General features: G+C 44.4%; 1 protein-coding gene across 1 annotated transcript; it reads left to right on the forward strand.

Moving 5' to 3' along the window:
• Positions 1 to 5,774: 5,774 nt before the first annotated feature.
• On the forward strand, positions 5,775 to 23,460 carry ostn (osteocrin). The gene is made up of 5 exons (XM_068041606.1): positions 5,775 to 5,805; positions 6,350 to 6,448; positions 10,762 to 10,976; positions 13,914 to 14,002; positions 22,055 to 23,460. Exons 2-4 carry the CDS (start codon positions 6,350 to 6,352, stop codon positions 13,996 to 13,998), a joined length of 399 nt encoding a protein of 132 aa, XP_067897707.1. The 5' UTR covers positions 5,775 to 5,805; the 3' UTR covers positions 13,999 to 14,002; positions 22,055 to 23,460.
• Positions 23,461 to 72,089: the final 48,629 nt, after the last annotated feature.

Raw genomic sequence — 72,089 nt, forward strand, 5'->3', positions numbered from 1 at the left:
CTCTCAATCAACATCATTAAAACAGATTATCTGGCTATTATCACATTGTTGTTTATAGGAATTGCTGCAAAAATTAGCTGACATGTTACCTACATTACAACACTTCAAAAGTATTTCATTGGCTGTAAAGCGCTTTGGGATGTGTTGCGGTCATGAAAGGCGCTATACAAATGAAAGTTCTTGCTCAAGGTGATCATGTTCCATTCCTCAGCATTAACACTCCCTGTTTGATGAGCCCAGCATTCAGGACAGAATGGAATGTCCTCTCATTCTGTCTGCGCCCAAAGTGTATTAGGAAGTTTTCCCACCCTTCCTTCCAGCTGTGGAGTGAATTATTTTCACTACAAACATAGCTTTGTCCCATAAAAGGTTCCTCTGTGGCGTACAGTTCGATCCAAGGCTGTTGGAAACTATTTTGAGTTTGCCCAAGTCTCGAGAAATAGAAAACGTAGCTGAAGGTGGTTTGGTTTTGTTTCATCATTCCCCTGCCTCCCATTCTTTAAATTGCAGTTATCGAGCTGGGTGTAAGAAAAGAAAACCTCTGTTTAACTGTGAAAGGAAGGAAAACACAACATCCAGAGGGAGCTGGGAGGTGTGTTTGAAGGTACGGTTAGTTGAAGCCTCCTCTTGTGGTTTTCATTCAATGTTCACTTCCAATATACACATGTGATTTCCCATCTCCTCTGATTAGCTCAATTTCTTGATCCAGTCATAACATCAAATGTTAAACTGGTCTCCAAGTTCAACACTAGCCCATATTATTTGTGCTTTGCAGTTCCCTCAGGGCAGTGCCAATGCACCAACTGATCTCTCTCTCCCTCTTTATGTTGGCTGTGTTCTTCTCTCCGACTCTCCTGAAGGTGCTGACTCTGGTTGGAATATAATTTCACAAACTCTCTCCTATTACGTCAACTGACCTCTGCTCATGAGTCAGTCTAAGGAATAAGTGTTACTGCTCTATCAGGCAGTCTTCACCCAACACATGCACACACAGACACACACCCTCACACATCCTGACACGTACAGCTGAATTTTTATGCCCAATTGGGACAAGCACGGAGGCGGCCAGGCATGGAATTTCACACCACCGAGCAGCGTGCTGGTTTGCTGGTACTATAGCACCCCTGGCCATTTTCCTGGAGGTGGGATGATGGGGGGAGGGGTAACAGGACTATTGAGCCAATTGAGCTTGTTGAAAGCCTATTAAGGCCTATTACCAGAGGCTGACAGGAATTTTCCAGGTGGGAACAATGTAGCCACCTGGAGGTGGCCTCCCTCTGGCAGACAGTGGGTGGGGGGCTGCCAGTGCTCTAGGCACATTTAGCGGCTCTCTCCACCTGCCTGGCATCAGCTGCAGCTGCAGGCCGCCCTGTGAAAGGGGTTCCCCCTCCATAATGGTGGCCAGGCTGCTAAGGGCATCTTCTATTTTAAAGTTCAAAGAGTTGGAGAGAGGGCGCCTCCAGCTCGGGGCACCCTCTCTCTCATTTACCTGAAAAGGCAGTCTGCTGCTTCTTCCATGCTGGAGGGCCTCCTATTGGCCCTCCAGATTCGAGAGCCTGCCCGCCATCCTTAATTGGATGGCGAGTCCGCCCTCTGGCCCTCAATTGGCCAATATGGGGAAAATCACAGTCGGGTGACTGTTCCCCACGTAGTGCGAGCTTCTGACCCCGATTTCACCCTGATGTCGGGTCCTGAAGCCCGCAGGGAAAATCCAGCCCATAGACTCACAATCACACTCACAGACACACACTGAGAAACATATAAACATATACACTCACACACGTACAGATACACATGCACTGACACGCAAACGCTCACATTCACACTCAGACTTGCACTCTCACCCAACACATGCACTCACACACATACTGAAACACACATAGACATAGACATACTGACACACACACACTCACACATACCACACACATACAGACACATACTGATGCTCACATGCATGTACACACACTCACAATTTGGTGCAGAAACTTGAGCATAACTTCACCCCAACAAAACCAGGCACAGTGTCCAAACCATTCTGGGCGCATTTTGTCAATTGCGCTCCCAGTGGAGACTCCATGTTGCAGGCATAAAGAAAGAGACAGACACTGATGTGTGTGTCAGAATGCACATGCCCAGGGAGGCCATCGGTGGGACTGTGGCAAATTAGTCCACTGGCCTCATTAGGATAGAACAGGTGAGCTGTTGGTGCAAGCCGAGGCAAAAGTTGCCAGCTATTAAACACCAAATGCCAGAAGGGCCCTGGGAGAAAATAGGATGGAGTGGTGTCGAAACAGAGAGAAGAAACTGTCTCATATGTCTTCACTATTATTCGGTTTTCTTTGGTATGACATGAATTTAGCCACTGGTGTTTGGAGAGGATGTGTGGATTGATGATAACAGGTCCAGGGTACAAACTCCTTGAGCAGAAAATATACCCATTAAAAAAAATGAAAAACAGCTAGGAACTCAATTTTTGAAATGTTTACATTAATTTTGAATATAAGTAAATTTTAATTGGAGGAGAAGTCTTCATCAGGTTGGACTTCAGTCCCAAAAACTCAATGGCAGAATCTCAGTACTCTTTAAAACGCTGGAAAATGCACCATCATTTCATCAGCGGGAGGGAACGAAATGCTCCAAGACCTCCACATGAAAATACATTTTACAATGTCAGAGCTCATTTCCCCTTTAAAAAAGTTCTAACTTCACCACTGGAACAATTATATATTGTGTGTTTCAGCTTTCCCTGTAATATAACTGATGCAAGCTGTAGCTCCATCTTGTCAGGTTAATGACAAATGTCAAATTCATGATAAGTTCATGACAAGTTCATAACAGATTTGTGATAAGTTTCTGAAAGTCACTATAGAAATGCAATTCCTTTCTTATAGTTTCAGACTTCACTTGAGAGGAGAAATGAGATCGTTAAAAGATGCCAAAGGACTGGAAGCCGAGGATGAAGTTGAAATAGTTGAAGTATTGAATGATTACTTCCTCTTGTTAGGTCAACTGAGTAAATTAATGCAAATTATTACACCCCCAAGTATTCACTGGGGAAGAGATGAGCAACTCCCTCTCCAAATAGTCCTAATTTAGATCAAATTCACCGCAGTGATATAAGATGTAAGACCCAGACCAAAGGCAAACAAATGCCCAGGGATGGATGGCCTTCATTCTCAAGTCTTCGGACATGATATGAGATAGAAGAGAGGCACTGACAATGCACAGAAAAAAGAAAGACTTGCATTTATGCAGCACCTTCCACAACTTTGGTACGTCCCAAAGCGCTTTACAGCCAATGAAGTCCTTTTTTTAATGTGTAGTCACTGTTGTAAGGCCTGCCACCAATTCACACACAGCAAGCTCTCACAAACAGCAATGTGATAATGACCAGATGATCTGTTTTACTGATGTTGTTCGAGGGATAAATATTGACCAGGACAGCAGGAGAACTCCCCTGCTCTTCGGAATACTGTCGTCCTCCTGTGAGAGCAGAGGGGACCTTGGTTTAAGATCTTATCCAAAAAAGCGGCACCTCCAACAGTGCAGCACTCCCTCAGAAGCAGCAATTTACCACATTTCAAAAAATGTGCCATGGGATCTTTTACATTCACTCAGCAGGAAAGACCCCCAGCCCGAGTGTCAGAGGGACTGAGTAATGAGTATTATTGTGAGAGGAATTGGATACAAAAGTAGGGAGGTTATGCTTCAGCTGTACAAGGCATTGGTGAGACCACATCTGGAGTACTGTGTACAGTATTGGTCTCCTTATTTAAGGAAGGATGTAAATGCATTGGAAGCAGTTCAGAGAAGGTTTACTAGACTGATAACTGGAATGGGTGAGTTGTCTTATGAGGAAAGGTAGGACAGGCTAGGCTTGTATCTACTGGAGTTTAGAGGGTGACTTGATTGAAACATATAAGATCTTGAGGGGTCTTGACAGGGTGGATGTGGAAAGGATGTTTCCCCTTGTGGGAGAATCTAGAACTAGGGGTCACTGTTTAAAAGATGAGGAGAAATTTTTTCCCGCAGAGGGTCGTGAGTCTTTGGAATTCTCTTCCTCAAAAGGTGGTGGAAGCAGAGTCTTTGAATATTTATAAGGCAGAGGTAGGTAGATTGTTGATAAGTGAGGGGGTGAAAGGGTATTGGGAGGCGGGAATGTGGATTTGAGGTCATGGTTGATCAGATCAGCCAGGATCTTGTTGAAAGGCCGAGCAGGCTCAAGGGGTCAAGTGGTCTATTCCTGCTCCTAATTCCTAAGAGGGCCAAGTGCCTTCTCCTGCCCATTCCAGGTATTAGTCTAGTAAACCTTCTCTGAACTGCTTCCAATGCATTTTCATCCTTCCTTAAATAAGGAGACCAGTACTGTACACAGTACTCCAGATGTGGTCTCACCAATGCCCTGTATAGCTGAAGCATAACCTCCCTACTTTTGTATTCAATTCCCCTCGCGATAAATGGTAACATTCTATTCACTTTCCTAATTACTTGCTGAACCTCTTTACTAACCTTTTGTGATTCATGCACTAGGACACGATGGGCTGAATGGCCTCCTCTGTGCTGTAATTGTTCTATGGCTCTATGTGTCATCACTAAGACTGGTTTGGTCCAGGGCGATGGTCTCCCAGGAGTTGATGTCAATGTTGCATTTCTTCTTGTTGGCTTTCAGCACATCCTTGATGCTCTTCTTCTGTTCTCCTCTGTTGCTTCAGCCCTGACTGAACTGGGAGAAGGCGACCTTGCTTTGGGAGCCTGGTATCTGACATCCGAACTATATGACCAACCCAACGAAGCTGATGGCAGATAATCATAGCCTCGATGCATGTGGTGCCTGCTTGTGAGAGGACATTGATGTTGGTGCACCTGTCCTCCTACTTGATATATAGGACCTTCCGCAGGCAGTGTTGATGAAACGACTCCAGTGCTTTGAGGTGTTATATTCAAGATGTTGTATGTTGTATTTAAGGCAGCTCACCACATCTTCTCAAAGACAATTAGGGATGAGCTCTGGCCAAGTTGCTGTGATGGGTGAATGATATTGGGTGTGTCTCGGAGGATGAGTGAATGGGCTGAATGCCTTTCCTCATCGTACACTGTTTAAAACTTCCCAGGCTTCACACACTTGGGGGTCTACTTTGACTTGTTCCTCCGGTGGGCGGCGAGGGGCTCCAAAATAAAGTGGCTTATCCTTAAAATTGGAGCCAGGCCGTTCAGGGGTGATGTCAGGATTGGAAATCTGGAACTCTCTCCCCCAAAAAGCTGTTGATGCTGTGGGGGGCAATTGGAATTTTCCAAACTGAGAATGATAGAATGGGGAACAGTATGGAGGGATGTGCAACAAAGGTGAGGAAATGGAGTTCAAGTGCACATCAGTAGGACGGACTGGAGGGGCTGAACGGCCTCCTTTTGTTCCTGGAAAGTAAAAGAACGGGAGAATGGAAAAGTTTTGCATTTGTCTGGAAATGAATTCTAGCGGAGTGTTGCATCCCAGATCAGACGGGATTAATAAAATGTAACCGCAGTTCTGCTCAGCAGGGAGGGAGTTGGACTGTTGCAGAGTTGGGAGAGGTTGAGGATTCGGGATTCGCTCCTGCTTTGCCTGACACTCGCACAAACCGCAGACACCCAATTAAAGGGAGAGTGACCGGTCAGGCACTGAGGGGCTGCACAGGAACAGCTGGCCAAGTGGCACAGTCACAGCAACAGGCTCAGAGACTGCGGCCGGACACTATAAATAACACGGGAGCGATAGCGGATTAAAAGGAATCTGAAATCCTTACAACACAGACTGGGCGAGTAACTAAGGTGAGATCAATGGAAGGCGGTGAACCTCACACTTTAAACAGGTTTTATCGCAGGAAAATGCAAAGAATTAAAACAAAACTTTTAGAAATGTTCTAAAAAGTTAGCAAAACTAACAACAAGCTTCTAGAAGTTGGAATAATTAGCGGAAATAAAGCAAGTTCTTGATTCCAATTTTTAAGAAGATATTTCTGGTTATTTTCTGAATTGTTTTTGACTCCTTAAAAGTTGTTGATTCATTTCTTTTAAGATTAATTCGATGATTATTCCCCTTTGTGGTTTTAGACTGTTCAATCTTGCCTGAACTCCTCAAAGCTCCTCACAAATTATTTGAGAATCGTCAGCCAGACAGGGGATTGATGTATAATTTAACCCACAGTCTGTCATTCATTCTCCCCGCAATAATTCTGATTCCATTGTGTTTAAAAGATTGACGTGAATATTATGAATTATAATTTGTGCTGCCCGTGTAAATTATTGAACTATTAGAGGTGAGAATCGCTCCCGGCTGTGGTCTTGTTTTTCACTGCAGTAAATATCTCACCAGATGCTGGGATCTGGACAGAACTTCCTTCACCTGCTTCTGGTGCTCAGTTTCATGGGCTGGAGCGACGGGGCAGCACCGGGGAAAGAAGCGCCCGAAGAGGTAACGAGATTGAATTGGAGAGTGAGAGAAAAAGAGGGAGAGAGACTGGGATGAGGGCAGACAGACAGACAGAGACTGGTGATGAGAGAGAGACTGGGGGTGGGTGGGAGAGGGAGTGAGAGAGAAACTGGGGGAGAGAGAGACTAGGGAGGGAGAGACGGGGGAGAGAAGGGAGAGAGATAGAGAGAGAGACTGGGGGTGAGAGAGAGAGTGGGAGTGTGTGTATGTTTGAGAAACTGAGTAAGTAACTGACTTGTGTTTGTAAGTGCGAATGCACAAGTGTGATTGAGTATGTGAATTAACATAGAACTGCAGATATTTGTGTATCTGTGTGTGGGGGTGTGTCTTTGTGTATGTGTGACGCTGTATATGTGTAGGTGTGGTTGTGTCTGTGAGTGTGTGAATTAATATGGAACTGTATATTTGTGTGGGTGGGTGTGTCTCGTGTGTATGTGTGTGTTTGTAAATGAAAGAGATTGTGTGAATGTAAATCTGTGAGTGATAAGATCAGGCAGAGAAATGCAGGAACTGAGAAATGGAGAGAGATGAGAAGATTATCTAAATAAATAAATTGAAAGAGAGCAGCATGTGGTGTACTGAGTGTGAGAGGCTGGGGGCGTGGGAGAAAGAGAGAGAGAGAGCGAGAGACTGGGGAGTGGGACAAAGAGAGAGAACGATAGACAGGGCATGGGAGGGAGAGAGAGAGAGAACGAGAGACTGAGGGCGTGGGAGAGAAAGAGAGAACAAGAGACTGGGGACATGGGAGAAAGAGGGAGAATGAGAAACTGGAAGCATGGGAGAGAGAGAGAGAACGAGAGACTGAGGGCATGGGAGAGGGAGAGAATGAAAGACTGGGGGTGTGAGAGAGAGAGAACAAGAGACTGGGGCATGAAAGAGAGAGAATGAAAGACTGTGGGAGTAGAGAGAATGAACGGGAGACTGGGGGCATGAGAGAGAGAGAGAGAGAACGAGAAACTGGGGACATGGGAGAAAGAGAGACAGAACAAGAGACTGGGGACGTGAGGGAAAGAGAGAGAATGAGAGACTGGGGGAGTAGGAGAGAGAGAGAATGAGAGACTGGGGCTTGGGAGAGAGAGGGAGAACGAGAGACTGAGGGCTTGGGAGAGAGAGGGAGAATGAGAGACTGGGAGCATGAGAGAGAGAGAGAAAAAAAACAAGAGACTGGTGGCGTGGAAGAGAGTGAGAGAGAGAGATAGAGACTGGGAGAGTGGGACAGAGAGAGAATGAGAGACTGGGGGTGTGGGAGAGAGAGAGAGAATGAGAGACTGGGGTCATGGGGGAGAGAGAGAGAGAACGAGAGATTGGGGGCGTGAGAGAGGGAGAACAAGAGACTGGGGTCATGGGGGAGAGAGAATGAGAGACTGGGGCGTGGAAGAGAGAGAGAGAAGGAAAGGCTGGAGTTGTGGGAGAAAGAGAGAGAGAACGAGAGACTGGGGCATGGGGGAGAGAGAGAGAGAACGAGAGATTGTGGGAGTAGAGAGAGAGCAAACAAGAGACTGGGGGCATGAGAGAGAGAAAAAAAGAACAAGAGGCTGGAGGCATGGGAGAGAGAGAGGGAGAGAGAGAACGAGAGACTGGGGGCATGGGAGAGTGAGACAACGAGAGGCTGGGGGTGTGGGAGAGAGAGGGAGAGAACAAGAGACTGTGGCATGGGAGAGAGAGAGAAAATGAGAGACTGCAGGAGTGGGAGAGAGAGAGAGGGAGAGAACGAGAGACTGGGCGCTTGGGAGAGAAAGAGAGAAAGAATGAGAGACTGGGGGCATGGAAGAGAGAGAGAACGAGAGACTGCAGGAGTGGGAGAGAGAGAGAGGGAGAGAACGAGAGACTGGGCGCTTGGGAGAGAAAGATAGAAAAAATGAGAGACTGGGGGCATGGGAGAGAGAGAGACAACGAGAGACTGGGGGCATGGGAGAGAGAGGGAGAGAACAAGAGTCTGTGGCATGGGAGAGAGAGAGAGAACGAGAAAGTGGGGTCGTGGGAGAGAAAGATAGAAAAAATGAGACACTGGGGGCATGGGAGAGAGAGACAACGAGAGACTGGGGGTGTGGGAGAGAGAGGGAGAGAACAAGAGACTGTGGCATGGGAGAGAGAGAGAAAATGAGAGACTGCGGGAGTGGGAGAGCGAGAGAGAGAGAGAGAGAGACTGGGGGAGTGGAGAGAGAGAGAGAATGAGAAACCGGGCGCATAAGAGAGAGAGAAAAAACAAGAGACTGGTGGTGTGGAAGAGCGAGAGCGAGAGACTGGGGGCGTGAGAGAGAGAGAGAACGAGAGACTGGGGGCGTGAGAGAGAGAGAGAACGAGAGACTGGGGACGTGAAAGAGAGAGAGAGAGAGAACGAGAGACAGGGGTCGTGGTACAGAGAAAGAGAGAACGAGAGACTAGAGGCATGGGAGAGAGAAAGAGAACGAGAGATTGGGGGTGTGTAAGAGAGAGAGAGAGAGAACGAGAGACTGGGGCATGGGGGAGAGAGAGAGAATGAGAGACTGTGGGAGTAGAGAGAGAGCAAATGAGAGACTGCGGGCATGAGAGAGAGAAAAAGAGAACAAGAGGCTGAAGGCATGGGAGAGAGAGAGGGAGAGAGAGAACGAGAGACTGGGGCATGGAAGAGAGAGAGAACGAGAGGCTGGGGGCATGGGAGAGAGAGGGAGAGAGAGAACGAGAGACTGGGGCATGGAAGAGAGAGAGAACGAGAGGCTGGGGGCATGGGAGAGAGAGAGGGAGAGAGAGAACAAGAGGCTAGAGGCATGGGAGAGAGAGGGGGAGAGAGAGAACGAGAGACTGGGGCATGGAAGAGAGAGAGAGAGAACGAGAGACTGGGGCATGGAAGAGAGAGAGAGAGAACGAGAGGCTGGGGGCATGGGAGAGAGAGACAACGAGAGACTGGGGGTGTGGGAGAGAGAGGGAGAGAACAAGAGACTGTGGCATGGGAGAGAGAGAGAACGAGAAAGTGGAGGCGTGGGAGAGAAAGATAGAAAAAATGAGAGACTGGGGGTATGGGAGAGAGAGAGTAAATGAGAGACTGCGGGAGTGGGAGAGAGAGAGAGAGAGAACGAGAGACTGGGGGAGTGGAGAGAGAGCGAGAATGAGAAACTGGGAGCATAAGAGAGAGAGAGAAAAAACAAGAGACTGGTGGTGTGGAAGAGAGAGAGAGAGAGCGAGAGACTGGGGGGCGAGAGAGAGAGCGAGAGACTGGGGGGCGAGAGAGAGAGAGAGACTGGGGTCGTGGGGAGAGAGAGAGAATGAAAGACTGGGGGCGTGAGAGAGGGAGAACAAGAGACTGGGGACGCGAGAGAGAGAGAACGAGAGACTGGGGATGCGAGAGAGAGAGAGAGAACGAGAGACCGGTCGTGGTACAGAGAAAGAGAGAACGAGAGACTGGAGGCATGGGAGAGAGAAAGAGAATGAGAGATTGGGGCGTGGGAGAGAGAACGACAGACTGTGGGTGTGGGAGAAAGAGAGAGAGTGAGAGGCTGGAGGCTTGTGAGAGGGGAAGAGAGAGAGAGAGAGACTGGGGTGTGTGAGAGTGAGAGAGAGAGACAGAGAAAGAGAGAGGTGTTGGTTTCAGTCCCTGAGCTGTGCCAAGTTATCTACAGTCGGGTGAGCAGAATTGGGCTTTGCTGACGCTGACCTGCCAACAATCACAGTCTAGACTTGGGAATGAAGAACAAGAACTTGGCTGAAATGCAGGAGAGCAAATGGTGCTTGTGTAACTAGAAAGAATGACTTACCTTTTTCACAAGTATCCCAAAGTGTTTTACAGCCATGAAGTACTACTGAAGTGTTGTCACTGTTAAAATGTAGAAACAAAGTAGCCAAATTGCACATAGCAAGATCTCACAGAAATGTAATAACAACCAGATAACCTGTTGATTCAGGTACAAATATTGGCAAAGACACCACCTCTGCTTTTCTTCGAAATAATGCCATGGGCTCTTTTATATCAACCTGAGAGGGTAGACAGGGCTTCCTTTAATTTCTTACCTGATGGACAGTACCTTTGACAGTGCAGCATTCACTCAGTACTGCATTGGGAATATCCACCTGAATTTTGTGCTTCAGTCTGTAGAGTGGGGCTTGACCCCATGACCTGCTGACTGAGGTGAGAGTGCTAGTCACTGAACCACAGTTAGCACCATGTCCCAGTAATGATCGTATTTTCACAGGAAAGAAATGGAGATGTGGGTAAGAGGAAACAGTTCAAAACGGATACTTCCACAGGGATTAAATGCCTGAAATAAATCTTTTGTCGGTCAGGGACCTGGTTTAGAAATAAGAAGATTTTGCTTTTTCAGTCCGTAGACCTCTCGCCTTGGGCCAAAGCAGTTCCGACTTCAATATCTGTGCAGGGGAACCATTCGGGTCCATCAAACTGGCTTCCTTTTCTCAACCACCTCGCTGGGCCTCAAATTGATGTGGCAGCAAAGAAAAGGAGGAGGAGTCTGCCCCATTCAGGTTTCCGTTCAAACAGGAGCTCAGTGAAGTCCAAAACCATCAAGTCCAAACAAAGGTGAGTCTTTCGCATCCCCTCTTCGAAAAATCTTTCCAGCCATCCCTCATGGTTCATTATAAAGATGAAGTGATACATTTTGGTGGGAAGAATGAGGCGAGGCAAGATTAACTAAATCATGATTCATAAAATAGTTACAGCACAGAGGGAGGCCATTTTTATTTTATTCATTCGTGGGATGTGGGCGCTGCTGGCCAGCCCAGCATTTATTGCCCATCCCTAATTACCCTTGAGAAGGTGGTGGTGAGCTGCCTTCTTGAACCACTGCTGTCCATGTGAGGTAGGTACACCCACAGTGCTGTTAGGAAGGGAGTTCCAGGATTATGACCCAGCGACAGTGAAGGAACGGCGATATAGTTCCAAGTCAGGGTGGTGTGTGACTTGGAGGGGAACTTGCAGGTGGTGGTGTTGCCGTGCAACTGCTGCCCTTGACCTTCTAGTTGGTAGAGGTCGCGGGTTTGGAAGATGCTGTCTAAGGAGCCTTGGTGCATTGCTGCAGTGCATCTTGTAGATGGTACACACTGCTGCCACTGTGTGTCGGTGGTGGAGGGAGTGAATGTTTGTAGATGGGGTGCCAATCAATTGGGCTGCTTTGTCCTGGATGGTGTCGAGCTTCTTGAGTGTTGTTGGAGCTGCACCCACCCAGACAAGTGGAGGGTATTCCGTCACACTCCTGACTTGTGCCTTGTCGATGGTGGACAGGCTTCGGGGAGTCAGGAGGTGAGTTACTCGCTGCAAGATATTTAGCCTCTGACGTGCTCTTGTAGCCACGGTATTTATATGGCTACTCCAGTTCAGTTTCTGGTCAATGGTAGCCCCCAGGATGTTGATAGTGGGGATTCAGCGATGGTAATGCCATTGAATGTCGAGGGGAGATGGTTAGATTCTCTCTTGTTGGAGATGGTCATTGCCTGGCACTTGTGTGGCGCGAATTTTACTTGCCACTTATCAGCCCAAGCCTGGATATTGTCCAGGTCTTGCTGCATTTCTACACGGACTGCTTCAGTATCTGAGGAGTCACGAATGGTGCTGAACATTGTGCAATCATCAGGGAACATCCCCACTTCTGACCTTATTATTGTGCCCATTGTGTCTGTGCTGACCCTCTGCAAGAGCAACTCAGCTGGTCCCAGTCCCCTGTCCTTTCCCCATAGCCCTGCAATTTTTCTCTATTCAGATAATTATCCAGTTCCCTTTTGAAAGCCGTGATAGCATCTGCCTCCACCACACCCTCAGGCAGTGCATTCCAAATCCTAACCACTGTATAAAAAAGTTTTTCCTCATCTTACCTTTGATTCTTTTGTCAATCACTTTAAATTGATGTCCTCTGTTTCTCAGCTCGTCCACCAATGGGAACAGTTTCTCCCTATCTCTTCTGTCCAGACCCCTCGTGATCTTGAACAGCACAATCAAATCTCCTCTTAATCTTCTCTTTCAGGAGAACAACCCCAGCTTCTCCAATCTATCCACATAACTGAAGTTCTTCATCCCTGTAACCATTCTTGTGAATCTTTTCTGCACCCTCTCTAATGCATTCACACCTTCCTAACATGAGGTGCCCAGAATTGGACACAATATGACTCACAACTTTAAGGGCATTTAAGTGGTCATTGGATGGACATATGGATGAAAATGGAATAGTGTAGGTCAGATGGTTTCACAGGTCGGCACAACATCGAGGGCCGAAGGGCCTGTACTGCGCTGTAATGTTCTAATTCTAATATGCCATATGAGGCCAAACCAGAGCTTTATAAAGGTTCATCATAACTTCCTTGCTTTTGTACTCCAAGCCTCTATTTATAAAGCCCAGAATCCCATATGCCTTATTAACAGCTTTCTCAACCTGCCCTGACACCTTCAATGATTTGTGCACATGTACCCCCCCCCAGGACCCTCTGCTATTGCACTCTCTTTAGAATTGTATCCTTTATTTTGTATTGCCTTTCCTCATTCTTCCTACCAAAATGTATCACTTCGCTGCCATAAATTCCATCTGCCACATGTCAGCCCATCCCACCAGCCTGTCTATATCCTCTTGAAGTCTTATCACCTGCCCTGTACACCCAAGTCTAGGTCATTCATTGAGATCAAGAAAAGCTGTGGTCCTAATACCAACCCCTGTGGAACCCCACTGTATACCGTCCTCCAGTCCAAAAGACAACTGTTCACCACTACTCTCGGTTTCCTGCCACTCAGCCAACATTGTAGCCATGCTGCCCTTGTCCCTTTTCATCCCATGGGCTTCAAACTTGCGGACAAGCCTGTTAGGTGGTGCTTTATCAATCACTTTTTGGAAGTCCTTATACACCACTGTCCCAGAGTGTGAGAGGGCAGTGTGTGACCCACTGTCCCAGAGTGTGAGAGGGCAGTGTGTGACCCACTGTCCCAGAGTGTGAGAGGACAGTGTGTGACTCACTGTCCCAGAGTGTGAAAGCGCAGTGTGTGACCCACTGTCCCAGAGTCTGTGAGCACAGTGTGTGACCCACTGTCCCAGAGTGTGATAGTGCAGTTTGTGACCCACTGTCCCAGCGTGTGAGGGCACAGTGTGTGACGCACTGTCCCAGAGAGTGAGAGGACAGTGTGTGACCCACTGTCCCAGAGTGTGAGAGGACAGTGTGTGACCCACTGTCCCTGAGTGTGAGAGCACAGTTGGTGACCCACTGTCCCTGAGTGTGAGAGCACAGTGTGTGACTCACTGTCCCCGAGTGTGAGAACACAGTGTGTGACCCGCTGTCCCCGAGTGTGAGAGGACAGTGTGTGACCCACTGTCCCAGAGTGTGCCCTACGTTTATCTTCGTGGTGATCTCCAGGATGGTTAATGGGCTTAAACGGATGGAGAGGTGGGAATGGATCCTGTTCGGACCTGGTTTAATTTTTTGTTTGCTGCTGTTTGTCTGTACATCAGCTCAATCCTTTAATTCTTTTTGATCCTTATAGGCATGTTCCAGATGGTCGTAGGAGACGGATCAATTTCCCAATTGATCGGATTGGCCGCACCTATCTACCAAAGATCAAATATTGACAAGGTATAACATTAACCTTAGGGCATTAGAAAAATGAGCAGGAGTAGGCCGTTCGGCCCCTTCGTGCCTGCTCCACCGTATAATAAGATCATGGCTGATTTGATGATGACCTCGACTCCACTTTCCTGCCTACCCCCGATACCCTTTGACTCACTTGTTTGTCAAGGAATTATCTACCTCTGCCTTAAAAGTATTCAATGACCCTGCCTCCAGCGCTCTCTGGGGAAGAGAATTCCACAGACTCACTACTCTCTGTGTCCCCTAGTTTTAGTCTCTCCCACAAGGGGAAACATCCTTTCAGCATCCACCCTGTCAAGTCCCCTCAGGATTTTATATGTTTCAATAAGATCACCTCTCCGTCTTCTAAACTCCAATGAATACAGACCCAACCTGTCCAACCTTTCCTCATAAGATAACCCTCTCATCCTCGGAAGCAGTCGAGTGAACCTTCTCTGAACTGCCTCTAATGCATTTATATCCTTTCTTAAATAAGGAGAACAAAAGTATACACAATACCCCAGATGTGGTCTCACCAATACCCTATCCCTTCATTCCCTTAGTGTCCAAAAGTCTATCGATCTTAGTTTTGAATATCCTCTATGACGGAACATCCACAGCTCTCTGGAATAGAGGATTCCAAAGATTTACAACCTTCTCAGTGAACAAATTTATCCTCGTCTCAATGGTTGTGCTCTTATCCCAAGACTCTGTTCCTTGGTTCTTGACTCTCTAGCCAGGGGAAACAGCCTCTCAGCATCTACCCTATTGCACCCTCTCAGAAACTTTTTGTTGGAATGGTATCAGCTCTCATTCCTGGAACTCCCTTCCTAACAGCACTGTGGATTTACCTGCATCCCAAAGACTGCAGCGGTTCAAGAAGGCAGCTCACCGCCATCTTCTCAAGGACAATTAGGTATGGGCTATAAATGCTGGCCTGTCCAGTGGCACCCACATCCCATGAACGAATAAAAAAAATTCTTCTAAACTCTGGAGAGTATAAGCCCATTCTACGCAATCCCTCTTCATCGGATAACCCTTTCATCCCCGGAATCAATCTAGTGAACCTTTGTTGCACCCGCTGTAAGGCAAGTATGTCCTTCCTTAGGTAAGGAGATCAAAACTGTACACTAGCTGTGACCTCACCAAAGCCCTATACAAATGCAGCAAACTTCCTTACTCTTATCCTGCACCCGCCTTGCAATAAAGGCTGACATACCATTGGCTTTCCAAATTGTTTGCTGTACCTGCATGTTAACTTTCTGTGATTCTTATAGAAGGATACCCAAAACCCTCCGGACACCAACATTTAATAGTTTCTCACCATTTAAAATATATTCAGTTGTTCTGTTCTATAGATATTTAAAAAATAAAAAAATTAACAAAGTGAGTGTTGGTCCGATAGAAAGTGAGTCTGGGGAATTAATAATGGATAATAAGGAGATGACAGATGAATTGAACTGATATTTTCATTGGTCTTTACTATTGAGGATATAAGTAACATCCCAGTATTAGCTGTAAGTCAGGAAATGGAAGGGAGGGAGGAACTTAAGAAAGTCACAATCACCAGGGAGGTGGTACTGAACAAATTGTTGGAGCTGCGGGCTGACAAGTCCCCGGGTTCTGATGGACTTCATCCTAGGGTGTTAAAAGAAGTGGCTAGTGAGATAGTTGATGCATTAGTTTTAATTTTCCAAAATTCCCTAGATTCGGGGAAGGTTCCTTTAGATTGGAAAATAGTGAATGTCACCCCTTTATTCCAAAAGGGAGGGAGACAGAAAGCAGGAAACTACAGGCCAGTTAGCTTAACATCTGTCTTAGGGAAAAAGTTAGAAGCTATTATTAAAAATGTTATAGCAGGGCATTTAGAAAAAATCAAGGTAATCAGGCAGAGTCAACATGGTTTTGTGAAAGGGAAATCATGTTTAACCAATTTATTGGAGTTCTTTGAGGGAGTTACATGTGCTGTGGATAAAGGGCAACTGGTGGATGTATTGTACTTAGATTTCCAGAAGGCATTTGATAAGGTGCCACATCAAAGGTTATTGCAGAAAATTAAAGCTCATGATGTAGGGGGTAACATATTTGCATGGATAGAAGATTGGTTAGCTCACAGGAAACAGAGTAGGCATAAATGGGTCATTTTCTGGTTGGCAAGATGTAACGAGTGGTGTGCCACAGAGATCTGTGCTGGGGCCTCAATTTCTTACAATTAATATAAATGACTTAGATGAAGGGACCGAAGGTATGGGTGCTAAATATGCTGATGACATAAAGATAGGTAGGAGAGTGAGTTGTGAAGAGGACAAAAGGAGGCTACAAAGGGATACAGATAGGTTAAGTGAGTGGGCAAAGATCTGGCAAATGGAGTATAATGTGGAAATGTATGAAATTGTCCACTTTGGCAGGAAGGATAAAAAATAAGCATATTATCTAAATGGTGAGAGATTGCAGAGCTCTGACTTGCAGAGGGATCTGGGTGTCCTAGTGCATGAATTGCAAAAGGTTAGTATGCAGGTACAGCAAGTAATTAGGAACAATAATAGAATGTTATCGTTTATCACGAGGGGAATTGAATACAAAAGTAGGGAGGTTATGCTTCAGCTATACAAGGCATTGGTGAGACCACATCTGGAGTACTGTGTACAGTATTGGTCTCCTTATTTATGGAAGGATGTAAATGCATTGAAGGCAGTTCAGAGAAGGTTTACTAGACTAATGCTGAAACCACTCAGTAGGTCTGGCAGCATCTGTGGAAAGAGAAGCAGAGTTAACGTTTCGGGTCAGTGACCCTTCTTCCCTTCGGTTCCGAAGAAGGGTCACTGACCCGAAACGTTAACTCTGCTTCTCTTTCCACAGATGCTGCCAGACCTGCTGAGTGGTTCCAGCATTTCTTGTTTTTATTTCAGATTTCCAGCATCCGCAGTATTTTGCTTTTCTTTTACTCGACTAATACCTGGAATGGGCGGGCTGTCATACAAGGAAAGATTGGAGAGGCTAGGCTTGTATCCATTGTAATTTAGAAGAGTAAGAGGCGACTTGATTGAAACATATAAGATCCTGAGGGGTCTTGACAGGGTGGATTTGGAAAGGATGTTTCCCCTTGTGGGAGAATCTAGAACTAGGGGTCACTGTTTAAAATTAAAGGGTTGCCCATTTAAGACAGAGATGAGGAGAAATTTTTTCTCTCAGAGGATCGTGAGTCTTTGGAACTCCAAAGGCAGTGGAAGCAGAGTCTTTGAATATTTTTAAGGCAGAGGTAGATAGTGTCTTGATAAGCAAGGGGGTGAAAGGTTATTTGGGGTAGGTGGTAATGTGGAGTAATCAGTTCAGCCATGAACTTATTGAATGGCGGAGCAGGCTCGAAGGGTCAAGTGGCCTACTCCTACTCCTAATTCGTATGTTTGTATATTCCTCCCAAAGTGAATAATGTCACATTCCCTGCATTATGAACCATCTGCCACCTTCTTGCCCACGCATCCAACCCGTCTATAATCCCTCTGCAGCCTCACCGCTTATTTTCCCACCTAGCTTTGTGTCGTCAGCAAACTTGGATACATTTCACATGGTCCCTTCATCTAAGACATTAATATAAATTGTAAATAGCCGAGGTCCCAGCACTGATTCTTGTGGTACCCCAGTAGTAACAGCCTGCCAACCTGAAAATGGCTGGTTTATTCCTACTGTCTGTTTTCTGTCCTTTAACCAGTCCTCTCTCCGTGGCACAACAGCTGCTATTCACTCTCCCAGATATTGCCATAACCCCAGTTTAAAATTAGAACAAAGCCTTTCAGGGGTGATGTCAGGAAGCATTTCTTCACTTGAAGGGTTTTGGTAATCTGGAACTCTCTCTCACATAAAGCTGCTGAGGTTGGAGGTCAGTGGAAAATTTCAGAACTGAAATTGATAGATTTTTGTTGGGGTAGCGTGTGGAGGGCTATGGAACCAAGGCAGGTAAATAGAGTTAAGATACAGATTGGTCAGGATCTCATTGAATGATGGGACAGGCTCAAGGGGCTGAATGGTTTCCTCCTGTTCCCAAGATCCTATTATCATGAGATTAGATGGGAAGACCTGAAAAACTGGCTCCACTCCCTGCACTGCCCCTCAAAGGGAATGGTAGCATCGTGGCTTTGTTACTAGACTAGTAATCCAGAGGCCTGGACTAATGATCCTGGAGACTGACATTCAAATCCCACCATGGCAATTAGTGAACTTAATTCAATTAATTAAATCTGGAAGACAAAGCTCGTCTCAGTAACGGTGACCATGAAACTACTGGATTGTCATAAAAACCCATCTGGTTCACTAATGCCCTTTAGTGAAGGAAATCTGCTGTCCTTACCTGGTCTGGCCTACATGTGACTCCAGAACCACACAGTGTGGATCTCTTTTAACTAGCCTCTGAAATGGTCAAACAAGTCACCAGGAAAAAGTTCAATAAGAATAAAACCCGACAGACCACCCGGCATCAACCTAGGCACCGGGTGTGACAAAAGGCTCACCCAGCCGTACTGACCCTGCATCTTCCTCCTTACTAACACCGGGTAACTTGTGCCAAAATTGGGAGAGCTGTCCCACAGACTAGTCAAGCAACAGACACACAGTCATACTCACCAAATCGCACCTTAAAATGTTCCAGTCATCACCATCACCATTGCTGGATATGTTTTGGCCTGCCGGCAGGCTTGACCCACCAGTGGTATACAGTCAGGAGGGAGTGAATATTGACCCTGGACCCCATGAAGTCTCACGACATCATGTCAAACATGGGCAAGGAAACCTCCTATTGATTACCACCTACCGCCCTCCTCAGCTGCTGAATCAGTACTCCTCCATTGGAAGAAGCACTGAGGGTGGTAAGGGCACAGAATATATTCTGGATGGGGGACTTCAGTGGCCATCACCAAGAGTGGCTCAGTTGCACCTCTGCTGTCCAAGCTGGCTGAGTCCTGATGGACTGCCAGACTGGGCCTGCAGAAGGTGCTGAGAGAACCAATGCTAGGGAAAAATCTATTTGACCTCCCCTCACCAATCTACCTGTTGCAGATGCATCTGTCCATGACAGGATTGGGAAGAGTGATCACCTCTCAGTTCTTGTGGAGACAAAGTCCCATCTTCACACTAAGGACACCCTCCATGGTGTTGTGTGGCACTAACACTGTGCTGAATGCGACAGATTCAGAATGGATCTAGCAACTCAAAACTGGGCATCCATGAGGCATAGTGGGCCATCAGCAGCAGAATTCTATTCAACCACAGTCTGTAACCTCATGGTCTGACATATCGCTCACTCTATCATTACCATCAAGCCTGGTTCAGAAAGATGTATAAGAGAGCAGGCCAGGAGCAGCACCAGGGATATCTAAAAATGAGCAGCAGACCTGATGAAGCTACAACCCAAGACTACATGCGTAAGCAGCATGCAATAGACAGAGCAAAGTGATCCCACAACCAACAGATCAGATCTAAGCTCTGCAGTCCTGCCACATCCAGTCGTGAATGATGGTGGACAATTAAACAACTAACTGGAGGAGGAGTCTCCACAAATATCCCCATCCTCAATGATGGGGGAGCCCAGCACATCAGTGTGAAAGATAAGGCTGAAGCATTTGCAACAATCTTCAGCCAGAAGTGCCGAGTGGATGATCCATCTCGGCCTCCTCCTGTGGTCCCCAGCATTACAGATATCAGTCTTCAGTCAATTCAATTCACTCCACATGATGGGCTGAATCTTTTGTTCCCACCGCCAATGTCGGTGGCGGGCAAAGAGAACGGCGGCCCGCCTGTGCGGGCCACATGGTGCGGAGTCACCACAATCTTCCGTGCGGCAGCTCATTTAAATAGCCAGGCCAGGCCCCACCTCCCAATCACGTGGAGGGGGCGGACTGTCGGTCCTCTGTAATGGCGTCAACTGCCTGTGCGCAGGGGCTGGCAGCATTTTTAAAGAGCTTTTAGCCCTAAGGGCTTATTTAAATATTTAAAGATAAAGTAAATAAAAATAAAAAAGACATTTCTTCTGCCCCTGTTCCACCACCCCCCAATAACAATTAAATTAATTATTTGCCCTCTTACCCCCCCATCCATCTGACCTTCCACCCCCCACCCCCCCGCCAAACTGCATAAACCTTCACCTCCAACTCTTTCTATCATCCCCTACACCAATGATGTTACTTTGACCCGTTTCCCCCCCGACCTCACTGAGGAACTACCTCCTCCCACTTCCCCACTAGTGTGACGCCTCGTTTCCCCAGATGGGGACCAAAGGCCGGGGAGTGCCGGTCACCGGGCCAAAAATCGCAGCGGGATCAGGTGGCAGCGTAAGTATCATTAATTCATTAATTTTAATTTACTTAAATATTCAAACGGGGGTCCTGTTGCCGAGCAGCGGGGGGACGGCCACGAGGCCTTGCCGCTGCGGGTAATATCGAGCCGGGCCCTCCCGGCGTCGGGGTGCGTGGCAGCCCTCTCCTGGAGGTATCTTCAGGCCGCCCCCAACCATGGACACTGACGCCTGGGGGCGAACAAAATTACAGCCCGATGACAAGAAACGATTGAAGGCATTGGAAACAGGAAAGGCCTGACAATAATGCTGAAAACTTGTGCTCCAGAACTAGCCACACTCTAGTAAGTTGTTCCAGGACAGCAACAACACTGGCAGCTATCCAACAATATGGAAAATTTGCCCAGTTATGTCCTGTCCACAAAAAGCAGGACAAATGCAACCCGGTCAGTTACTGCCCCATCAGTCTACACTCAATCATCAGCTAAGCGATGGAAGATGTTGTCGACAGTGCTATCAAGCAGCACTTACTTAGCAATAACCTGCTCAACGATACTCAGTTTGAGCTTGTCCAGGACCCTTCAACTCCAGACCTCATTACAGCCTAAGTCCAAACAGGGACAAGTGAGCTGAATTCTAGAGGTGAGGTGAGAGTGACTGCCCTTGACATCAAGGCAGCATTTGACCGAGTATGGCATCAAGGAGCCCTAGCAAAACTGGAGTCAATGGGAATCGGGGGAAAACTCTCTGCTGGTTGGAATCATACCTAGCGCAAAGGAAGATGGTTGTGGTTGTTGGAGGTCAATCATCTCAGTCCCAGGACATCACTGCAGGAGTTACTCAGGGTAGTGTCCTAGGCCCAAGCATCTTCATCAATGACCTTCCCTCCAAAATAAGGTTAGAAGTGGGGATGTTCATTGATGATTGCACAATGTTCAGTGCCATTCACAACATCTCAGATACTCAAACGGCCCGTGCCCACATGCAGCAACACCTGTAATGTTCAGGCTTGGGCTGATAAATGGCAAGTAACATTTGCACCACTTTTGAAAAGGGCACAGAGTCTGCAAAGGGATATCGATAGGTTAAGTGAGTGGGAAAAAATTTGGCAGATGGAGTGTAATGTGGGAAAATGTGAGGTTGTCCACTTTGGCAGGAAGAATAGAAAAACAGACTATAATTTAAATGGAGAGAGACTGCAGAACACTGAGCACAGGGGAATCTGGGTGTCTTGGTACATGAATCACAAAAGGTTAGTATGCAGGTACAGCAAGTGATTAGGAAGGCAAATGGAATGTTGGTGTTTATTGCAAGGGGAATCGAGTATAAAGGTAGGGAAGTTTTGCTACAGCTATACAGGGCCTTAGTGAGACCACATCTGGAATACTGTGTACAGTTTTGGTCTTACTTAAGGAAGGATATGATTGAATTGGAAACCGTTCAGAGAAGGTGAGGGGCACCTACTCACCCTGGCACTATAACAGTGCAGATGCAGGACATAAGCCCAACATGTAGACAGTGCAGACCCAGAGTGTGAGCTCAACGCTGAGGCAACGCAGGCCCAGAGCATGAGCCTGGCGTGAAGACAGCACAGACGCAAAGTGCGAGCCCTACCCCGAAGCAGCACAGACCCAGAGCATGAGCCTGACTAGAGTCAGAGTAGGCCCAGCGTGCAAGCCTGGTAATGGGTCAGTGCTTTCAGGAGAAGAGGGAAGGAAATTAGAGGCCCAGAATATTTCAATGTTCTGAGATATTTTCTTATCCTCTTTTTGTAGTTTGATGGCCAGGTCAAGATTCTAAACTACCGATCATCTAAAGCTTACTGGCAAAAGAATGGAGGTTTCCCCGTGACGTATGCATTGCTGATTCTGTTTAATGTTTTATTGCTGTATCGATGGCAATATAATTTGGAATGTGTCAATAAACTCAAGAAGCTCCTGGTCAAAGTATCCTCACCATTAACTTCAACAGAGCTTGGAAAATTCAAAAGAACTTTCATTTCTATAGAGCTTTCCACCACCTCAAGACGTCTCAAAGCATTTTACAGCCAATGAAGTACTTTTCAAGTGTGGACACTGTTGTGATGTGGGAAATGCTGGCGTGAGCTTACAGCAAACTCCCACAACAACAATGAGATAACTAACCAGATAATATGCTTGTGATAATGATTAGAAATGCAGGATTGTTCTGGCTTTTGTGAGATCTTTACACAGTTACATTGTATTTACAGCAAAAAAACAGGCCATTCAGTCCATCTGGTCTATGCTCCCATGTGAGCCTCCTCACATCCCTCTTTATCTCACTCTGTCACCATATCCTTGAATTGATTTCTCCCTCCTGTGCAGATGCAGCTTCCCTTCAAACACATCGATACTATTCACCGCAACCACTCCCAGTGGGAGTCAGTTCCACATTCTATCCACTCTCTGGGTAAAGAAGTTTCTCCGGAATTTTCTATTGGATTTATTAGTGACTATCTTATACTTATGGCCCCTAGTTTTGGTCTCCCCCACAAGTCGAAACACCTTCTCTACATTTTCCCTATCGAATCCTTTCATAATCTTAAAGACCTCTATCAGGCCACTTCCCAGCCTTCTCTTTTCTAGAGTAAAGATCCCCAGCCTGTTCAGTCTTTCCTAATAGATATAAGCTCTCAGTTCTGATATCATCCTAGTATATCTGTTTTTGCAATTTCTCCAGTGCCTTTTATCCTTTTTATAATATGGAGACAAGAACTGTTCACAGCAACTCCAAATGTGATCCAGCGAGGTTCCATACAGCTTTCTCTACTTTTCAATTCTATTGGTCTGGAAATGAACCCAAGCTTTATTTTATTAACCTGCATCACTACATTTAGTGGTGTGTGCATCTGTACCCCAGATCCCTCGTCTACCCCATTTAGACTCCTATTTTCCAAGCAGTAAGTGGCCTCCTCATTCTTCTGACCAAACTGTACCACGTCATGTTTATCTATATTGAAGCTCATTTGCCAATTACACTCCCATTCTGCCAATTTATTATTGCCTTCCTGTATTTTGTCTTCGTCCTCCTCTGCATTGCCCACACTCTCCAATTTGGAGTTATCTGCAAATTTTGAAATTGTACTTCTAATTCCTGAGTCCAAATCATTTATGTAAATATGAAGACAGTACTCCCAGCACCACTCCATGTGTGCAAAATGGCTTACACAATTGCCTACAAAATAATTATACTTCAATTTGAATAATTCTGTTTGAAATGTTTCTGAAAAGATATAAAGCCCTATATATATGTACAGCTCTCCTATGTTTCCAATGGTTGTTGTGATAATACCTCACCACCAGAGGGTAGCAGAGGGCAGAGGATCGCTGAACATCTGACGACTTGCTGCTGAATCTCCTGAGGGCACCTGTCCATTTTGTTACCCCGAAGACTTTGTTCCAGACACACAATGAGACCTAAAAATCAGATCAGTAATAGTCATGGGATCTTTTAAATTCACCTGAAAGGGCAGAGGGGGTCTCAGTTTAACACCTAATCCAAAGCATGGTACATCTGACAGTGCAGCACTCCCTCAGTACTGACCCTCTGACAGTGCAGCACTCTCTCAGTACTGACCCTCTGACAGTGCAGCACTCTCTCAGTACTGACCCTCCAACAGTGCAGCACTCCCTCAGTACTCCCCCTCTGACAGTGCAGCACTCTCTCAGTACTGACCTTCCAACAGTGCAGTACTCTCTCAGTACTGACTCTCTGACAGTGCAGCACACCCTCAGTACTGTCCCTCCGACAGTGCAGCACTCTCTCAGTACTGACTCTCTGACAGTGCAGCACTCCCTCAGTACTGACCCTCTGACAGTGCAGCACTCCCTCAGTACTGACCCTCCAACAGTGCAGCACTCCCTCAGTACTGACCCTCTGACAGTGCAGCACTCCCTCAGTACTGACCCTCCAACAGTGCAGCACTCCCTCAGTACTGACCCTCTGACAGTGCAGCACTCCCTCAGTACTCCCCCTTTGACAGTGCAGTACTCTCTCAGTACTGACTCACTGACAGTGCAGCACACCCTCAGTACTGACCCTCTGACAGTGCAGCACTCTCTCAGTACTGACCCTCCAACAGTACAGCACTCCCTCAGTACTCCCCCTCTGAGAGTGCAGTGCTCCTTCAGTACTGACCCTCCGACAGTGCAGCACTCTCTCAGTTCTGACCCTCCAACAGTGCAGCACTCCCTCAGTACTCCCCCTCTGAGAGTGCAGTGCACCTTCAGTACTGATCTTCCAACAGTGTCCCACTCCCTAAGTACTGATCCTCTGACAATGCAGCATTCCTTCAGTACTGACCCTCTGACATTTCAGCACTCCCTCAGTACTCCCCCTCTGAGGGTGCAGTGCTCCTTCAGTACTGATCTTCCAACAGTGTCCCACTCCCTAAGTACTGATCCTCTGACAATGCAGCATTCCTTCAGTACTGACCCTCTGACATTTCAGCACTCCCTCAGTACTCCCCCTCTGAGAGTGCAGCGCTCCTTCAATATTGTCGCTCCGACAGTGCAGTGTTCCCTCAGAATTGACCATCCGACATTGCATCATTCCCTCAGTATTGATCCTTCAACGCTACAGCATTCACTCAGTACTGCCGCTCCAACAGTCCAGCCATCCCTCACTACTGATCCCCTTCCAGTGCAGCACTCATCAGCACTGATCCTCCAACTGGTCTCCTTATTTAAGTAAAGCTGTAAATGCATTGGAAGCAGTTCAGAGAAAGTTTAATCGACTAATACCTGGAATGGGCGGGTTGTCTTATGAGAAACGGTCTGACAGGCTGGGCTTGTATCCGCTGGAGTTTAGAACAGTAAGAGGCAACTTGATTGAAACATATAAGATCCTGAGGGGTCTTGAGAGGGTGGATGTGGAAAGGATGTTTCCCCTTGTGGGAGAATCTGGAACAAGGGGTCACTGTTTAAAAATAAGGGGGTCACACATTTAAGACAGAGATGAGGAGAAAATTTTTCTCTCAGAGAGTCGTGAGTCTTTGGAATTCTCTTCCTCAAAAGGTGGAAGCAGAGTCTTTAAATATTTTTAAGGCAGACATAGATAGATTGTTGATAAGCAAGGGGGTGAAAGGTTATCCGGGGTAGGCGGGTATGTGGAGTTGAGGTTAAAATCAGATCAGCCATGATCCTGTTGAAAGGCGGAGCAGGTTCAAGGGGTCGAGTGACCTCCTCCTGCTTCTAATTTGTATTGTTACGACCGAGGTGGGTGGAGTGCACAGTCTTTTCTAGTTCCACTTCTCCACAGGTCACAACATATATTTAAATGTTTACCTAGTTACCGATACGGTCAATCATACACTCTACTCTTATCTCAGAATAAAATGCACAAACCAGGTTTGTTTACTAAACAACAAAATTATCAGTTTTTTATAAAACAAGATTTATCCAATAATGAAGCAAAGCATTAACACACAGATTGAAATATGAAAGTTCCCTTTTTAAATATCCCACACACAATGAAAAAAATAAATTCTCTCTGTCGAGGCCTTTTACAAAAAAAGACAAAATTCTTTGGCAAATACATGCTAATTCTTGAAGGAGAAAAGAGAAGATATGGAAAGATGTCAGTGGTCCCTTTTGGTCTGACATCCAGGTATTATGGTGACGGGTCACTGGGATCTTTTCTGGAGCAGTTTGTTCTGGAGATGTCGATAATTAGTTTGGTAGGCTTTCCAGGAGAAGTGTGGCATCAGGGGCTTCAATTATTATGCTCTGGATTTGCAGGGTTTTTTCAAAGAGGTAGAGAAAGAGATGCTGACACACTGGATTTCTCTGGGTCTCTTAGAGAGGTGCAGGAAAATGAGCTGGGGGTTTCTTTTCAGCAGGCTATAAATCCAACTGCTTTTCAACACTGTCCACATCCTAACTGAACCAAAACTATATCTCAGAAGCGAAACCACCTCCTGACCCTCATAAATCTTGGCATGTCACTTCTCAGTAAACATCTCAGCTGAGTCACCAAGGTTTCTGTTGGTTATTGAGCTTAAGGTATGTGATATCTAGTGAAGGTTGTTTTCAAACAAGACCTCTCAGTGTTCTTTCAGTGAATTTTCAACAAAAAACAAAGTCCAACATCTATGAAATCTTCAGTTTCCCAAAATGAATCCATTTGCACACTTTAAATATGAGTCCTCAAAAAAATCTAACAAAAAATGGAAACACTTTCCTAGCAGTATGTTCGTATATTCATAACTGTGCAGTGTTCCCTCAATATCGACCCTCCAACAATGCAGAACTCCCTCAGTACTGACCCTCTGACAGTGCAGAACTCCCTCAGTACTGACCCTCTGACAGTGCAGCACTGCTTCAGTACTGACCCTCTGACAGTGCAGCACTCCTTCAGTACTACACTGGGAGTGTTGGCCTGAATTACACACTGAAGTCTCTGGAATGGGCTTGAACTCATGACCTTCTGTCTAAGAGCTAAGATTTGCACAGGAAAATTTAATTTTTCCCCAATTCCTGGGTGATTTTAGTGCCCAGTACTGCTGATCCCAGTGAGATCAGCAAATCCAGCACAGGCTGATGCTGAGAGCGTGGGGTCTTCCTGCACTGTGTGTGGGGCACGGTACCACTGCAGATGGTGCATTTGCCCACTCCCTCACCAGGGAGCCCTGTATTGATATTTCCTGATGCAGTAAAGCCTTTGCAAGTAAATTGTATCATTGTGTCCTTGGTTTACTAAATACTGTTTTTTGAGTGTTGCTAAAACACTTTCATTAATGAAAGTGCCTCAGTGAGACTGTAAAATATTAATTTCTCAAATGGGATGAATGAATGAGGCTGTGAAATGAGGAGTGACCCAGCTGTCTCTGTGATTAATGCTTTGTGTTTCAGTTTGCATGAGAATACCATCACCTCCAAGGTCCCTACAGTTCACACGGCCTCCTGCCTTGGAAATATATCAACTGCTGCATCTTCATCGTCACTGGGTAGAAAGCTCCCTCCCAACAACACTGTGGGAGCACCTTCAGCACACAGACTCTAGCGATTCAAGAAGGTGGCTCACCATCACATTTTCAAGGAGAATCTGGGCAACTAAATCTGGTTTCCAGTGACGCCCACCTCCTAGTAACAAACCTTTAAAGAACAATTACCTGGAATTTACAGCAGAGGAACAGGCCATTCGGCCTAGCTGGTCTGTACCAGTGTTTATGCTCCTCACAAGTCTCCTCTCCCTCTAATTACCTCTTCCCATGTTGCCCCTGTACTCCTCTATTTCCTGCTTCGTGATGTATACATCAAGGCTCCCCTTCAATGCATCAATCCTCTCTGCTTCAACCAGTCCATGGAGCAGCAAGTTCCACAATCTCACCACGATCCGTGTAAAAAAATTCCTTACTTGATCTGTTAGTGGCTATCTCGGATGTGGAGAAATTGTTTCTGCTTGTGGGCAAGTCCAGAACAAGGAGGTATAAATACAAGATACAACAAAATACCTTTCACTGATACATACCTGTGTGCACACACATACATAGAGACACCTAAACATACACACGTACATACAAGTACACACATGCTCATGCATACACACATGTACACACACATAGACCCTGTCCAAACACACACACACTCAGCATACAAAAACAGATCTACACACAAGCGTATCATAGGATGGTTATAGAACAGAAGGAGGCCATTCGGGCTGTCATGTCCATACTGGCTCTCTGCAAGAGAAACTGTTAGTCCCATCCCTCACCTTTTCCCCAAAGCCCTGCAAATTTCTTCTGTTTAGATAATTATCCGAATTCCTTTAGCCATTCACCTTAAATCACCTTCTGCCAATAGGAACAGTTTCTCTCTATCTACTCTCTCCAGATCCCTCATGATTTTGAATGCCTCCATCATATCTCCTCTCAACTTTCTCTTCTCTAAGTTGAATAACCCCAGCTTCTCCAATTTATCCTCGTAACTAAAGTTTCTCATCCCTGGAACCATTCTCACACCCTCTCTAATGCCTTCACATCCTTCCTAAAGTGTAATGCCCAGAATTAGCACAACACTCCAGTTGAGTCCAAACCAATGTTTTATAAAGGTCATCATAACTTCCTTGCTTTTGTACTCTGTGCCTCTATTTATAAAGCTCAGGATCCCAGATACTTTATTCACCACTTTCTCAACCTGTGCTGTCACCTTCAATGATTTGTGCACATATACACCCAGGTCCCTCTGCTCCTGCACCAACTTCTAAATTGTACCCTTTATTTTATATTGCCTCTCCTCATTCTTCCTACCAAAATGTGTCACTCCACACTTCTCTGCATTAAATTTCATCTGCCACATGTCTATTCATTCCACCAGCCTGTCTATGTTACATTGAAGTTTATCACTAACCTCCTCACAGTTCACAGTATTTCCAAGTTTTGTGTCATCTGCAAATTTTGAAATTGTGCTCTGTGCACCCGAGTCAAGGTTATTAATATATTAATATGACCCCCTGGGGAACCCCATGATGTACCTTCCTCCTGAACAAAAAGCAATAATTCACCTCTACTTTCCGTTTCTTGTCACTCATCCAATTTCGTATCCATGCTGCCACTGACCCTTTTATTCCATGGGCTTTAACTTTGCTGACAAGCCTACTCCGCCTTCGATATTCCTATGTTGCTATTTCCTAAACCTCTCAGATCACTGCACCCATCCAATTCTTGCCCCTTGCCCATCTCCCAGTTTTAATCTCTCCACCATTGGCAGCCAAACCTACATCTGCCTGGGCCCAAAGCTCTGGAATTCCCTCCCTAAACCTCTCTGTCTCTCCATTCTCTGTTGGACATTTTGCAGAGTTGAGAGTTAATAATCATACTGAACTATAGTAGCCACAAGTAGTCAATGGAGTATGGGTTGTTTGGGAAACACAACCAGAGATGTAATATGGAACATTAATAAAGGGGATCTATCCCACTTCAGATGTCTGCTTATTGACTGGACTGCAGGGTGTGCTGGATAGAACAGACATCGACTACGAATGATTAATGTAGAACTTTAGTCTATGGTATAGATGCTTTGAAATAAACAAACTGTGTAAGAACATAACAGGAACAGGAGTAGGCCATACAGCCCCTAGAGCCTGCTCTGACACTCCATAAGATCATGGCTGATCTTTGATCTCAACTCCACTTTCCTGCTCGATCCCCAAATCCCTTTGATTCCCTTAGAGTCCAAAATCTATCAAACTCAGTCTTGAATATATTCAACAACTGAATATCTGGAGCAGAGAATTTCAAAGATTCACAACCCTGTGCATGAAATATTTTCTCCTTATATCAGTCCTAATGATCAACCCTTCGTCCTGAGACAGTGACCCCTCGACTCACCAGCCATGGAAACCAACCTCTCAGTATCTACCCTGTCAAGCCCCTTCAGAATTGTGTTTGTTTCAATGAGATCTCCTCTCATTCTTCTAAACTCCAGAGAGTATATGCCCAATTTAATCAGCCTCTCCTCATAGCACAACCCTCTTATCCCAGGAATTAATCCAGTGAAGTTTCATTGCAACCCCTCTAAGGCAAATATCTCCTTCCTTAGATAAGGTGAATAAATCTGCACACAGTACTCTAGGTGTAGTCTCACCAAAGCCCTGTACAATCCTAGTAAGACGTCCTTACTCTTGTACTCCAATCCCCTTACAATAAAGGCCAACATACTACTTGCATTTCCAATAGCTTTCTGTACCTGCATGCTAACTATCTGTGATTCTTGTATGAATACAGCCAAGTCTCTCTGAACATCAACATTTAGAAGTTTCTCATCCTTTTAAAAATAGTCTTTTTTTCCATTCTGACCACCAAGTGAATACACTCACACTTGCCCACATTATACTCCATCTATCACCTCCTTGCCCACTCACTTAACCTGTCAATATCCCTTTGCAGACTCTTGGTGCTCTTGTCAAGAAAATGTGCTCTGCTAAATGAGGATTTTTATTTTATTGGTTGGAAACCTGCATTAAACACTTAAAAAGGGAAGCTGGCATCTTACATTTAACTTCTTAAAAGCTGACAGCGAAGATGGCATTGAAATAGGTTACACTTTAAAGGAAAGTCGATTATCTCATCTAACCACCACCTGAACAATATCTCAGCTAACCATCACCAGAACCATATCTCAGCTAACCATCACCAGAACAATATCTAAGCAAACCATCACCAGAACAATATCTCAGCTAACCATCACCAGAACAATATCTCAGCTAACCATCACCAGAACAATATCTAAGCAACCCATCACCAGAACAATATCTCAGCTAACCATCACCGGAACAATATCTAAGCAAACCATCACCAGAACAATATCTCAGCTAACCATCACCGGAACAATATCTAAGCAAACCATCACCAGAACAATATCTCAGCTAACCATCACCGGATCAATATCTAAGCAAACCATCACCAGAACAATATCTAAGCAAACCATCACCAGAACAATATCTCAGCTAACCATCACCAGAACAATATCTCAGCTAACCACCACCAGAACAATATCTCAGCAAACCACCACCAGAACAATAACTCAGCAAACCATCACCAGAACAATATCTCAGCAACCATCACCAGAATAATGTCTCAGCAAACCATCACCGGAGCAATATCTAAGCAAACCATCACCAGAACAATATCTCAGCTAACCATCACCGGAACAATATCTAAGCAAACCATCACCAGAACAATATCTCAGCTAACCACCACCAGAACAATATCTAAGCAAACCATCACCAGAACAATATCTCAGCTAACCATCACCGGAACAATATCTCAGCAAACCATTACCAGAACAATATCTCCGCTAACATTACCAGAACAATATCTCAGCTAACCATCACCAGAACAATATCTCAGCTAACCACCACCGGAACAATATCTCAGCAAACCATTACCAGAACAATATCTCAGCTAACCATCACCAGAATAATATCTCAGCAAACCACCACCAAAACAATATCTCAGCAAACCATCACCAGAACAAAATCTCAGCAAACCATTACCAGAACAATATCTCAGCTAACCATCACCAGAATAATATCTCAGCAAACCACCACCAGAACAATATCTAAGCAAACCATCACCAGAACAATATCTCAGCTAACCACCACCAAAACAATATCTCAGCAAACCATTACCAGAACAATATCTCAGCTAACCATCACCAGAATAATATCTCAGCAAACCACCACCAGAATAATATCTCAGCAAACCACCACCAGAACAATATCTCAGCAAACCACCATCAGAACAATATCTCAGCAAACCATTACCAGAACAATATCTCAGCTAACCATCACCAGAATAATATCTCAGCAAACCACCACCAGAACAATATCTCAGCAAACCATCACCAGAACAATATCTCAGCTAACCATCACCAGAATAATATCTCAGCAAACCACCACCAGAACAATATCTCAGCAAACCATCACCAGAACAATATCTCAGCTAACCATCACCAGAATAATATCTCAGCAAACCACCACCAGAACAATATCTCAGCAAACCATCACCAGAACAATATCTCAGCAAACCATCACCAGAATAATATCTCAGCTAACCATCACCAGAATAATACCAAAGCTAATCAACACCAGAATAATATCTCAGCAAACCACCACCAGAACAAAACCTCTGCTAACCATCACCGGAACAATATCTCAGCAAACCATCACCAGAACAATATCTCTTCAGATCATCACCAGAACAATATCTCAGCTAACCACCACCAGAACAATACCTCAGCAAACCATCACCAGAACAATATCTCAGCTAACCATCACCAGAACAATACCTCAGCTAACCATCACCAGAACAATACCTCGGCGAACCATCACCAGAACAATACCTCAGCTAACCATCACCAGAACAATATCTCAGCTAACCATCACCAGAACAATATCTCAGCTAACCATCACCAGAACAATACCTCAGCTAACCATCACCAGAACAAAATCTCAGCAAACCATCACCAGAACAAAATCTCAGCTAACCATCACCAGAACAATATCTCAGCTAACCACCACCAGAACAAAATCTCAGCAAACCATCACCAGAACAAAATCTCAGCTAACCATCACCAGAACAATATCTCAGCTAACCACCACCAGAACAAAATCTCAGCAAACCATCACCAGAACAAAATCTCAGCAAACCATCACCAGAACAATATCTCAGCTAACCACGACCAGAACAATATCTCAGCTAACCATCACTGGAACAATATCTCAGCTAACCATCACCAGAACAATATCTCAGCTAACCATCACCAGAACAATATCTCAGCTAACCACCACCAGAACAATATCTCAGCTAACCATCACCAGAACAATATCTCAGCTAACCATCACTGGAACAATATCTCAGCTAACCATCACCAGAACAATATCTCAGCTAACCACCACCAGAACAATATCTCAGCTAACCATCACCAGAACAATATCTCAGCTAACCATCACCAGAACAATATCTCAGCTAACCACCACCAGAGCAAAATCTCAGCAAACCATCACCAGAACAAAATCTCAGCAAACCATCACCAGAACAATATCTCAGCTAACCACCACCAGAACAATATCTCAGCTAACCATCACCAGAACAATATCTCAGGTAACCATCACCAGAACAATATCTCAGCAAACCATCACCGGATCAATATCTCAGCTAACCATCACCAGAACAATATCTCAGCTAACCATCACTGGAACAATATCTCAGCTAACCATCACCAGAGCAATATCTCAGCTAACCACCACCAGAACAATATCTCAGCTAACCATCACCAGAACAATATCTCAGCTAACCATCACTGGAACAATATCTCAGCTAACCATCACCAGAACAATATCTCAGCTAACCATCACTGGAACAATATCTCAGCTAACCATCACCAGAACAATATCTCAGCTAACCACCACCAGAACAATATCTCAGCTAACCATCACCAGAACAATATCTCAGCTAACCACCACCAGAACAATATCTCAGCTAACCATCACCGGAACAATATCTCAGCTAACCATCACCAGAACAATATCTCAGCTAACCATCACCAGAACAATATCTCAGCTAACCACCACCAGAACAATATCTCAGCTAACCATCACCTTAACAATATCTCAGCTAACCACCACCAGAACAATATCTCAGCTAACCATCACCAGAACAATATCTCAGCTAACCATCACCTTAACAATATCTCAGCTAACCACCACCAGAACAATATCTCAGCTAACCATCACCTTAACAAAATCTCAGCAAACCATCACCAGAACAATATCTCAGCTAACCACCACCAGAACAATATCTCAGCTCACCATCACTGGAACAATATCTCAGCTAACCATCACCAGAACAATATCTCAGCTAACCATCACCAGAACAATATCTCAGCGAACCATCACCAGAACAATATCTCAGCTAACCAGCACCAGAACAATATCTCAGCTAACCATCACCAGAACAATACCTCAGCTAACCATCACCAGAACAATATCTCTGCTAACATTACCAGAACAATATCTCCGCTAACATTACCAGAACAATATCTCAGCAAACCATCACCAGAACAATACCTCCACTAACATTACCAGAACAATATCTCAGCAAACCACCACCAGAACAATATCTCAGCTAACCATCACCGGAACAATATCTCAGCTAACCATCACCAGAAAAATATCTCAGCTAACCATCACAAGAACAATATCTCAACTAACCATCACCAGAACAATATCTCAGCTAACCACCACCAGAACAATATCTCAGCTAACCATCACTGGAACAATATCTCAGCTAACCATCACCAGAACAATATCTCAGCTAACCATCACCAGAGCAATATCTCAGCTAACCATCACCAGAACAATATCTCAGCTAACCACCACCAGAACAATATCTCAGCTAACCATCACCTTAACAATATCTCAGCTAACCACCACCAGAACAATATCTCAGCTAACCATCACCAGAACAATATCTCAGCTAACCATCACCTTAACAATATCTCAGCTAACCACCACCAGAACAATATCTCAGCTAACCATCACCTTAACAAAATCTCAGCAAACCATCACCAGAACAATATCTCAGCTAACCACCACCAGAACAATATCTCAGCTCACCATCACTGGAACAATATCTCAGCTAACCATCACCAGAACAATATCTCAGCTAACCATCACCAGAACAATATCTCAGCGAACCATCACCAGAACAATATCTTAGCTAACCAGCACCAGAACAATATCTCAGCTAACCATCACCAGAACAATACCTCAGCTAACCATCACCAGAACAATATCTCTGCTAACATTACCAGAACAATATCTCCGCTAACATTACCAGAACAATATCTCAGCAAACCATCACCAGAACAATACCTCCACTAACATTACCAGAACAATATCTCAGCAAACCACCACCAGAACAATATCTCAGCTAACCATCACCGGAACAATATCTCAGCTAACCATCACCGGAAAAATATCTCAGCTAACCATCACAAGAACAATATATCAGCTAACCATCACCAGAACAATATCTCCGCTAACATTACCAGAACAATATCTCAGCTAACCATCACCGGAACAATATCTCAGCTAACCATCACCGGAACAATATCTCAGCTAACCATCACCGGAAAAATATCTCAGCAAACCATCACCGGAACAATACCACAGCTAACCATCACCAGAACAATACCTCAGCTAACCATCACCAGAACAATACCTCAGCTAACAATCACCAGATCAATACCTCAGCTAACCATCACCAGAACAATATTTCAGCTAACAATCACCAGAACAATATCTCAGCAAACCATCACCAGAACAATACCTCAGCTAACCATCACCGGAAAAATATCTCAGCTAACCATCACCGGAAAAATATCTCAGCTAACCATCACAAGAACAATATATCAGCTAACCACCACCAGAACAATATCTCAGCAAACCATCACCAGAACAATACCTCAGCTAACCATCACCGGAAAAATATCTCAGCTAAACATCACCGGAAAAATATCTCAGCTAACCATCACCAGAACAATACCTCAGCTAACCACCACCAGACCAATACCTCAGCTAACCATCACCAGAACAATATCTCAGCAAACCACCACCAGACCAATACCTCAGCTAATCATCACCAGAACAATACCTCAGCTAACCACCACCAGACCAATACCTCAGCTAACCATCACCAGAACAATATCTCAGCAAACCACCACCAGAACAATATCTCAGCAAACCACCACCAGACCAATACCTCAGCTAACCATCACCAGACCAATATCTCAGCAAACCATCACCGGAACAATATCTCAGCAAACCATCACCAGAACAAGACCGCTGCTAACCATCACCAGAACAGTATCTCAGCTAAACACCACCAGAACAATACCTCAGCTAACCATCACCAGAACAATATCTCAGCTAATCATCACCAGAACAATACCACAGCTAACCATCACCAGAACAATACCGCTGCTAACCATCACCAGAACAGTATCTCAGCTAACCACCACCAGAACAATATCTCAGCTAATCATCACCAGAATAATACCAAAGCTAATCAACACCAGAACAATACCTCAGCTAACCATCACCAGAACAATACCTCAGCTAACCATCACCAGAACAATACCTCAGCTAACCAACACCAGAACAATACCTCAGCTAACCATCACCAGAACAATATCTCAGCTAACCATCACCAGAACAATACCTCAGCTAACCATCACCAGAACAAAACCTCAGCAAACAATCACAAGAACAATATCTCAGCTAACCATCACAAGAACAATATCTCAGCTAACCATCACCAGAACAAGATCTCATCTCAACCATAACCAGAACAATATCTCAGCTAACCAGCACCAGAACAATACCTCAGCTAACCAACACCAGAACAATACCTCAGCTAACCATCACCAGAGCAATATCTCAGCTAATCATCACCAGAACAATATCTCAGCTAACCATCACCAGAACAATACCTCAGCTAACCATCACCAGAACAAAACCTCAGCAAACCATCACAAGAACAATATCTCAGCTAACCATCACAAGAACAATATCTCAGCTAACCATCACTAGAACAAGATCTCATCTCAACCATAACCAGAACAATATCTCAGCTCAACCATCACCAGAACAATATCTCAGCTAACCATCACCAGAATATTACCACAGCTAACCATCACCTTAACAATATCTCAGCTAACCACCACCAGAACAATATCTCAGCTAACCATCACCAGAACAATATCTCAGCTAACCATCACCTTAACAATATCTCAGCTAACCACCACCAGAACAATATCTCAGCTAACCATCACCTTAACAAAATCTCAGCAAACCATCACCAGAACAATATCTCAGCTAACCACCACCAGAACAATATCTCAGCTCACCATCACTGGAACAATATCTCAGCTAACCATCACCAGAACAATATCTCAGCTAACCATCACCAGAACAATATCTCAGCGAACCATCACCAGAACAATATCTTAGCTAACCAGCACCAGAACAATATCTCAGCTAACCATCACCAGAACAATACCTCAGCTAACCATCACCAGAACAATATCTCTGCTAACATTACCAGAACAATATCTCCGCTAACATTACCAGAACAATATCTCAGCAAACCATCACCAGAACAATACCTCCACTAACATTACCAGAACAATATCTCAGCAAACCACCACCAGAACAATATCTCAGCTAACCATCACCGGAACAATATCTCAGCTAACCATCACCGGAAAAATATCTCAGCTAACCATCACAAGAACAATATATCAGCTAACCATCACCAGAACAATATCTCCGCTAACATTACCAGAACAATATCTCAGCTAACCATCACCGGAACAATATCTCAGCTAACCATCACCGGAACAATATCTCAGCTAACCATCACCGGAAAAATATCTCAGCAAACCATCACCGGAACAATACCACAGCTAACCATCACCAGAACAATACCTCAGCTAACCATCACCAGAACAATACCTCAGCTAACAATCACCAGATCAATACCTCAGCTAACCATCACCAGAACAATATTTCAGCTAACAATCACCAGAACAATATCTCAGCAAACCATCACCAGAACAATACCTCAGCTAACCATCACCGGAAAAATATCTCAGCTAACCATCACCGGAAAAATATCTCAGCTAACCATCACAAGAACAATATATCAGCTAACCACCACCAGAACAATATCTAAGCAAACCATCACCAGAACAATACCTCAGCTAACCATCACCGGAAAAATATCTCAGCTAAACATCACCGGAAAAATATCTCAGCTAACCATCACCAGAACAATACCTCAGCTAACCACCACCAGACCAATACCTCAGCTAACCATCACCAGAACAATATCTCAGCAAACCACCACCAGACCAATACCTCAGCTAACCATCACCAGACCAATACCTCAGCTAACCATCACCAGAACAATATCTCAGCAAACCACCACCAGAACAATATCTCAGCAAACCACCACCAGACCAATACCTCAGCTAACCATCACCAGAATAATTTCTCAGCAAACCATCACCGGAACAATATCTCAGCAAACCATCACCGGAACAATATCTCAGCAAACCATCACCAGAACAAGACCGCTGCTAACCATCACCAGAACAGTATCTCAGCTAAACACCACCAGAACAATACCTCAGCTAACCATCACCAGAACAATATCTCAGCTAATCATCACCAGAACAATACCACAGCTAACCATCACCAGAACAATACCGCTGCTAACCATCACCAGAACAGTATCTCAGCTAACCACCACCAGAACAATATCTCAGCTAATCATCACCAGAATAATACCAAAGCTAATCAACACCAGAACAATACCTCAGCTAACCATCACCAGAACAATACCTCAGCTAACCATCACCAGAACAATACCTCAGCTAACCAACACCAGAACAATACCTCAGCTAACCATCACCAGAACAATATCTCAGCTAACCATCACCAGAACAATACCTCAGCTAACCATCACCAGAACAAAACCTCAGCAAACAATCACAAGAACAATATCTCAGCTAACCATCACAAGAACAATATCTCAGCTAACCATCACCAGAACAAGATCTCATCTCAACCATAACCAGAACAATATCTCAGCTAACCAGCACCAGAACAATACCTCAGCTAACCAACACCAGAACAATACCTCAGCTAACCATCACCAGAGCAATATCTCAGCTAATCATCACCAGAACAATATCTCAGCTAACCATCACCAGAACAATACCTCAGCTAACCATCACCAGAACAAAACCTCAGCAAACCATCACAAGAACAATATCTCAGCTAACCATCACAAGAACAATATCTCAGCTAACCATCACCAGAACAAGATCTCATCTCAACCATAACCAGAACAATATCTCAGCTCAACCATCACCAGAACAATATCTCAGCTAACCATCACCAGAATATTACCACAGCTAACCATCACCTTAACAATATCTCAGCTAACCACCACCAGAACAATATCTCAGCTAACCATCACCAGAACAATATCTCAGCTAACCATCACTAGAACAAGATCTCATCTCAACCATAACCAGAACAATATCTCAGCTCAACCATCACCAGAACAATATCTCAGCTAACCATCACCAGAATATTACCACAGCTAACCATCACCTTAACAATATCTCAGCTAACCACCACCAGAACAATATCTCAGCTAACCATCACCAGAACAATATCTCAGCTAACCATCACCTTAACAATATCTCAGCTAACCACCACAAGAACAATATCTCAGCTAACCATCACCTTAACAAAATCTCAGCAAACCATCACCAGAACAATATCTCAGCTAACCACCACCAGAACAATATCTCAGCTCACCATCACTGGAACAATATCTCAGCTAACCATCACCAGAACAATATCTCAGCTAACCATCACCAGAACAATATCTCAGCGAACCATCACCAGAACAATATCTTAGCTAACCAGCACCAGAACAATATCTCAGCTAACCATCACCAGAACAATACCTCAGCTAACCATCACCAGAACAATATCTCTGCTAACATTACCAGAACAATATCTCCGCTAACATTACCAGAACAATATCTCAGCAAACCATCACCAGAACAATACCTCCACTAACATTACCAGAACAATATCTCAGCAAACCACCACCAGAACAATATCTCAGCTAACCATCACCGGAACAATATCTCAGCTAACCATCACCGGAAAAATATCTCAGCTAACCATCACAAGAACAATATATCAGCTAACCATCACCAGAACAATATCTCCGCTAACATTACCAGAACAATATCTCAGCTAACCATCACCGGAACAATATCTCAGCTAACCATCACCGGAACAATATCTCAGCTAACCATCACCGGAAAAATATCTCAGCAAACCATCACCGGAACAATACCACAGCTAACCATCACCAGAACAATACCTCAGCTAACCATCACCAGAACAATACCTCAGCTAACAATCACCAGATCAATACCTCAGCTAACCATCACCAGAACAATATTTCAGCTAACAATCACCAGAACAATATCTCAGCAAACCATCACCAGAACAATACCTCAGCTAACCATCACCGGAAAAATATCTCAGCTAACCATCACCGGAAAAATATCTCAGCTAACCATCACAAGAACAATATATCAGCTAACCACCACCAGAACAATATCTCAGCAAACCATCACCAGAACAATACCTCAGCTAACCATCACCGGAAAAATATCTCAGCTAAACATCACCGGAAAAATATCTCAGCTAACCATCACCAGAACAATACCTCAGCTAACCACCACCAGACCAATACCTCAGCTAACCATCACCAGAACAATATCTCAGCAAACCATCACCAGACCAATACCTCAGCTAACCATCACCAGACCAATACCTCAGCTAACCATCACCAGAACAATATCTCAGCAAACCACCACCAGAACAATATCTCAGCAAACCACCACCAGACCAATACCTCAGCTAACCATCACCAGAATAATTTCTCAGCAAACCATCACCGGAACAATATCTCAGCAAACCATCACCGGAACAATATCTCAGCAAACCATCACCAGAACAAGACCGCTGCTAACCATCACCAGAACAGTATCTCAGCTAAACACCACCAGAACAATACCTCAGCTAACCATCACCAGAACAATATCTCAGCTAATCATCACCAGAACAATACCACAGCTAACCATCACCAGAACAATACCGCTGCTAACCATCACCAGAACAGTATCTCAGCTAACCACCACCAGAACAATATCTCAGCTAATCATCACCAGAATAATACCAAAGCTAATCAACACCAGAACAATACCTCAGCTAACCATCACCAGAACAATACCTCAGCTAACCATCACCAGAACAATACCTCAGCTAACCAACACCAGAACAATACCTCAGCTAACCATCACCAGAACAATATCTCAGCTAACCATCACCAGAACAATACCTCAGCTAACCATCACCAGAACAAAACCTCAGCAAACAATCACAAGAACAATATCTCAGCTAACCATCACAAGAACAATATCTCAGCTAACCATCACCAGAACAAGATCTCATCTCAACCATAACCAGAACAATATCTCAGCTAACCAGCACCAGAACAATACCTCAGCTAACCAACACCAGAACAATACCTCAGCTAACCATCACCAGAGCAATATCTCAGCTAATCATCACCAGAACAATATCTCAGCTAACCATCACCAGAACAATACCTCAGCTAACCATCACCAGAACAAAACCTCAGCAAACCATCACAAGAACAATATCTCAGCTAACCATCACAAGAACAATATCTCAGCTAACCATCACCAGAACAAGATCTCATCTCAACCATAACCAGAACAATATCTCAGCTCAACCATCACCAGAACAATATCTCAGCTAACCATCACCAGAATATTACCACAGCTAACCATCACCAGAACAATATCTCAGTAAACCACCACCAGAACAATACCTCAGCTAACCATCAGCAGAACAATATCTCAGCTAACCAGCACCAGAACAATACCACAGCTAACCATCACCAGAACAATATCTCAGCTAACCAGCACCAGAACAATCCCTCAGCTAACCATCACCAGAACAATATGTCAGCTAACCACCACCGGAACAATACCTCAGCTAACCATCACAAGAACAATATCTCAGCTAACCATCACCAGAACAAGATCTCATCTCAACCATAACCAGAACAATATCTCAGCAAACCATCACAAGAACAATATCTCAGCTCACCATCACCAGAACAAGATCTCATCTCAACCATAACCAGAACAATATCTCAGCTAACCATCACCAGAACACTATCTCAGCTCAACCATCACCTGAACAATATCTCAGCTAACCATCACCAGAATATTACCACAGCTAACCATCACCAGAACAATATCTCAGTAAACCACCACCAGAACAATATCTCAGCTAATTATCACCAGAACAATATCTCAGCTAACCATCACCAGAACAATACCTCAGCTAACCATCACCAGAACAATATCTCAGCTAACCAGCACCAGAACAATACCACAGCTAACCATCACCAGAACAATATCTCAGCTAACCAGCACCAGAACAATACCACAGCTAACCATCACCAGAACAATATGTCAGCTAACCACCACCAGAACAATATCTCAGCTAACCATTACCAGAACAATACCACAGCTAACCATCACCAGAACAATACCTCAGCTAACCATCACCAGAACAATATCTCAGCTTACCACCACCGGAACAATACCACAGGGAACCAGCACCTGAACAATATCTCAGCTCAACCATCACCAGAACAATATCTGATCTCAACCACCACCAGAACAATACCTCAGCTAACCATCACCAGACAAATACCACAGCTAACCATCACCAGAACAATATCTCAGCTAACCAGCACCAGAACAATATCTCAGCTAATCATCACCAGAACAATACCTCACCTAACCATCACCAGAAGAATATTTCAGCGAACCACCACCGGAACAATACCTCAGCTAACCATCACCGGAACAATACCTCAGCTAACCACCACCGGAACAATACCTCAGGTAACCACCAACAGAACAATATCTCAGCTAACCATTACCAGAACAATACCACAGCTAACCATCACCAGAACAATACCTCAGCTAACCATCACCGGAACAATATCTCAGCTTACCACCACCGGAACAATACCACAGGGAACCAGCACCTGAACAATATCTCAGCTAACCATCACCAGAACAATATCTCAGCTCAACCATCACCAGAACAATATCTGATCTCAACCACCACCAGAACAATACCTCAGCTAACCATCACCAGAACAATATCTCAGCGCAACCATCACCAGAACAATATCTCAGCTAACCACCACCAGAACAATATTTCAGCTAACCATCACCAGACAAATACCACAGCTAACCATTACCAGTACAATATCTCAGCTAACCACACCAGAACAATATCTCAGCTAACCATCACCAGAACAATACCTCACCTAACCATCACCAGAACAATATCTCAGCTAACCACCACCAGAACAATATCTCAGCTAACCACCACCAGAACAATACCTCAGCTAACCATCACCAGAACAAGATCTCATCTCAACCACCACCGGAACAATACCTCAGGTAACCAGCACCAGGACAATATCTCAGCTAACCATCACCAGAAAGATATCTGAGCTCAACCACCACCAGAACAATATCTCAGCTAACCATCACCAGAACAATATCTGAGCTCAACCACCACCAGAACAATACCTCAGGTAACCACCACCAGAACAATATCTCAGCTAACCATCACCAGAACAATATCTCAGCTAACCACCACCAGAACAATACCTCAGCTAACCATCACCAGAACAAGATCTCATCTCAACCGTCACCAGAACGATATCTCAGCTCACCACCACCAGAACAATATCTCAGCTCAACCATCACCAGAACAATATCTCAGCTAACCATCACCAGAACATGATCTCAACTCAACCATCACCAGAACAATATCTCATCTCAACCGTCACCAGAACGATATCTCAGCTCACCACCACCAGAACAATATCTCAGCTCAACCATCACCAGAACAATATCTCAGCTAACCATCACCAGAACATGATCTCAACTCAACCATCACCAGAACAATATCTCAGCTAACCAGCACCAGAACAATATCTCAGCTAACCACCACCAGAACAATATCTCAGCAAACCATCACCAGAACAATACCTCAGCTAACCATCACCGGAAAAATATCTCAGCTAACCATCACCGGAAAAATATCTCAGCTAACCATCACAAGAACAATATATCAGCTAACCACCACCAGAACAATATCTCAGCAAAGCATCACCAGAACAATACCTCAGCTAACCATCACCGGAAAAATATCTCAGCTAAACATCACCGGAAAAATATCTCAGCTAACCATCACCAGAACAATACCTCAGCTAACCAGCACCAGACCAATACCTCAGCTAACCATCACCAGAACAATATCTCAGCAAACCACCACCAGACCAATACCTCAGCTAACCATCACCAGAACAATACCTCAGCTAACCACCACCAGACCAATACCTCAGCTAACCATCACCAGAACAATATCTCAGCAAACCACCACCAGAACAATATCTCAGCAAACCACCACCAGACCAATACCTCAGCGAACCATCACCAGAATAATTTCTCAGCAATCCATCACCGGAACAATATCTCAGCAAACCATCACCGGAACAATATCTCAGCAAACCATCACCAGAACAAGACCGCTGCTAACCATCACCAGAACAGTATCTCAGCTAACCACCACCAGAACAATACCTCAGCTAACCATCACCAGAACAATATCTCAGCTAATCATCACCAGAACAATACCACAGCTAACCATCACCAGAACAATACCGCTGCTAACCATCACCAGAACAGTATCTCAGCTAACCACCACCAGAACAATATCTCAGCTAATCATCACCAGAATAATACCAAAGCTAATCAACACCAGAACAATACCTCAGCTAACCATCACCAGAACAATACCTCAGCTAACCATCACCAGAACAATACCTCAGCTAACCAACACCAGAACAATACCTCAGCTAACCATCACCAGAACAATATCTCAGCTAACCATCACCAGAACAATACCTCAGCTAACCATCACCAGAACAAAACCTCAGCAAACAATCACAAGAACAATATCTCAGCTAACCATCACAAGAACAATATCTCAGCTAACCATCACCAGAACAAGATCTCATCTCAACCATAACCAGAACAATATCTCAGCTAACCAGCACCAGAACAATACCTCAGCTAACCAACACCAGAACAATACCTCAGCTAACCATCACCAGAGCAATATCTCAGCTAATCATCACCAGAACAATATCTCAGCTAACCATCACCAGAACAATACCTCAGCTAAGCATCACCAGAACAAAACCTCAGCAAACCATCACAAGAACAATATCTCAGCTAACCATCACAAGAACAATATCTCAGCTAACCATCACCAGAACAAGATCTCATCTCAACCATAACCAGAACAATATCTCAGCTCAACCATCACCAGAACAATATCTCAGCTAACCATCACCAGAATATTACCACAGCTAACCATCACCAGAACAATATCTCAGTAAACCACCACCAGAACAATACCTCAGCTAACCATCAGCAGAACAATATCTCAGCTAACCAGCACCAGAACAATACCACAGCTAACCATCACCAGAACAATATCTCAGCTAACCAGCACCAGAACAATCCCTCAGCTAACCATCACCAGAACAATATGTCAGCTAACCACCACCGGAACAATACCTCAGCTAACCATCACAAGAACAATATCTCAGCTAACCATCACCAGAACAAGATTTCATCTCAACCATAACCAGAACAATATCTCAGCAAACCATCACAAGAACAATATCTCAGCTAACCATCACCAGAACAAGATCTCATCTCAACCATAACCAGAACAATATCTCAGCTAACCATCACCAGAACACTATCTCAGCTCAACCATCACCTGAACAATATCTCAGCTAACCATCACCAGAATATTACCACAGCTAACCATCACCAGAACAATATCTCAGTAAACCACCACCAGAACAATATCTCAGCTAATTATCACCAGAACAATATCTCAGCTAACCATCACCAGAACAATACCTCAGCTAACCATCACCAGAACAATATCTCAGCTAACCAGCACCAGAACAATACCACAGCTAACCATCACCAGAACAATATCTCAGCTAACCAGCACCAGAACAATACCACAGCTAACCATCACCAGAACAATATGTCAGCTAACCACCACCAGAACAATATCTCAGCTAACCATTACCAGAACAATACCACAGCTAACCATCACCAGAACAATACCTCAGCTAACCATCACCAGAACAATATCTCAGCTTACCACCACCGGAACAATACCACAGGGAACCAGCACCTGAACAATATCTCAGCTCAACCATCACCAGAACAATATCTGATCTCAACCACCACCAGAACAATACCTCAGCTAACCATCACCAGACAAATACCACAGCTAACCATCACCAGAACAATATCTCAGCTAACCAGCACCAGAACAATATCTCAGCTAATCATCACCAGAACAATACCTCACCTAACCATCACCAGAAGAATATTTCAGCGAACCACCACCGGAACAATACCTCAGCTAACCATCACCGGAACAATACCTCAGCTAACCACCACCGGAACAATACCTCAGGTAACCACCAACAGAACAATATCTCAGCTAACCATTACCAGAACAATACCACAGCTAACCATCACCAGAACAATACCTCAGCTAACCATCACCGGAACAATATCTCAGCTTACCACCACCGGAACAATACCACAGGGAACCAGCACCTGAACAATATCTCAGCTAACCATCACCAGAACAATATCTCAGCTCAACCATCACCAGAACAATATCTGATCTCAACCACCACCAGAACAATACCTCAGCTAACCATCACCAGAACAATATCTCAGCGCAACCATCACCAGAACAATATCTCAGCTAACCACCACCAGAACAATATTTCAGCTAACCATCACCAGACAAATACCACAGCTAACCATTACCAGTACAATCTCTCAGCTAACCACACCAGAACAATATCTCAGCTAACCATCACCAGAACAATACCTCACCTAACCATCACCAGAACAATATCTCAGCTAACCACCACCAGAACAATATCTCAGCTAACCACCACCAGAACAATACCTCAGCTAACCATCACCAGAACAAGATCTCATCTCAACCACCACCGGAACAATACCTCAGGTAACCAGCACCAGGACAATATCTCAGCTAACCATCACCAGAAAGATATCTGAGCTCAACCACCACCAGAACAATATCTCAGCTAACCATCACCAGAACAATATCTGAGCTCAACCACCACCAGAACAATACCTCAGGTAACCACCACCAGAACAATATCTCAGCTAACCATCACCAGAACAATATCTCAGCTAACCACCACCAGAACAATACCTCAGCTAACCATCACCAGAACAAGATCTCATCTCAACCGTCACCAGAACGATATCTCAGCTCACCACCACCAGAACAATATCTCAGCTCAACCATCACCAGAACAATATCTCAGCTAACCATCACCAGAACATGATCTCAACTCAACCATCACCAGAACAATATCTCATCTCAACCGTCACCAGAACGATATCTCAGCTCACCACCACCAGAACAATATCTCAGCTCAACCATCACCAGAACAATATCTCAGCTAACCATCACCAGAACATGATCTCAACTCAACCATCACCAGAACAATATCTCAGCTAACCAGCACCAGAACAATATCTCAGCTAACCACCACCAGAACAATATCTCAGATCAACCATCACCAGAAAAATATCTCAGCTAACCATCACCAGAACAATACCACAGCTAACCATCACCAGAACAATATATCAGCTAACCAGCACCAGAACAATATCTCAGCTAACCACTACCGGAACAATACCTCAGGTAACCACTACCAGAACAATATCTCAGCTAACCATCACCGGAACAATACCTCAGGTAACCACTACCAGAACAATATCTCAGCTAACCACCACCGGAACAATACCTCAGGTAACCACTACCAGAACAATATCTCAGCTAACCATCACCAGAACAATACCACAGCTAACCATCACCAGAACAATATCTCAGCTAACCAAAACCAGGACAATACCTCAGCTGACCACCACCGGAACAATACCTCAGCTAACCATCACCAGAACAATATCTCAGCTCACCACCACCAGAACAATACCTCAGCTAACCATCACCAGAACAATATCTCAGCGCAAACATCACCAGAACAATATCTCAGCTAACCACCACCAGAACAATATTTCAGCTAACCATCACCAGACAAATACCACAGCTAACCATTACCAGTACAATATCTCAGCTAACCACACCAGAACAATATCTCAGCTAACCATCACCAGAACAATACCTCACCTAACCATCACCAGAACAATATCTCAGCTAACCACCACCAGAACAATATCTCAGCTAACCACCACCAGAACAATACCTCAGCTAACCATCACCAGAACAAGATCTCATCTCAACCACCACCGGAACAATACCTCAGGTAACCAGCACCATGACAATATCTCAGCTAACCATCACCAGAAAGATATCTGAGCTCAACCACCACCAGAACAATATCTCAGCGAACCATCACCAGAACAATATCTGAGCTCAACCACCACCAGAACAATACCTCAGGTAACCACCACCAGAACAATATCTCAGCTAACCATCACCAGAACAATATCTCAGCTAACCACCACCAGAACAATACCTCAGCTAACCATCACCAGAACAAGATCTCATCTCAACCGTCACCAGAACGATATCTCAGCTCACCACCACCAGAACAATATCTCAGCTCAACCATCACCAGAACAATATCTCAGCTAACCATCACCAGAACATGATCTCAACTCAACCATCACCAGAACAATATCTCAGCTAACCAGCACCAGAACAATATCTCAGCTAACCATCACCAGAACAATATCTCAGCTAACCACCACCAGAACAATATCTCAGATCAACCATCACCAGAAAAATATCTCAGCTAACCATCACCAGAACAATACCACAGCTAACCATCACCAGAACAATATATCAGCTAACCAGCACCAGAACAATATCTCAGCTAACCACTACCGGAACAATACCTCAGGTAACCACTACCAGAACAATATCTCAGCTAACCATCACCGGAACAATACCTCAGGTAACCACTACCAGAACAATATCTCAGCTAACCACCACCGGAACAATACCTCAGGTAACCACTACCAGAACAATATCTCAGCTAACCATCACCAGAACAATACCACAGCTAACCATCACTGGAACAATATCTCAGCTAACCAAAACCAGGACAATACCTCAGCTGACCACCACCGGAACAATACCTCAGCTAACCATCACCAGAACAATATCTCAGCTCACCACCACCATAACAGTATCTCAGCTAACCATCACCAAAGCAATACCTCAGCTGACCATCACCAGAACAATACCTCAGCTGACCAGCACCAGAACAATAGCTCGGCTTACCACCACCGGAACAATACCTCAGGAAACCATCACCAGAACAATATCTCAGCTAACCATCACCAGAACAATACCTCACCTAACCATCACCAGAACAATATTACAGCTAACCACCACCGGAACAATACCTCAGGTAACCAGCACCAGGACAATATCTCAGCTAACCATCACCAGAAAGATATCTGAGCTCAACCACCACCAGAACAATATCTCAGCTAACCATCACCAGAACAATATCTGAGCTCAACACCACCAGAACAATACCTCAGGTAACCACCACCAGAACAATATCTCAGCTAACCATCACCAGAACAATATCTCAGCTAACCACCACCAGAACAATACCTCAGCTAACCATCACCAGAACAAGATCTCATCTCAACCGTCACCAGAAAGATATCTCAGCTCACCACCACCAGAACAATATCTCAGCTCAACCATCACCAGAACAATATCTCAGCTAACCATCACCAGAACATGATCTCAACTCAACCATCACCAGAACAATATCTCAGCTAACCAGCACCAGAACAATATCTCAGTTAACCATCACCAGAACAATATCTCAGCTAACCACCACCAGAACAATATCTCAGATCAACCATCACCAGAAAAATATCTCAGCTAACCATCACCAGAACAATACCACAGCTAACCATCACCAGAACAATATCTCAGCTAACCAGCACCAGAACAATATCTCAGCTAACCACTACCGGAACAATACCTCAGGTAACCACTACCAGAACAATATCTCAGCTAACCATCACCGGAACAATACCTCAGGTAACCACTTTCAGAACAATATCTCAGCTAACCACCACCGGAACAATACCTCAGGTAACCACCACCAGAACAATATCTCAGCTAACCATCACCAGAACAATACCACAGCTAACCATCACCAGAACAATATCTCAGCTAACCAAAACCAGGACAATACCTCAGCTGACCACCACAGGAACAATACCTCAGCTAACCATCACCAGAACAATATCTCAGCTCACCAGCACCAGAACAATATCTCAGCTAATCATCACCAGAACAATACCTCACCTAACCATCACCAGAAGAATATTTCAGCGAACCACCACCAGAACAATACCTCAGCTAACCATCACCGGAACAATACCTCAGCTAACCACCACCGGAACAATACCTCAGGTAACCACCAACAGAACAATATCTCAGCTAACCATTACCAGAACAATACCACAGCTAACCATCACCAGAACAATACCTCAGCTAACCATCACCGGAACAATATCTCAGCTTACCACCACCGGAACAATACCACAGGGAACCAGCACCTGAACAATATCTCAGCTAACCATCACCAGAACAATATCTCAGCTCAACCATCACCAGAACAATATCTGATCTCAACCACCACCAGAACAATACCTCAGCTAACCATCACCAGAACAATATCTCAGCGCAACCATCACCAGAACAATATCTCAGCTAACCACCACCAGAACAATACCACAGCTAACCATCACCAGAACAATATCTGAGCTCAACCACCACCAGAACAATACCTCAGGTAACCACCACCAGAACAATATCTCAGCTAACCATCACCAGAACAATATCTCAGCTAACCACCACCAGAACAATACCTCAGCTAACCATCACCAGAACAAGATCTCATCTCAACCGTCACCAGAACGATATCTCAGCTCACCACCACCAGAACAATATCTCAGCTCAACCATCACCAGAACAATATCTCAGCTAACCATCACCAGAACATGATCTCAACTCAACCATCACCAGAACAATATCTCAGCTAACCAGCACCAGAACAATATCTCAGCTAACCATCACCAGAACAATATCTCAGCTAACCACCACCAGAACAATATCTCAGATCAACCATCACCAGAAAAATATCTCAGCTAACCATCACCAGAACAATACCACAGCTAACCATCACCAGAACAATATATCAGCTAACCAGCACCAGAACAATATCTCAGCTAACCACTACCGGCACAATACCTCAGGTAACCACTACCAGAACAATATCTCAGCTAACCATCACCAGAACAATATCTCAGCTAACCACCACCAGAACAATATCTCAGCTAACCACCACCGGACCAACACCTCAGGTAACCACGACCAGAACAATATCTCAGCTAACCATCTCCAGAACAATACCACAGCTAACCATCACCAGAACAATATCTCAGCTAACCAAAACCAGGACAATACCTCAGCTGACCACCACCGGAACAATACCTCAGCTAACCATCACCAGAACAATATCTCAGCTCACCACCACCAGAACAATACCTCAGCTAACCATCACCAGAACAATATCTCAGCGCAACCATCACCAGAACAATATCTCAGCTAACCACCACCAGAACAATATTTCAGCTAACCATCACCAGACAAATACCACAGCTAACCATTACCAGTACAATATCTCAGCTAACCACACCAGAACAATATCTCAGCTAACCATCACCAGAACAATACCTCACCTAACCATCACCAGAACAATATCTCAGCTAACCACCACCAGAACAATATCTCAGCTAACCACCACCAGAACAATACCTCAGCTAACCATCACCAGAACAAGATCTCATCTCAACCACCACCGGAACAATACCTCAGGTAACCAGCACCAGGACAATATCTCAGCTAACCATCACCAGAAAGATATCTGAGCTCAACCACCACCAGAACAATATCTCAGCTAACCATCACCAGAACAATATCTGAGCTCAACCACCACCAGAACAATACCTCAGGTAACCACCACCAGAACAATATCTCAGCTAACCATCACCAGAACAATATCTCAGCTAACCACCACCAGAACAATACCTCAGCTAACCATCACCAGAACAAGATCTCATCTCAACCGTCACCAGAACGATATCTCAGCTCACCACCACCAGAACAATATCTCAGCTCAACCATCACCAGAACAATATCTCAGCTAACCATCACCAGAACATGATCTCAACTCAACCATCACCAGAACAATATCTCAGCTAACCAGCACCAGAACAATATCTCAGCTAACCATCACCAGAACAATATCTCAGCTAACCACCACCAGAACAATATCTCAGATCAACCATCACCAGAAAAATATCTCAGCTAACCATCACCAGAACAATACCACAGCTAACCATCACCAGAACAATATATCAGCTAACCAGCACCAGAACAATATCTCAGCTAACCACTACCGGAACAATACCTCAGGTAACCACTACCAGAACAATATCTCAGCTAACCATCACCAGAACAATATCTCAGCTAACCACCACCAGAACAATATCTCAGCTAACCACCACCGGACCAACACCTCAGGTAACCACGACCAGAACAATATCTCAGCTAACCATCTCCAGAACAATACCACAGCTAACCATCACCAGAACAATATCTCAGCTAACCAAAACCAGGACAATACCTCAGCTGACCACCACCGGAACAATACCTCAGCTAACCATCACCAGAACAATATCTCAGCTCACCACCACCAGAACAATACCTCAGCTAACCATCACCAGAACAATATCTCAGCGCAACCATCACCAGAACAATATCTCAGCTAACCACCACCAGAACAATATTTCAGCTAACCATCACCAGACAAATACCACAGCTAACCATTACCAGTACAATATCTCAGCTAACCACACCAGAACAATATCTCAGCTAACCATCACCAGAACAATACCTCACCTAACCATCACCAGAACAATATCTCAGCTAACCACCACCAGAACAATATCTCAGCTAACCACCACCAGAACAATACCTCAGCTAACCATCACCAGAACAAGATCTCATCTCAACCACCACCGGAACAATACCTCAGGTAACCAGCACCAGGACAATATCTCAGCTAACCATCACCAGAAAGATATCTGAGCTCAACCACCACCAGAACAATATCTCAGCTAACCATCACCAGAACAATATCTGAGCTCAACCACCACCAGAACAATACCTCAGGTAACCACCACCAGAACAATATCTCAGCTAACCATCACCAGAACAATATCTCAGCTAACCACCACCAGAACAATACCTCAGCTAACCATCACCAGAACAAGATCTCATCTCAACCGTCACCAGAACGATATCTCAGCTCACCACCACCAGAACAATATCTCAGCTCAACCATCACCAGAACAATATCTCAGCTAACCATCACCAGAACATGATCTCAACTCAACCATCACCAGAACAATATCTCAGCTAACCAGCACCAGAACAATATCTCAGCTAACCATCACCAGAACAATATCTCAGCTAACCACCACCAGAACAATATCTCAGATCAACCATCACCAGAAAAATATCTCAGCTAACCATCACCAGAACAATACCACAGCTAACCATCACCAGAACAATATATCAGCTAACCAGCACCAGAACAATATCTCAGCTAACCACTACCGGAACAATACCTCAGGTAACCACTACCAGAACAATATCTCAGCTAACCATCACCGGAACAATACCTCAGGTAACCACTACCAGAACAATATCTCAGCTAACCACCACCGGAACAATACCTCAGGTAACCACTACCAGAACAATATCTCAGCTAACCATCACCAGAACAATACCACAGCTAACCATCACCAGAACAATATCTCAGCTAACCAAAACCAGGACAATACCTCAGCTGACCACCACCGGAACAATACCTCAGCTAACCATCACCAGAACAATATCTCAGCTCACCACCACCATAACAGTATCTCAGCTAACCATCACCAAAGCAATACCTCAGCTGACCATCACCAGAACAATACCTCAGCTAACCAGCACCAGAACAATAGCTCGGCTTACCACCACCGGAACAATACCTCAGGAAACCATCACCAGAACAATATCTCAGCTAACCATCACCAGAACAATACCTCACCTAACCATCACCAGAACAATATTACAGCTAACCACCACCGGAACAATACCTCAGGTAACCAGCACCAGGACAATATCTCAGCTAACCATCACCAGAAAGATATCTGAGCTCAACCACCACCAGAACAATATCTCAGCTAACCATCACCAGAACAATATCTGAGCTCAACCACCACCAGAACAATACCTCAGGTAACCACCACCAGAACAATATCTCAGCTAACCATCACCAGAACAATATCTCAGCTAACCACCACCAGAACAATACCTCAGCTAACCATCACCAGAACAAGATCTCATCTCAACCGTCACCAGAAAGATATCTCAGCTCACCACCACCAGAACAATATCTCAGCTCAACCATCACCAGAACAATATCTCAGCTAACCATCACCAGAACATGATCTCAACTCAACCATCACCAGAATAATATCTCAGCTAACCAGCACCAGAACAATATCTCAGCTAACCATCACCAGAACAATATCTCAGCTAACCACCACCAGAACAATATCTCAGATCAACCATCACCAGAAAAATATCTCAGCTAACCATCACCAGAACAATACCACAGCTAACCATCACCAGAACAATATCTCAGCTAACCAGCACCAGAACAATATCTCAGCTAACCACTACCGGAACAATACCTCAGGTAACCACTACCAGAACAATATCTCAGCTAACCATCACCGGAACAATACCTCAGGTAACCACTACCAGAACAATATCTCAGCTAGCCACCACCGGAACAATACCTCAGGTAACCACCACCAGAACAATATCTCAGCTAACCATCACCAGAACAATACCACAGCTAACCATCACCAGAACAATATCTCAGCTAACCAAAACCAGGACAATACCTCAGCTGACCACCACAGGAACAATACCTCAGCTAACCATCACCAGAACAATATCTCAGCTCACCAGCACCAGAACAATATCTCAGCTAATCACCACCAGAACAATACCTCACCTAACCATCACCAGAAGAATATTTCAGCGAACCACCACCGGAACAATACCTCAGCTAACCATCACCGGAACAATATCTCAGCTTACCACCACCGGAACAATACCACAGGGAACCAGCACCTGAACAATATCTCAGCTAACCATCACCAGAACAATATCTCAGCTCAACCATCACCAGAACAATATCTGATCTCAACCACCACCAGAACAATACCTCAGCTAACCATCACCAGAACAATATCTCAGCGCAACCATCACCAGAACAATATCTCAGCTAACCACCACCAGAACAATATTTCAGCTAACCATCACCAGACAAATACCACAGCTAACCATTACCAGTACAATATCTCAGCTAACCACACCAGAACAATATCTCAGCTAACCATCACCAGAACAATACCTCACCTAACCATCACCAGAACAATATCTCAGCTAACCACCACCAGAACAATATCTCAGCTAACCACCACCAGAACAATACCTCAGCTAACCATCACCAGAACAAGATCTCATCAAGATCTCATCTCAACCACCACCGGAACAATACCTCAGGTAACGAGCACCAGGACAATATCTCAGCTAACCATCACCAGAAAGATATCTGAGCTCAACCACCACCAGAACAATATCTCAGCTAACCATCACCAGAACAATATCTGAGCTCAACCACCACCAGAACAATACCTCAGGTAACCACCACCAGAACAATATCTCAGCTAACCATCACCAGAACAATATCTCAGCTAACCACCACCAGAACAATACCTCAGCTAACCATCACCAGAACAAGATCTCATCTCAACCGTCACCAGAACGATATCTCAGCTCACCACCACCAGAACAATATCTCAGCTCAACCATCACCAGAACAATATCTCAGCTAACCATCACCAGAACAATATCTCAGCTAACCACCACCAGAACAATATCTCAGATCAACCATCACCAGAAAAATATCTCAGCTAACCATCACCAGAACAATACCACAGCTAACCATCACCAGAACAATATATCAGCTAACCAGCACCAGAACAATATCTCAGCTAACCACTACCGAAACAATACCTCAGGTAACCACTACCAGAACAATATCTCAGCTAACCATCACCGGAACAATACCTCAGGTAACCACTACCAGAACAATATCTCAGCTAACCACCACCGGAACAATACCTCAGGTAACCACTACCAGAACAATATCTCAGCTAACCATCACCAGAACAATACCACAGCTAACCATCACCAGAACAATATCTCAGCTAACCAAAACCAGGACAATACCTCAGCTGACCACCACCGGAACAATACCTCAGCTAACCATCACCAGAACAATATCTCAGCTCACCACCACCAAAACAGTATCTCAGCTAACCATCACCAAAGCAATACCTCAGCTGACCATCACCAGAACAATACCTCAGCTAACCAGCACCAGAACAATAGCTCGGCTTACCACCACCGGAACAATACCTCAGGAAACCATCACCAGAACAATATCTCAGCTAACCATCACCAGAACAATACCTCACCTAACCATCACCAGAACAATATTACAGCTAACCACCACCGGAACAATACCTCAGGTAACCAGCACCAGGACAATATCTCAGCTAACCATCACCAGAAAGATATCTGAGCTCAACCACCACCAGAACAATATCTCAGCTAACCACCACCAGAACAATATCTCAGATCAACCATCACCAGAAAAATATCTCAGCTAACCATCACCAGAACAATACCACAGCTAACCATCACCAGAACAATATCTCAGCTAATCAGCACCAGAACAATATCTCAGCTAACCACTACCGGAACAATACCTCAGGTAACCACTACCAGAACAATATCTCAGCTAACCATCACCGGAACAATACCTCAGGTAACCACTACCAGAACAATATCTCAGCTAACCACCACCGGAACAATACCTCAGGTAACCACCACCAGAACAATATCTCAGCTAACCATCACCAGAACAATACCACAGCTAACCATCACCAGAACAATATCTCAGCTAACCAAAACCAGGACAATACCTCAGCTGACCACCACAGGAACAATACCTCAGCTAACCATCACCAGAACAATATCTCAGCTCACCAGCACCAGAACAATATCTCAGCTAATCATCACCAGAACAATACCTCACCTAACCATCACCAGAAGAATATTTCAGCGAACCACCACCGGAACAATACCTCAGCTAACCATCACCGGAACAATACCTCAGCTAACCACCACCGGAACAATACCTCAGGTAACCACCAACAGAACAATATCTCAGCTAACCATTACCAGAACAATACCACAGCTAACCATCACCAGAACAATACCTCAGCTAACCATCAGCGGAACAATATCTCAGCTTACCACCACCGGAACAATACCACAGGGAACCAGCACCTGAACAATGTCTCAGCTAACCATCACCAGAACAATATCTCAGCTCAACCATCACCAGAACAATATCTGATCTCAACCACCACCAGAACAATACCTCAGCTAACCATCACCAGAACAATATCTCAGCGCAACCATCACCAGAACAATATCTCAGCTAACCACCACCAGAACAATATTTCAGCTAACCATCACCAGACAAATACCACAGCTAACCATTACCAGTACAATATCTCAGTTAACCACACCAGAACAATATCTCAGCTAACCATCACCAGAACAATACGCACCTAACCATCACCAGAACAATACCTCAGCTAACCATCACCAGAACAAGATCTCATCTCAACCACCACCGGAACAATACTTCAGGTAACCAGCACCAGGACAATATCTCAGCTAACCATCACCAGAAAGATATCTGAGCTCAACCACCACCAGAACAATATCTCAGCTAACCATCACCAGAACAATATCTGAGCTCAACCACCACCAGAACAATACCTCAGCTAACCATCACCAGAACAAGATCTCATCTCAACCACCACCGGAACAATACTTCAGGTAACCAGCACCAGGACAATATCTCAGCTAACCATCACCAGAAAGATATCTGAGCTCAACCACCACCAGAACAATATCTCAGCTAACCATCACCAGAACAATATCTGAGCTCAACCACCACCAGAACAATACCTCAGGTAACCACCACCAGAACAATATCTCAGCTAACCATCACCAGAACAATATCTCAGCTAACCACCACCAGAACAATACCTCAGCTAAACATCACCAGAACAAGATCTCATCTCAACCGTCACCAGAACGATATCTCAGCTCACCACCACCAGAACAATATCTCAGCTCAACCATCACCAGAACAATATCTCAGCTAACCATCACCAGAACAATATCTCAGCTAACCACCACCAGAACAATATCTCAGATCAACCATCACCAGAAAAATATCTCAGCTAACCATCACCAGAACAATACCACAGCTAACCATTACCAGAACAATATATCAGCTAACCAGCACCAGAACAATATCTCAGCTAACCACTACCGGAACAATACCTCAGGTAACCACTACCAGAACAATATCTCAGCTAACCATCACCGGAACAATACCTCAGGTAACCACTACCAGAACAATATCTCAGCTAACCACCACCGGAACAATACCTCAGGTAACCACTACCAGAACAATATCTCAGCTAACCATCACCAGAACAATACCACAGCTAACCATCACCAGAACAATATCTCAGCTAACCAAAACCAGGACAATACCTCAGCTGACCACCACCGGAACAATACCTCAGCTAACCATCACCAGAACAATATCTCAGATCACCACCACCATAACAGTATCTCAGCTAACCATCACCAAAGCAATACCTCAGCTGACCATCACCAGAACAATACCTCAGCTAACCAGCACCAGAACAATAGCTCGGCTTACCACCACCGGAACAATACCTCAGGAAACCATCACCAGAACAATACCTCACCTAACCATCACCAGAACAATATTACAGCTAACCACCACCGGAACAATACCTCAGGTAACCAGCACCAGGACAATATCTCAGCTAACCATCACCAGAAAGATATCTGAGCTCAACCACCACCAGAACAATATCTCAGCTAACCATCACCAGAACAATATCTGAGCTCAACCACCACCAGAACAATACCTCAGGTAACCACCACCGGAACAATATCTCAGCTAACCATCACCAGAACAATATCTCAGCTAACCACCACCAGAACAATACCTCAGCTAACCATCACCAGAACAAGATCTCATCTCAACCGTCACCAGAAAGATATCTCAGCTCACCACCACCAGAACAATATCTCAGCTCAACCATCACCAGAACAATATCTCAGCTAACCATCACCAGAACATGATCTCAACTCAACCATCACCAGAACAATATCTCAGCTAACCAGCACCAGAACAATATCTCAGCTAACCATCACCAGAACAATATCTCAGCTAACCACCACCAGAACAATATCTCAGATCAACCATCACCAGAAAAATATCTCAGCTAACCATCACCAGAACAATACCACAGCTAACCATCACCAGAACAATATCTCAGCTAACCAGCACCAGAACAATATCTCAGCTAACCACTACCGGAACAATACCTCAGGTAACCACTACCAGAACAATATCTCAGCTAACCATCACCGGAACAATACCTCAGGTAACCACTACCAGAACAATATCTCAGCTAACCACCACCGGAACAATACCTCAGGTAACCACTACCAGAACAATATCTCAGCTAACCATCACCAGAACAATACCACAGCTAACCATCACCAGAACAATATCTCAGCTAACCAAAACCAGGACAATACCTCAGCTAACCATCACCAGAACAATATCTCAGCTAACCATCACCAGAACAATATCTCAGCTAACCACCACCAGAACAATACCTCAGCTAACCATCACCAGAACAAGATCTCATCTCAACCGTCACCAGAAAGATATCTCAGCTCACCACCACCAGAACAATATCTCAGCTCAACCATCACCAGAACAATATCTCAGCTAACCATCACCAGAACATGATCTCAACTCAACCATCACCAGAACAATATCTCAGCTAACCAGCACCAGAACAATATCTCAGCTAACCATCACCAGAACAATATCTCAGCTAACCACCACCAGAACAATATCTCAGATCAACCATCACCAGAAAAATATCTCAGCTAACCATCACCAGAACAATACCACAGCTAACCATCACCAGAACAATATCTCAGCTAACCAGCACCAGAACAATATCTCAGCTAACCACTACCGGAACAATACCTCAGGTAACCACTACCAGAACAATATCTCAGCTAACCATCACCGGAACAATACCTCAGGTAACCACTACCAGAACAATATCTCAGCTAACCACCACCGGAACAATACCTCAGGTAACCACTACCAGAACAATATCTCAGCTAACCATCACCAGAACAATACCACAGCTAACCATCACCAGAACAATACCTCAGCTAACCAGCACCAGAACAATATCTCGGCTTACCACCACCGGAACAATACCTCAGGAAACCATCACCAGAACAATATCTCAGCTAACCATCACCAGAAAAATACCACAGCTAACCATCTCCAGAAAAATACCTCAGCTAACCATCACCAGAACAATATCTCAGCTTACCACCACCGGAACAATACCTCAGGTAACCACCACCAGAACAATATCTCAGCTAACCATCACCAGAACAATACCACAGCTAACCATCACCAGAACAATACCTCGGCTAACCACCACCGGAACAATACCTCAGCTAACCACCACCATAACAATATCTCAGCTAACCATCACCAGGGCAATACCACAGCTAACCATCACCAGAACAATATCTCAGCTGACCACCACCGGAACAATACCTCAGGTAACCAGCACCAGAACAATATCTCAGCTAACCATCACCAGAACAATATCTCAGCTCAACCATCACCAGAACAATATCTGAGCTCAACCACCACCAAAACAATACCTCAGCTAACCATCACCAGAACAATATCTCAGCTCAACCATCACCAGAACAATATCTCAGCTAACCATCACCAGAACAATATCTCAGCTCAACCATCACCAGAACAATATCTGAGCTCAACCACCACCAAAACAATACATCAGCTAACCATCACCAGAACAATATCTCAGCTCAACCATCACCAGAACAATATCTCAGCTAACCACCACCAGAACAATATCTCAGCTAACCACCACCAGAACAATACATCAGCTAACCACTACCAGAACAATATTTCAGCTAACCATCACCAGAACGATATCGGAGCTCAACCACCAACAGAACAATATCTCAGCTAACCATCACCAGAACAATACCACAGCTAACCATCACCAGAACAATATCTCAGCTAACCATCACCAGAAAAATACCTCAGCTAACCATCACCAGAACAATATCTCAGCTAACCATCACCAGAACAATACCACAGCTAACCATCACCAGAACAATATCTCAGCTAACCATCACCAGAAAAATACCTCAGCTAACCACCACCGGAACAATACCTCAGGTAACCACCACCAAAACAATATCTCAGCTAACCACCACCATAACAATATCTCAGCTAATCATCACCAGGGCAATACCACAGCTAACAATCACCAGAACAATACCTCAGCTAACCATCAGTGGAACAATATCTCATTAACCACCACCAGAACAATACCTCAGCTAACCATCACCAGAACAATACCTCAGCTAACCATCAACAGAACAATATCTCAGCTTACCACCACCGGAACAATACCTCAGGTAACCATCACAAGAACAATATCTCAGCTAACCATCACCGGAACAATACCTCAGGTAACCACTAGCAGAACTATATCTCAACTAACCATCACCAGAACGATATCTGAGCTCAACCACCACCAGAACAATATCTCAGCTAACAATCACCAGAACAATACCACAGCTAACCATCACCAGAACAATATCTCAGCTAACCAGCACCAGGACAATATCTCAGATAACCACCACCAGAACAATATCTCAGCTAACCATCACCAGAACAAGTTCTCATCTCAACCATCACCAGAACAATATCTCAGCTAACCACCACCAGAACAATATCTCAGCTAACCATCACCAGAACAAGATCTCATCTCAACCATCACCAGAACGATATCTCAGCTAACCATCACCAGAACATGATCTCAGCCAACCACCACCGGAACAATACCTCAGCTAAACACCACCGGAACAATACCTCAGCTAACCATCACCAGAACAATACCTCAGCTGACCACCACCGGAACAATACCTCAGCTAACCATCACCAGATCAATATCTCAGCTAACCATCACGAGAAGAATATCTCAGCAAACCATCACGAGAAGAATATCTCAGCTAACCACCACCAGAACAATATCTCAGCTAATCATCACCAGAACAATACCTCAGCTAACCATCACCAGATCAATATCTCAGCTAACCATCACGAGAAGAATATCTCAGCAAACCATCACGAGAAGAATATCTCAGCTATCCACCACCAGAACAATATCTCAGCTAATCATCACCAGAACAATACCTCAGCTAACCATCACCAGATCAATATCTCAGCTAACCATCACGAGAAGAATATCTCAGCAAACCATCACGAGAAGAATATCTCAGCTAACCACCACCAGAACAATATCTCAGCTAACCATCACCAGAACAATATCTCAGCTAACCACCACCAGAACAATACCTCAACTAACCATCACCAGAACAATATCTCAGCTAACCACCACCAGAACAATATCTCAGCTAACCACCACCAGAACAATACCTCAGCTAACCACCACCAGATCAATATCTCAGCAAACCACCACCAGAACAATATCTCAGCTAACCACCACCAGAACAATACCTCAACTAACCATCACCAGAACAACATCTCAGCTAACCATCACCAGAAGAATACCTCAGCAAACCATCACCAGAACCATACCTCAGCAAACCATCACGAGAACAATATCTCAGCTAACCATCACCAGAACCATACCTCAGCAAACCATCACGAGAACAATATCTCAGCTAACCATCACCAGAACAATATCTCAGCTAATCACCACCAGAACAATATCTCAGCTAACCACCACCAGAACAATACCTCAACTAACCATCACCAGAACAATATCTCAGCTAACCACCACCAGAACAATACCTCAACTAACCATCACCAGAACCATACCTCAGCAAACCATCACGAGAACAATATCTCAGCTAACCAGCACCAGAACAATATCTCAGCTGACCACCACCAGATCAATATCTCAGCAAACCACCACCGGAACAATATCTCAGCAAACCACCACCAGAACAATATCTCAGCTAACCATCACCAGAACAATATCACAGCAAACCACCACCAGAACAATATCTCAGCAAACCACCACCAGAACAATACCTCAGCTAATCATCACCAGATCAATATCTCAGCAAACCATCACCAGAACAATATCTCAGCTAATCATCACCAGAACAATATCTCAGCAAACCACCACCAGAACAATACCTCAGCTAATCATCACCAGATCAATATCTCAGCAAACCACCACCAGAACAATACCTCAGCTAACCATCACCAGAACAATATCTCAGCAAACCATCACCAGAAAATTATCTCAGCTAACCAGCACCAGAACAATATCTCAGCAAACCACCACCAGAACAATATCTCAGCTAACCATCACCAGAACAATATCTCAGCTAACCATCACCAGAACAATAACTCAGCTAACCATCACCAGAACAATATCTCAGCTAACCACCACCAGAACAATACCTCAGCTAATCATCACCAGATCAATATCTCAGCAAACCATCACCAGAACAATATCTCAGCTAACCATCACAAGAACAATATCTCAGCTAATCATCACCAGAACAATATCTCAGCTGACCACCACCAGATCAATATCTCAGCTAATCATTACCAGAACAATACCTCAGCTGACCATCACCAGAACAATACCTCAGCAAACCTTCACCAAAACAATACCTCAGCAAACCACCACCAGAACAATATCTCAGCAAACCATCACCAAAACAATACCTCAGCAAACCTTCACCAAAACAATACCTCAGCAAACCATCACCAGAAAAATATCTCAGCTAACCATCACCAGAACAATATCTCAGCTAACCATCACCATAACAATATCTCAGCTAACCATCAAAATAACAATATCTCAGCTAACAATCACCATAATAATATCTCAGCGAACCTTCACCAGAACAATATCTCAGCTAACCATCACCAAAACAATACCTCAGCAAACCATCACCAGAACAATACCTCAGCAAACCATCACCAGAACAATACCTCAGCGAACCTTCACCAGAACAATATCTCAGCTAACCATCAACAAAACAATACCTCAGCAAACCATCACCAGAACAATACCTCAGCTAACCATCACCAGAACAATATCTCAGCTAACCATCACCAAAACAATACCTCAGCAAACCATCACCAGAACAATATCTCAGCCAACCATCACCAGAACAATATCTCAGCTAACCATCACCAAAACAATACCTCAGCAAACCATCACCAGAACAATATCTCAGCTAACCATCACCAGAACAATACCTCAGCTAACCCTCACCAGAACAATATCTCAGCAAACCATCACCAGAACAGTATCTCAGCGAACCTTCACCAGAACAATATCTCAGCTAACCATCACCAAAACAATACCTCAGCAAACCATCACCAGAACAATATCTCAGCCAACCCTCACCAGAACAATATCTCAGCTAACCATCACCAAAACAATACCTCAGCAAACCATCACCAGAACAATATCTCAGCTAACCATCACCAGAACAATACCTCAGCTAACCCTCACCAGAACAATATCTCAGCAAACCATCACCAGAACAGTATCTCAGCGAACCTTCACCAGAACAATATCTCAGCTAACCATCACCAAAACAATACCTCAGCTAACCATCACCAGAACAATACCTCAGCTAACCCTCACCAGAACAATATCTCAGCAAACCATCACCAGAACAATATCTCAGCTAACCATCACCAGAACAATACCTCAGCTAACCCTCACCAGAACAATATCTCAGCAAACCATCACCAGAACAGTATCTCAGCGAACCATCACCAAAACAATACCTCAGCAAACCATCACCAGAACAATATCTCAGCTAACCATCACCAGAACAATACCTCAGCAAACCATCACCAGAACAATATCTCAGCTAACCATCACCAGAACAATACCTCAGCAAACCATCACCAGAACAATATCTCAACTAACCACCACCATAACAGTACCTCAGCGAATCATCACCAGAGCAATACCTCAGCTGACCATCATGAGAACAATACATCTAGCTAACCATCACCAGAACAATATCTCAGCTTACCACCACCGGAACAATACCTCAGGTAACCACCACCAGAACAATATCTCAGCTAACCATCACCAGAACAATACCACAGCTAACCATCACCAGAACAATACCTCAGCCAACCATCACCAGAACATTGTCTCAGCTTACCACCACCGGATCAATACCTCAGGTAACCAGCACCTGAACAATATCTCAGCTAACCATCACCAGAACAATATCTCAGCTCAACCATCACCAGAACAAAATCTGATCTCAACCACCACCAGAACAATACCTCAGCTAACCATCACCAGAACAATATCTCAGCTCAACCATCACCAGAACAATATCTCTGCTAACCACCACCAGAACAATATCTCAGTTAACCATCACCAGAAAAATACCACAGCGAACCATCACCAGAACAATATCTCAGCTCAACCATCACCAGAACAAATTCTGATCTCAACCACCACCAGAACAATATCTCAGCTCAACCATCACCAGAACAATATCTCTGCTAACCACCACCAGAACAATATCTCAGTTAACCATCACCAGAAAAATACCACAGCTAACCAGCACCAGAACAATATCTCAGCTAACCACCACCAGAACAATATCTCAGCGAACCATCACCAGAACAATACCACAGCTAACCATCAACAGAACAATATCTCAGCTAACCATCACCAGAACGATATCTGAGCTAACCATCACCAGAACGATATCTTAACTCAACCACCACCAGAACAATATCTCAGCTAACCATCACCAGAACAATACGACAGCTAACCATCACCAGGACAATATCTCAGCTAACCATCACCAGAACAATATCTCAGCTAACCACCACCGGAACAATACCTCAGCTAACCATCACCAGAACAATATCTCAGCTGACCACCACAAGATCAATATCTCAGCTAACCACCAGCAGAACAATATCTCAGCTAACCATCACCAGATCAATACCTCAGCTAACAATCACCAGAACAATACCTCAGCTAACCCTCACCAGAACAATATCTCAGCAAACCATCACCAGAACAGTATCTCAGCGAACCTTCACCAGAACAATATCTCAGCTAACCATCACCAAAACAATACCTCAGCAAACCATCACCAGAACAATATCTCAGCCAACCCTCACCAGAACAATATCTCAGCTAACCATCACCAAAACAATACCTCAGCAAACCATCACCAGAACAATATCTCAGCTAACCATCACCAGAACAATACCTCAGCTAACCCTCACCAGAACAATATCTCAGCAAACCATCACCAGAACAGTATCTCAGCGAACCTTCACCAGAACAATATCTCAGCTAACCATCACCAAAACAATACCTCAGCTAACCATCACCAGAACAATACCTCAGCTAACCCTCACCAGAACAATATCTCAGCAAACCATCACCAGAACAATATCTCAGCTAACCATCACCAGAACAATACCTCAGCTAACCCTCACCAGAACAATATCTCAGCAAACCATCACCAGAAAGTATCTCAGCGAACCATCACCAAAACAATACCTCAGCAAACCATCACCAGAACAATATCTCAGCTAACCATCACCAGAACAATACCTCAGCAAACCATCACCAGAACAATATCTCAGCTAACCATCACCAGAACAATACCTCAGCAAACCATCACCAGAACAATATCTCAACTAACCACCACCATAACAGTACCTCAGCGAATCATCACCAGAGCAATACCTCAGCTGACCATCATGAGAACAATACATCTAGCTAACCATCACCAGAACAATATCTCAGCTTACCACCACCGGAACAATACCTCAGGTAACCACCACCAGAACAATATCTCAGCTAACCATCACCAGAACAATACCACAGCTAACCATCACCAGAACAATACCTCAGCCAACCATCACCAGAACATTGTCTCAGCTTACCACCACCGGATCAATACCTCAGGTAACCAGCACCTGAACAATATCTCAGCTAACCATCACCAGAACAATATCTCAGCTCAACCATCACCAGAACAAAATCTGATCTCAACCACCACCAGAACAATACCTCAGCTAACCATCACCAGAACAATATCTCAGCTCAACCATCACCAGAACAATATCTCTGCTAACCACCACCAGAACAATATCTCAGTTAACCATCACCAGAAAAATACCACAGCTAACCATCACCAGAACAATATCTCAGCTCAACCATCACCAGAACAAATTCTGATCTCAACCACCACCAGAACAATATCTCTGCTAACCACCACCAGAACAATATCTCAGTTAACCATCACCAGAAAAATACCACAGCTAACCAGCACCAGAACAATATCTCAGCTAACCACCACCAGAACAATATCTCAGCGAACCATCACCAGAACAATACCACAGCTAACCATCAACAGAACAATATCTCAGCTAACCATCACCAGAACGATATCTGAGCTAACCATCACCAGAACGATATCTTAACTCAACCACCACCAGAACAATATCTCAGCTAGCCATCACCAGAACAATACCACAGCTAACCATCACCAGGACAATATCTCAGCTAACCATCACCAGAACAATATCTCAGCTAACCACCACCGGAACAATACCTCAGCTAACCGCCACCGGAACAATACCTCAGCTAACCATCACCAGAACAATATCTCAGCTGACCACCACAAGATCAATATCTCAGCTAACCACCAGCAGAACAATATCTCAGCTAACCATCACCAGATCAATACCTCAGCTAACAATCACCAGAACAATACCTCAGCTAACCATCACCGGAACAATATCTCATTAACCACCACCAGAACAATACCTCAGCTAACCATCACCAGAACAATACCTCAGCTAACCATCAACAGAACAATATCTCAGCTTACCACCACCGGAACAATACCTCAGGTAACCATCACAAGAACAATATCTCAGCTAACCATCACCGGAACAATACCTCAGGTAACCACTAGCAGAACTATATCTCAACTAACCATCACCAGAACGATATCTGAGCTCAACCACCACCAGAACAATATCTCAGCTAACAATCACCAGAACAATACCACAGCTAACCATCACCAGAACAATATCTCAGCTAACCAGCACCAGGACAATATCTCAGATAACCACCACCAGAACAATATCTCAGCTAACCATCACCAGAACAAGTTCTCATCTCAACCATCACCAGAACAATATCTCAGCTAACCACCACCAGAACAATATCTCAGCTAACCATCACCAGAACAAGATCTCATCTCAACCATCACCAGAACGATATCTCAGCTAACCATCACCAGAACATGATCTCAGCCAACCACCACCGGAACAATACCTCAGCTAAGCACCACCGGAACAATACCTCAGCTAACCATCACCAGAACAATACCTCAGCCAACCATCACCAGAACAATATCTCAGCTAACCATCACCAAAACAATACCTCAGCAAACCATCACCAGAACAATATCTCAGCTAACCATCACCAGAACAATACCTCAGCTAACCCTCACCAGAACAATATCTCAGCAAACCATCACCAGAACAGTATCTCAGCGAACCTTCACCAGAACAATATCTCAGCTAACCATCACCAAAACAATACCTCAGCAAACCATCACCAGAACAATATCTCAGCCAACCCTCACCAGAACAATATCTCAGCTAACCATCACCAAAACAATACCTCAGCAAACCATCACCAGAACAATATCTCAGCTAACCATCACCAGAACAATACCTCAGCTAACCCTCACCAGAACAATATCTCAGCAAACCATCACCAGAACAGTATCTCAGCGAACCTTCACCAGAACAATATCTCAGCTAACCATCACCAAAACAATACCTCAGCTAACCATCACCAGAACAATACCTCAGCTAACCCTCACCAGAACAATATCTCAGCAAACCATCACCAGAACAATATCTCAGCTAACCATCACCAGAACAATACCTCAGCTAACCCTCACCAGAACAATATCTCAGCAAACCATCACCAGAACAGTATCTCAGCGAACCATCACCAAAACAATACCTCAGCAAACCATCACCAGAACAATATCTCAGCTAACCATCACCAGAACAATACCTCAGCAAACCATCACCAGAACAATATCTCAGCTAACCATCACCAGAACAATACCTCAGCAAACCATCACCAGAACAATATCTCAACTAACCACCACCATAACAGTACCTCAGCGAATCATCACCAGAGCAATACCTCAGCTGACCATCATGAGAACAATACATCTAGCTAACCATCACCAGAACAATATCTCAGCTTACCACCACCGGAACAATACCTCAGGTAACCACCACCAGAACAATATCTCAGCTAACCATCACCAGAACAATACCACAGCTAACCATCACCAGAACAATACCTCAGCCAACCATCACCAGAACATTGTCTCAGCTTACCACCACCGGATCAATACCTCAGGTAACCAGCACCTGAACAATATCTCAGCTAACCATCACCAGAACAATATCTCAGCTCAACCATCACCAGAACAAAATCTGATCTCAACCACCACCAGAACAATACCTCAGCTAACCATCACCAGAACAATATCTCAGCTCAACCATCACCAGAACAATATCTCTGCTAACCACCACCAGAACAATATCTCAGTTAACCATCACCAGAAAAATACCACAGCTAACCATCACCAGAACAATATCTCAGCTCAACCATCACCAGAACAAATTCTGATCTCAACCACCACCAGAACAATATCTCTGCTAACCACCACCAGAAAAATATCTCAGTTAACCATCACCAGAAAAATACCACAGCTAACCAGCACCAGAACAATATCTCAGCTAACCACCACCAGAACAATATCTCAGCGAACCATCACCAGAACAATACCACAGCTAACCATCAACAGAACAATATCTCAGCTAACCATCACCAGAACGATATCTGAGCTAACCATCACCAGAACGATATCTTAACTCAACCACCACCAGAACAATATCTCAGCTAGCCATCACCAGAACAATACCACAGCTAACCATCACCAGGACAATATCTCAGCTAACCATCACCAGAACAATATCTCAGCTAACCACCACCGGAACAATACCTCAGCTAACCGCCACCGGAACAATACCTCAGCTAACCATCACCAGAACAATATCTCAGCTAACCATCACCAGAACAATATCTCAGCTAACCACCACAAGATCAATATCTCAGCTAACCACCAGCAGAACAATATCTCAGCTAACCATCACCAGATCAATACCTCAGCTAACAATCACCAGAACAATACCTCAGCTAACCATCACCAGAACAATACCTCAGCAAACCATCACCAGAACAATATCTCAGCTAACCATCACCAGAACAATACCTCAGCAAACCATCACCAGAACAATATCTCAACTAACCACCACCATAACAGTACCTCAGCGAATCATCACCAGAGCAATACCTCAGCTGACCATCATGAGAACAATACATCTAGCTAACCATCACCAGAACAATATCTCAGCTTACCACCACCGGAACAATACCTCAGGTAACCACCACCAGAACAATATCTCAGCTAACCATCACCAGAACAATACCACAGCTAACCATCACCAGAACAATACCTCAGCCAACCATCACCAGAACATTGTCTCAGCTTACCACCACCGGATCAATACCTCAGGTAACCAGCACCTGAACAATATCTCAGCTAACCATCACCAGAACAATATCTCAGCTCAACCATCACCAGAACAAAATCTGATCTCAACCACCACCAGAACAATACCTCAGCTAACCATCACCAGAACAATATCTCAGCTCAACCATCACCAGAACAATATCTCTGCTAACCACCACCAGAACAATATCTCAGTTAACCATCACCAGAAAAATACCACAGCTAACCATCACCAGAACAATATCTCAGCTCAACCATCACCAGAACAAATTCTGATCTCAACCACCACCAGAACAATATCTCTGCTAACCACCACCAGAACAATATCTCAGTTAACCATCACCAGAAAAATACCACAGCTAACCAGCACCAGAACAATATCTCAGCTAACCACCACCAGAACAATATCTCAGCGAACCATCACCAGAACAATACCACAGCTAACCATCAACAGAACAATATCTCAGCTAACCATCACCAGAACGATATCTGAGCTAACCATCACCAGAACGATATCTTAACTCAACCACCACCAGAACAATATCTCAGCTAGCCATCACCAGAACAATACCACAGCTAACCATCACCAGGACAATATCTCAGCTAACCATCACCAGAACAATATCTCAGCTAACCACCACCGGAACAATACCTCAGCTAACCGCCACCGGAACAATACCTCAGCTAACCATCACCAGAACAATATCTCAGCTGACCACCACAAGATCAATATCTCAGCTAACCACCAGCAGAACAATATCTCAGCTAACCATCACCAGATCAATACCTCAGCTAACAATCACCAGAACAATACCTCAGCTAACCATCACCGGAACAATATCTCATTAACCACCACCAGAACAATACCTCAGCTAACCATCACCAGAACAATACCTCAGCTAACCATCAACAGAACAATATCTCAGCTTACCACCACCGGAACAATACCTCAGGTAACCATCACAAGAACAATATCTCAGCTAACCATCACCGGAACAATACCTCAGGTAACCACTAGCAGAACTATATCTCAACTAACCATCACCAGAACGATATCTGAGCTCAACCACCACCAGAACAATATCTCAGCTAACAATCACCAGAACAATACCACAGCTAACCATCACCAGAACAATATCTCAGCTAACCAGCACCAGGACAATATCTCAGATAACCACCACCAGAACAATATCTCAGCTAACCATCACCAGAACA

Source organism: Heterodontus francisci, chromosome 11 (genome assembly GCF_036365525.1).
Source record: "Heterodontus francisci isolate sHetFra1 chromosome 11, sHetFra1.hap1, whole genome shotgun sequence".
Lineage (NCBI taxonomy): Eukaryota > Metazoa > Chordata > Chondrichthyes > Heterodontiformes > Heterodontidae > Heterodontus > Heterodontus francisci.

Bases quoted from the DNA above. Each gene is read 5' to 3' on its own strand.
- ostn (XM_068041606.1), top strand. From the start codon at position 6,350: ATGCTGGGATCTGGACAGAACTTCCTTCACCTGCTTCTGGTGCTCAGT. The intron at 6,449-10,761 runs GTAACGAGATTG...TTGCTTTTTCAG, and splicing joins GGAAAGAAGCGCCCGAAGAG to TCCGTAGACCTCTCGCCTTG. The intron at 10,977-13,913 runs GTGAGTCTTTCG...TGATCCTTATAG, and splicing joins ACCATCAAGTCCAAACAAAG to GCATGTTCCAGATGGTCGTA.